This window comes from Cricetulus griseus, chromosome 4 (genome assembly GCF_003668045.3).
Source record: "Cricetulus griseus strain 17A/GY chromosome 4, alternate assembly CriGri-PICRH-1.0, whole genome shotgun sequence".
Lineage (NCBI taxonomy): Eukaryota > Metazoa > Chordata > Mammalia > Rodentia > Cricetidae > Cricetulus > Cricetulus griseus.
Window position 1 is genome coordinate 114,935,772 of NC_048597.1, and position 53,958 is coordinate 114,989,729.

Consider the following 53,958-nt stretch of genomic DNA (forward strand, 5'->3'; position numbering starts at 1 on the left):
GAGACCAAGGACAAAGGGGCGGCGGAGACTACATCTCCCAGCGGGCGTAGCGCCGGCAGAGGCGGACCGGGTGGGGGTAGGGTCTAAGCCCGCGGCCGCTGGGGACCCCTGGCGGGGATGCAGCCTGCAACAGTGCTGATTCACGGCCCCGCCCCATGGCTTCTGGGCAGTTGAGAGGAGAGAAAGCCAGGGCCTCATTTATGGACTCTGTGAAACAGAGGTTACAGATCATGGTCGGAGGATGGGGAAGAACACAGTGCAGACACCGTAAATCCAAACTGCCCAACCACCACCATCGAAAGGGTGAGGCTGCCCGAGAGATGGTTGCGTAAATGATGCAACTCTTAGAGGACTGTCTCACACACAAACACACACACACACTTAGAGGACTGTCTCTCACACACACACACACACACACACACGCACACCCGAATGTTGCAGTTTCCAGTGATGCACTTTGACATGGGGCTTCACTGGGTGAAATCATGGAATGACACATATCCGCCTTGTACATTTGTTAATTTCCCTAAGTGATGTAGCTGTCTACAGGCTGACCCTGGGGAAATCCCTTCTCCCTCCAAGATTCAGTTCACTGACCCAACACTTCCCTGAGCTCACCACCCCCTATAGTTTTGACTGCGTTTTTTGTTTGTCTGTTTGTTTGTTTTGTTTTACCAGAAAGGGTTTCTCTGTGTAGACCAGGCTGGCCTCTAACACACAGATCTTCCTGCCTCTGCCTCCCCTAGAGCTGGAATTTATTTACTGATAGGTTGTCTGGTGTTTCATGAAACTCTACTGGGGTCATTAATTTCTACGGGACATTGAATGACAGGCTAAGAAATTCAGGAGTTGGGAGATGAGGTCTGGGTTTGTCGTTTTCGTTTTCAGTCTTAGAGTGCTGAGACTACAAAACCAGGGTCTTACATGAATGTTCCCAACTGAATCATATTCCCTAGCTTGGGAATTGACCTTCACCTAGCCCCGCCTCTGCCCAGGAATTAATTCATTTTTAAATAATAGACAAAGACTCTACATTATTTTATTGATCGATTTTGTTTGTATAGTTGGTTGTGGTTCCTTTGTTTTTCCGACTTTCTCTTTTATAAAATACCCATTGTTTTCTGTTTCGAGACCTGGCCTCATGTAGTTCAGGCAAACTTCTACCTATGTAGCCAAGGCAAACCTTGAATGCCCTAACCCTCCTGCCTCCACCTCCCACATACTAGGATTACAGGCACCTCAGGTGTGTCAGGTGTTTGGTTTTTATTTTATTTTTTTCATTTTTTTTTTCTCTTGAAACAGCCTCACCCTGTAGCCAGGCTAGCCTGAAACTCACTATGTAACTCAGGCCAACCTTAAACACCTGGCCATCTATGTGCCTCAGCCTTCAGAGGACACAGGTGTGAGCCACTAGGCCCTTCACAAGATATTTTAACAGTGGTAGAAAATGGTCACATCTATATTTTGTCTTCATCACTACTGAATGCAGAACACATAACATCAGGCAATGAATGAAGGGCCTGAAGAGATGACTCAGAAGTTAAGAGCACTGGCTGTTATTACAGAGGACTTGGGTTCAATTCCCAGCACCCACATGACAGGTTACAACCACCTATAACTCCAGTTTCAGAGAAATCTGATGCCCTCTTCTGACCTCCACAGGCACCAGGCACACTTGCAATACACATACACACACACAAGCAAAATGCTCATACACATAAAATGATAAATTTTTTAAACCAATGAATGATGTAGGTATGGCATCAAAACCCTCTAATCCTAGCACTTGGGAGACTGAGGCAGGAGGATTGACCATAAATTATTTATAAGCTGACTTGGACCTTATCTCAAAGGTTAAAAAAAAAAAAAAAAAAAACACTAAACTTTTTAATTTGTTTCTCTTTTGAGATGGTCTGACCTTCCGTTCTCTTTATTGTTCCCTGAACTGATTTTCTCATCAGTCTGCCTCCCAAACACTGGATTATAGACTTTTACCACCAACATAGGCTGCAAAGAAAACAATGTGGAGGGAGGGGATGAAGGGAGAGCAGCAAATGGATGAGACAGCTCCGTGGATAAAGCTGACAGAGAAAGCCCAGCTAGCTGAGTCCATCCCACAACCTACTTAAAGGCAGAAGGAGAGGCCCGGTGGCCATGGTGGCACAAGCTTTAACCCCAGCACTTGGGAGGAAGAGGCAGGCGGATCTCTGTGAGTTCCAGGTCATCCTGGTCTACAGAGCAAGTTCCAGGATAGGCTCCAAAAGTTACACCAAGAAACCCTGTTTTGAAAAATCAAAAGTTAAAAAAAAAGGTGGAAGGAGAGAACCAACTCCAAAAGAGTCTCTTCTGACCTCCACATGCCATACACACACACACACACACACACACACACACACACACAGACATGCACACATGCACACACACATTCAGTCATACATTATCAAATAAAAATTTAAACATTAAAAAAGAAAACATGTCTAGGTGATAGTGGTACACATCTTTAATCCAAGCACTCAAAAGACAGAGGCCAGTCTGGTCTACAGAGTGAGTTTCAAGATAGCCAGGGCTACACAGAGAAACCTTGTCTCAAAAACAAACCAAACAAGAACAGCTGTGAGTGGTGGCACATGTTTTTAATGCCAGCATATGTAGGAGGCAGGATCTCTGTGAGTTCAAGGCAAGCTTGGTCTATAGAGTGGGTTCCAGACCAGCCAAGGCTACAATGTGAGAACTTATGTAAAAAACACTACTACCAAAACCTGTAGGTGAAGCCAGGTGTTGGTGGCGCACGCCTTTAATCCCAGAACTCTGGAGGCAGAGGCAGGTGGATCTGTGAGTTCGAGGCCAGCCTGGTCTACAGAGCGAGTTCCAGGACAACCTCCAACACAATACCGAGAAACCCTGTCTAGAACCTCCCCCGACCCCCCAAAAAAACATGTAGGTGAGAAGGACCTTAGATGCCTGATCCTCCTGCCTCCACTTCATTCCCAAGTGCAAGGATTACAGATGTAAGCCACAACATCTGGTTTGTGCAGTGCTAGGGGTTAAACGCAGGGCTTCATGCATGCTAGGCAAGCACTCCACAGCTGAGCTACATCCCATTGAGCTATGCCTCCAGCCCTATCCATGTTTTTCAGGCACCAAGAGGCAATGTGATAAGCTGAAGTTCACACAGGCATTGACTAGCTGAGGATGAAATAAAACCAAGGCAGGCAGCAGGGTCACTTACTCCTATTCCAGCTGTGAGGCCTGATCTATCTTGGCATCTGCTCAGAAAAAGAGGGCGGGGCCTTGGCTGTGTAAGCTGATCTGATGCAAGAGCACCCTCCATCCTTCTCTGGCACTGGAGGACATGACCTTCTAACTACATCTTCTCTGTCTCAGTTGGCAGACAAGCGGGTCAGCCATGGAAATCAATGCCCTGCAGTTCCTGTGCAGCCATAAATCATCATGGCCCTGTTCGATAGATGGCTGCTGGCTTCCTTGTGAAGCAGGAGACCTCCCCCATTAGGTGACAGTGGCAGAGACAGCCACATCCTACTAACAATGTACCCATCTTATGCTCTGGAACCACTCTTTCACCAACACTTCCTTAGAACGAGCAGTTTGCAGTAGGGACAGATGCAAAGGATGATGGGAGAATCTCAGTGGGTAACCTCTGTTGTGGAATATGACTTTAACTGTGTAAAGGTGTGTTACATTTGTTTATGCTGTGGAATATGACTTTAACTGTGTAAAGGTGTGTTACATTTGCTGATGCTGTGGAATATGACTTTAACTGTGTAAAGGTGTGTTACATTTGCTGATGCTGCATTTGTTTCATGATGGAAGGGTGTGTCTTAGTTATGTAAAGATGTATTGCATCTGTTTCACCTTGCCTGTCTAAGGCACCTGATTGGTCTAATAAAGAGCTGAATGGCCAGGTGGTAATGGTGCACACCTTCAATCCCAACACTTGGGAGGCAGAGTCAGGTGGATCTCAGTAAGTTCAAGGCCAGCCTGGTCTACAAATCGAGTTACAGGACAGCCAGGACTGTTACACAGAGAAACCCTGTTGGGGTTGGGGGAGATGGAGGAAGAAGAGCTGAATGGCCAATAGCTAGGCAGGAAAAAGAATAGGAGGGACAGCCGGGCATTGGTGGTGCACGCCTTTAATTCCAGCACTCGGGAGGCAGCGGCACAACAGGCAGATCTCTGTGAGTTTGAGGCCAGCCAGGATAGGCTCCAAAGCTACACAGAGAAACCCTGTCTCGGGAAAAAAAAAAAAAAAGAGGGTGGAATATAGTGTTATACACCTTTGTTCCAGCACTCAGGAGGCAGAGGCAGGCAGATCTCTGTAAATACAAGGCCAGCCTGGTCTATATATCAAATTCTAGGTAGGTCGGGGCTATATAATAAGACCCTGCCTCAAAGAAAAAAAAATCTTTTCAATCCAAAATTAGGTATCAAGGCTCACAACAGTAATCCCTGGACTCAGGAGGCAGAAGCAGGCAGATTTCTCCAAGTTCAAGACTGTAAACTACATAGTGAGTTTGAAGCCAGGCTGGGCTACAGAGTGATTCCCTATCTCAAACGACAATAACAACAAAATGTTCCAGTCTAAGCTATGGTTCCCATCTATATTCTTAGCTGCTAAAGGGGCTTGAACAGGGGGAACCCTTGAGGCTACAAGGTCCAGACCAGCTGACAATATAGCAAGACCCATCTGGAAGAGAAGAAAAGAGAAGCAGAGGGGAAGGGGAAAGGGAGGGGAGGGAAGAAGAGCTTTTGCAAGTTGTAGCTGCAAGGCTTGCAGCTAAGCCTTCTGCATCAGTATCTTTCCATCTGCCTTAGTAGAATATCTGAAAGGTCTTTGAAAATGTACGTCATAGCTTCTCCATCTGTTGCTTTGACGGTATCTTGAATGCCACACCCAATGTGTATGGGCCAAGCACTCTACTCTGTCATCTAGGGGAACAATTAGGTGCCTGTCATGGTGACACACACCTGTAATCTCAGCACCATGGAGGTGGAGGCAGGAGAATGGGAGTTCAAGGTTATCCTTGGCTATATAGTGAACTTGAGACATGGCCTTAAAGGGGACAGGGACTGGAGAGATGACTCAGCAGTGAAGAGCACTGATTGCTCTTCCAGAGGACCTGAGTTCAATCCCTAACAATCACATGTTGGCTCACAACAATCTATAATAGGGTCTGATGCCCTCTTTTGTCCTGCAGGCATACATGCAAATATCACATTCATATATGTAAAATATATAAGTAAGTAAATCTTTTTTAAAAATGACTAATACTAGATGGGTATGCTGACTCATGCCTGTAGTCCCTGTATTTGAGAGATAGAGACAGAGAGATTTAAAGGGGTTTAAGGCCACCCACATAGCAACACACACACATACATACATGCACACACAAAGAAGGGCATAGAGGAGCCTACCTATATTCCCAGAAATCAGGAAGAAGCAGGACCAAAACTAGTTTGAGGACAGTATAATATGTATTTCTTTTTATTGCATACATTTATTTTATTTATTTAGTGGATAGCACATATGGCCCACAGTGGTGGATGGGTGTGTGCCTGTGTGCGTGTGCACTCAAGCACTGTGTCAATCAGAGGAGAACCTGTGGGAACTGGTTCTGTCCTTCTACCAAGTGTGGGTCTGGAGAATTGAACTCAGGTCCTCAGGTTTGATGGCAAGCACTTTTACCTGCTGAGCCATCTCACAGACCCCCAACCTAGTATCTAAATGGCAAGTTTCAGACCAACCAGGGCTACAAAGTATGACACTGTGTAGGAAACAAAGAAAATGGGAAAAGATCTACTCCCTCAAATGAAGAGAAATTATTTTCAGCAGGCAGAGGAGCAACATAGCCTGAGCTAGAAACTTCTTAGCAACATGAACTGTTTGAGTGTGGGTCAAGGGCTTTACCAATTTAGATCTTTGGTTTCCTACAACATATAAGCCAAAATTTGTAACTGGCTCTCAGAATTGCACTGTGGATAAACTGGAGGCACACCCCTATTTCTCTCTCCTCCCTCCCTCTCCCTCTCTCTCTCTCTCTCTCTCTCTCTCTCTGTGTGTGTGTGTGTGTGTGTGTGTGTGTGTGGTGTGTGTGTGTGTGATTTTGAGATAATGTGTTGCTATGTAGTGTAGTAGCCTAGGGTGGCCTTAAACCCCTTTCAATCTCACTTTCTCTACCTCTCAAGTGCAAGTGAGCTAGAGTTGGACGTTGAGTATCTTTATCACTCACCGCCATATTTTTTGAGGCAGGGTCTTTTACTGAACATGGAGTTTACTGATTGGCTAGGCAGGCTGACTATCAAGCTTCAGTGCTCCTCCTGTTTCTACCTTGCCAAGGGCTGGGGTTAGAATTCTGTGGGTTCACCAGGCGTTGGTGGCGCATGCCTTTAATCCCAGAACTCGGGAGGCAGAGGCAAGTGGATCTCTGTGAGTTCGAGGCCAGCCTGGTCTCCGGAGCGAGTGCCAGGACAGGCTCCAAAGCTACTCAGAGAAACCCTGTCTCGAAAAACAAAAAACAAACAAACAAAAAAAGAATTCTGTGGGTTCAAGGGATTTGAACTCGGGTCCTCAGGTTTGTACAGCAGGCCCTTTACCCACAGAGCCATCTCCCTAGTCCCGTCCCTAGAATGGCAATATGGAACTTGGAAAAAAGAATCTGATGTAAGTATTTGGTTCCATACTTGAAACCCCAGCAGAGGGCCAAAGACTCACTGGAGAGTTACAATGTTGGGAACAGGGCATAGCCTGCTTGACCAAGCAGAGGACTCCTAACTGCTGAGGGCTGGCCAATTTCAGTCCAATTTAATCAATCTTCATTCCTATATATCCACAACAATTGATGAGTTAGGCAGGCAGCCAGGCTAGCGTTGGTTGGTAGAGTGTTTGCCTGTCCTACAACAAGCCCAGGCTTCACATACACTGAATGTGGAGAGGCACACCCTCAATCCCAGCAATGGAGACATGGAGAAAACAAGGATGAGAAGCTCAGAGTTATCCACTACATTGTCAGTTTAGGCCAGCCTGGGCTACTGGAGATATCGCTAACAATACAATGGAGAGTTGGATGTGGTAGCACACATTTGGAATCCCGGTTCTTGGTTGGTTGAGGGAGGTCTATGAGCTGGAGGATAGCCTGGGCTACATGAGCAAAACAATTTTTTAAAACAACAATAAAGATGAGGAAGAGAGGAAGAGATGGAGGGAAGAAAAGAGAGAGGAAGGAAGGAAACAGTCTGTAACTTTCAAAGCCTATGTACTCACAAAGACCAGACTTCCTCAGCTAGGTCCCATCTAAAAGTACTACAGCTCGCCAAAATAGCATCACCAGGTGGGGAAAATAAGCGTACAAAACATGAGCCTGTGGGGGATGTTTCTGATTCAAATCATAGCAGGGGGTGTCCCTGAAAGGAGGCCAGGCTGAGTTGCCTGATAAGGAAGCCAAGTGGTCATAGAATCTCCTGGAAAGGGCAAGAGAGCTGGCATCGGTGTCTGCAGCGTCAGCCCAGCGCTAATGCTTGGAGAGTACAAATCCCACTTGGTCATGTAATAGGAACCCTGGTGCTGACGCAGCACACAGACAGGCTGCGCCAGAGGCTGGAAGAAGGCCTGGACACCCAGCACCAGCTCCTAGCTCTGAACACGGGGACAGGCAAGGACAAAAGGCAGCCATTCCAGCCTGACCCTCCTGTGAGTCAACATGACTCAGGGGCAGGCTTGTCTCATCAGCTAAGTTCCTGAGCCAGGCAGGTGTCTTCTCTGTCCTGTTGGGAGCTGGGGGTTGACAGACTGGATGGGACAGCAAGAGGGACTTGTTTATCCAGAATACGACTCCCTAATGGAGTATAGCAGCCAATTCCTTTTTGTCAGCCCCTGCTGGCAGACTTCCAGCTACAGGCAATTTGTCATTTTGGGGGTCTTTCCTACTGGAAACAGCCTTCAAATGGCCACACCCTTGTGTCTAATGAGTCTTCATTGTGACTGATGGTGTTACAAGAGAAAGGATAACCCTTCTTCCCAATAAGGCCAGAATGTGTGAAACTCTCCTCCTCCTTCTTCTCCTTTTTTCTTTTATTTTCTTCTTTTTTTCTTTTATTTATTTTTTGTTGTTGTTGTAGACAGGGTTTTTCTGTGTAGCCCTGGCTGTCCTGCAATTTTCTCTACCTCGAACTCAAGGAGATCTGATGTTTCTGCCCCAGAGTGCTGAGATCAAAGGTGTGCACCACCACCAACCCACCTGAAACCCTTTTTTTTTTTCTTTTTTTTTTTTGGTTTTTCGAGACAGGGTTTCTCTGTGGCTTTGGAAGCTGTCCTGGAACTTGCTCTGTAGACCGGACTGGCTTCGAACTCACAGAGATCCACCTGCCTCTGCCTCCTGAGTGCTGGATTTAAAGGCGTGCACCACCAGAAACCCTTCTTTTTTGTGTGGAGCTGTGAATAGAGTTCATGGCCTCACTTTTGCTAAGAAAGTGCTATCACTAAGCCACACACCCCCCAGTCCCTCACTGAGGGATCCTAGGTAGGTGCTCTACTAATGAGCTGGCCCCCAGTCCTATGTGAGGCCTATTTGTATCCACACTAGACAACTGGACAGTCCCCAAGAGAGAAGTATAAATTCTTTTTTTGTGGGGGGAGGGTGGTTTTGAAACAGGGTTTCTCTGTGGCTTTGGAGGTGTCCTGGAACTAGCCCTTGTAGACCAGGCTGGTCTTGAATTCACAGAGATCTGCCTGCTTCTGCCTCCAGTGTACTGGGACTAAAGACATGTGCTGCCACCACCCGGCTTGCAATCTTTTTTTTTTTTAATTTTTAAAACAATCTTATAAGATGAGGTAACAAGCCATGAGCCATGTATCAGCGTGTAAATTAATGAAAATGGGATAATTTAAGTTGTAAGAGCTAGTTGATAACAAGCCTAAGCTATTGGCCGAGCATTTATAATTAATAATAAGTCTCTGTGTGGTTATTTGGGAGCTGGCTGTCAAGACAGAATATTTTGCCTACAAGATACATAATAAGATCTTGTCAAAAAAACAAGAAACAAAACAGGTGTGGTGGTGCATTCCTTTAATCCTGGTTCAATTCCCAGCTCCCATGTGGCAGCTCATAACTGTCTGTAACTCCAGTTCCAGGAGATCCAATACCTCACACAGACACACATTCAAGCAAAACACCAAGGCACATAAAAAACAAAAAGGAATCATCAAAAACATTTTTTTAAAGATTTCTTAAGAGCTGGGGATGTGCTGAGCAGTAATGGCATTTGCCTTTAATCCCAGCACTCAGGAGGCAGAAGCAGGCAGATCTCTGAGTTCGAGGACAGCCTGGTCTACAGAGCTAATTCTAGGACAGCCAAAGCAACAGCCAGAGTAACACAGAGAAACCCCATCTCAAAAAACCAAAACCGGGGCTGGAGAGATGGCTTGGTGGTTAAGAGCACTGACTGTTCTTCCAGAGGACCAATTCCCGGCACCCACATGACAGCTACAACTGTCTACAACTCTAGTTATGGGGGATCTGATACCTTTACCCCAATGCACATAAAATAAAGGTTAAATAAATTATTAAAAAAAAAACAAAAAAGATCTGAGGGAGGTGGCTCAGTGGTAGCACACTTGCTAAGCATGTGCAAGGCATTGGGCTCCATTCTCAGCACTGAAAAAATAAGTTTATTTGTCTTATAATTATTCAGGCTGGGAAGCCTACGAACATGGCTTGGAATCTGGTGAGGGCCACCTCCCTGCATTTTAATGCAGTCTCAATGCTCCTGTTCCCCTCCTGTGGTGTTTTGAGACATTTGCCTTGCTCCATAGCCTAGGCTGGTCCTGACTGTCTCCAGAGTGCTAGGGTTCCAAGTGTGAGTCACCACTCACTCTGGCTTCCCCTCCTATACCACTCAAGTTGGCATTGTAGCATCATCCACTCCTAATTCTCTCCTTCGAGGCCCCACTACCAAACATTATCTACATATTGATTAGAGGGCTAAGTTTCTAATCAGAAAGTCTGATTAACCTCAACCAAAGGGCTTGAGTGTCTGATCTTTGCCCTTCTGTTTTGAAAATGACAGACCAGTGATGGAGGGGCTCAGAACAATCCATTCAGGCTAATACTAAAAAGTCCATCTTTTCTTGCCTTCTCCTGAGATCCTTTGAACTCCAGTTGTCCCATCCAGATCAGAAGAACTAAGTAATAACCTGCGGATTTTCTGGCTCTCCATGGCCTCATGTGAGATTTCCTGGGTCCCAGGGGTGGGAGAGGAGAGAAGTAAACAAAAAGGTCCCAGAAGAGCATTAAGGGTTGCAGCCTCAGGGTTAGTGCCATTACTGACTGAACCATGTCACTAGTCCTAAAACTTTATTATTTCAAGGAGGGCATGAGATGTGAGCCTGTAGTGAGCCAGTGGCTGATCCTTCAGATCCTTCAGCCAGGAAGAAACTGGAACAAGAGTAATGTAGGCTCAGGTTTGTATTTTACTGTGTATTTTTGTTGCTATTGTTTTGATTTTAATTTAGACTATTTATTTCACTTATTTTGGGTTTGTGTGCTTGCAAACGTGTGAAAGTCAGAGGTTAACTTGTGGGTGTCATTTCTCTCCTTCTCCCATGCAAATCCCTGAGACCAAACTCAAATCATCAGGGTTCCAGGCAGGAGCTTTTACTGACTGACCTATGTTACTGGCCCTAAAACTTTGTGTGTGTGTATGTGTGTGTGTGAGAGAGAGTGTTATGTGTGTGGTAGTGTGTCCATGGGATGGGCAAAAGTTTATAGCAATTCTCTTTCCATCTTTCCATGGGTTCCTGGGGTGGAACTCATCAGGTTTGCAGAGTAAGTGCTTTGCCCACTGAGCAATCATAATTGTACCAGCCTCTGAACTTTCTTTGATACAGAGTTTCACCTGTCTCTAGTTAGCTTCGAATCTACTCTGTAGCCAAAGGGTAACCTTGAACTTCTGATCCTCCTGCCTCAACCTCCCAACCCTTGAGATTACATAGGTATGCCACCAGACACTGTATATGTTACTTGTTTGGGTTTGGTTCTTTTTTGGGGGGGGGGTGGTTTTTTTCCAGACAGAGTTTCTCTGTGTAGCTTTGGAGCCTATCCTGGCACAGGCTGTGTAGACCAGACTGGCCTTGAACTCACAGAGATCCGCCTGCCTCTGCCTCCCGAGTACTGGAATTAAAGGTGTGTATCACCAACGCCCGGCTTGGGTTTGGTTCTAATGCAGGATCTCTAAATGAAGCCCAGGATGGCTTTAGACTAGGTATGTCACTCAGGCTGGCCTTGATCTTGTGATCCTCTTGCCTCTCCACGGTGCTGACAAGATGGCTCAACTGGTAAATGTTCTGGGTACAAAGCCTGATGACCTGAATTTGATCCTTGGAACCTATACAGCAGAGAGAACCAACTTCTGCAAGTGTCCTCTGACCTCTGATCTCCACTAACTTCTGTAACATGAGCACAGACATACATACACACACACACACACACACACACACACACACACACACACACATATATATATATATATCAAAACCCAATAAATAAAAAATTAAAATAAAGGTAAAGATTTGGAGGTAACTGGGTAGTGTTGGCTCACACCTTTAATCTCAGCATTGGGGAGGCAGAGGCAGGTGGATCTCTGAGTTTGAGGCCAGCCTGGTCTACAGAGTGAGTTCCAGGACAAACAAACTCAAAACAAACAAACACAGATAATCAGGCTGGAGGGTTGGGGTGGCTTGGAGGGGACAGGTGGATCATCGAGGTGGTTGAGGGGAAGAGCTGTCACTGGAGGAGCATCTGGAGAGATGACAGGTGAGTGGGATGGACTTGAGAGTGGACAGCAGGGAGGTTCCTGGGAACCTGTTTCTTTGGAAAGTAGAAGCTGAAGTCATTGCTGAGTCATGGCAGGAGAGAGGTAGGAGGCTAAAAGAACAGGCTGCTGGTTTCCCGGAGTTCCTGAAGTGGGTGGGGTAAGGGCTTAGAGAGACTGACCATTTCTGCAGCGCCTGGATGTCATGTACTAAGGGGCCAGCCATCTGTCGCACCCTGAGGATTTCTTTAACAGCTCTAAGCAGTGTAGGCTAGGAGCTGAGAAAGTCAAAAATCAAACCACCAGGGTAGACAGAGTCAGCATGGCAGAGATGGGAAGAGGGTGCAGAGTTCAGGCATGGAATAGGTGTAGCTATTGGCCTTGTCTCTGGGCAGGGAAGGAAAGAGTCAGCAGGGGACTGGAAGCCTTGGGGACACTGAAAACCAAAGATACAATAAGAAGAGATTCCCCTAGACAACCAGAGAACACTTAGAAAAGTGGGGCTGACCTATACTGGAGTTGGGGGTATGGCTCAGTGGTAGAATCTCTTAGTGATGGCAGTTTGTGAGGGCAAGGTGTGGGGACACTGAGGACCCAGCAGTAAAGTGTCTGCCTAGAATTCCCCAGTGAGGGGCTGAGGTGTGGCTCAGTGGTAGAGCCTATCATGAGGCCCAAGTTCCATGTCTAGCAAAGTAAAAACAAACAAACAAAAAAAACAAGTCACCTTTGGTCCCAGATGGATGTTATAGACAACTAAGCTTTCTGAGCAAAGGGACAGGAAAAGAGTACTGAGACTTGAAGGCTGGAGAGATGGCTCAGAGGTTGGGAGCACCAGCAATTCTTGCAGAGGTCCTGAGTTCAATTCCCAGCAACAACATGGTGGCTCACAACCATCCATTATGAGAGCTGGTGCCCTCTTCTGATGTGCAGATATACATGGAAGCAGAATGTTGTATACATAATAAATAAATAAAATCTTAAAAAAAAAAAAAGAGTACTGAGACTTGAACTCCAAATGAACCTCAAGGAAGGGGCCTTCTCTGCCTGCTTTGGGAGAAAGCACATGGCAGTGAAGTGGCCTTGAAACCTACACAATCTTTCCTTCCAGATAAGACTCCACTGGAGCCCAGCACCTACCATTCTGTTTGGGGGCTACATTCTCAGAGCAGCACCTTCCACCTGTATCTGATGGAGACGTCCCACAAGCCTTTGGGATTTCATCATAAAAATGTAGAGAGCTTGAACCAGGCGATGGTGGCACACACCTTTAATCCCAGCACTCGGGAAGCAGAAGTAGGTGGATCTCTGAGTTTGAGGCCAGCCTGGTCTACAGAGTTCTGGGACAGCCTCCAAAGCCACAGAGAAACCCCCCGTCTCAAAAAACAAAAACAAGGAGGAGGAGGAGGAGGAGGAGGAGGAGGAGGAGGAGGAGGAGGAAGCTTGATCAGATTTCACCTTGACTGTAGTTGTGTGTTTTTTTTCTTTCTTTCTTTTTTCCTTAAACAGATGTAAAGATACAGCTATTTGACCTAGACTTAGGGTCACAATAATAATTCCTACAGTGGGGAAGTAGAAGCTGGAGGATCAGGAATTCAAGGTCAACCTTGGGTTTGAGGATAGATAGCCTGTGATGTATGAGACTCTAAAGAGGGAAGGAGGAAGAGGGGTTTGGGGAAGAAGAAGGATGGGAGAGGGAGAGAGAGAGAGATAGGAGAGAGAGAGAGAGAGAGCTGACAGAAGAGCAAGCAGGAAGCTAGATTGATGGAGACAAAGACAGGGAGAAAGAGAAGATGCTGAGCAAGCTGGTCAGATGCCAGGGTCATCCTGGAAGCTGCTGGGCTGGGCCCAATCAGGGCAAGATGGATAGCTGCTTTGAGAAGGCAGAAGTTACCAGACTAGGCAATTGGACCGTCTCCTTTCTCGATATGATCTGCAAAAGAAGCCCAGCCTGGAGCAGGGCATGGTAGTACAAGCCTGTCATCAAAGCACTGGATCATAGAAGCAGGAGGATTGGCAATTCAAGGTCATCCTCAGCTACATAGATAGTGCAAGGACAACCTCTAAAAGCCAAAATAAATAAATAAAGGCCAACAGGGGAGATGGCTCAGTCTTTTGTGTTTTTTGGTGGGTGTTGAGACGTTTCTCTGTAGCTTTGGAGTCTGTCCTGGAACTTGCTTTGTAGACCAGGCTGGCCTCAAACTCGGCCTGCCTCTGCCTACTGAGTGCTGAGTCACAGCCACCTGGCCCAAAGCTGTATTTTTGATGCTCAGTTTCCTCACTTAATAAGTATAGACAAGTTTCACTTTTCAAGGTGGCCAAGTGGATCAAACAAGATATCACATGGAAAGTGCTCCCATGAGCTGTTTGCTGCTGAGACACAGGCTCCTCCAACTCATGCAGAGATCTTGAAACAGAAGATTAACCAGGTGCCAGAGAGCAGGTGCCTTTTTGCAGCTTCTCAGTCTACCTGACAAGTGATGGAAGGAAGGACTATCTAGGCCCAGAGCCTCACACACAGGTAAACCACAAGGGGGAAATAGAAGCCAATGACAGTGCAAACATCCACATCCCAATCAGCCTGTTGCTTAGGGTGGGTGACCTTGGCCAGGTCAGTCCTTGCTCTGTGCATTGCTTTCTCCAATTGTCAAGATTGAGTTATTACAAACTTCCAATGGACTGCCAGGGCCAATCTTAAGACAACACAGCCTCCATTAGGTGATGCTACATATGCAGGAGAAGCCAGGCATTGGTGGCACAGGCCTTTAATCCCAGCACTTGGGAGGCAGAGGCAGGTGGATATCTGTGAGTTCAAAGCCAGCCTGGTCTACAGAGCAAGTTCCAGGACAGGCTCCAAAGCTACAGAGAAACTGTCTAGAAAAACCATTAAAAAATAAATAAGTGAATGAATGAAAGTAAATCTGTGGGGGAGCATAGGTAGAGGCAGTGATATCTGGGAGAGTCCAGAGTGGACATGACCAGACTGAGCTGGGGGAGGGAGAACAACAGGGATGGGATGACGACAACCAGGTGCAGCAGCCAGGAGGCCAAAGGTACAAAAGGGCAGGTAATCAAAATATCTGGATTATATAGGAAGAGCCTCAGGGAGACGGGCAGCCCAACTCTGTGTGGGAGAGTTCAGGGTAGAAGGCAGGGAATGCCAGCCATACTCCAGGTAGGGACTGAGGGTGCTGGGAGAGCCTAGCAGCCAGGTTAGCTTTGATATGCAAAATAAGTACCCCAGCCTTTTGTCCTGGAAACCCACGTGTGGTAGCTCACACCGGTAAAACCAGCCATCTAAAGGCTGAGGCAGGAAAACTTGAGTTCCAGGGTAGACTGGATTGCAGTGTGAGACCCTGTCTTAGAAACATCAAAGTCAGTATGGTTATGCAGGGCTGTAACATCTGGGAGGGGAAAAGAGGTCAACAACAAATTTCCTCCTGCATGGGCTACATTGTCTCAAAACAACAAAATCCCTCAGTAGAGGTGGGTAACCTGTTCCAATCCTTTTTGTTTTTGAGATGGTGTCTAATGTAGCCCAGGCTGGTCTTGAACTGACTATATAGATATAGTTAGTTCAGTCAGTTGAGTGCTTGCCTAGCACTCATGAAGTTCTGGGTTCCTCAGCACCGCACAAAGGAGTGGGCGTGGTGAACATCTGTAATCCCAGCACTGGGAAGGTGGGTAGAGGAAGGAACAGTGAAAAACTCAATGTCATCTTTGACTATGTGGCAAGTTGGAGACCAGACTGGGCTACATGAGGTCTTGACTAAAAACATAATTTTTTGTTGTTTTCACTTTTCTAGGCAGGATTTCTCTGTGAAACATTCTGGCTGTCCTGAAACTCGCCATGTGGACCAGTCTGGCCTTGAACTCACAGAGATCCCCCTGCTTCTATCACCTGAGCACTGAGATTAAAGGTGGGCACCACCACCACCCAGCATAAAACAAAATTTTAACAAGAAAGAAAAAGAGAGACAGACAGAAAGGAGGAAGAGAGGAAGGAGGGAAGAAAACTAAAAAGAAAAGGGAAGAAAAGTAAGAAAAAGGAGAGAAAAGCTGGTGGTACTCGGCAAATGTCTGCTGGGACTGAAAATGTCACATAAACTCGTGTCTTGGGGCGCTTGATTTTCTTTCCGCTGTATGTGCTGCACCTAGGACCAGAGTCCACTGTCCTACCAGACATAGTACTCCGTCTCCGAGGGATGGGAGGGTCCCCCAAAGGGCGGATCCATCGCCCCCTCCCGCCCCTCTCCCAGTAAAATCTGCAGTTTGCTGTGACTGGCTGGACCGGTTCCTGGACGATCCAATCAGAACCCGTCTAGGAGACAGAGGCGTGGCTTCGGGTACCACCCAGGGCGGGCCCTTTCTTGAGCTCCTGCGGTGACTCAGCAGGAAGGCGCGACTTGTGTGGGACGGAAGGGAAGAGCCACGTCACGTCCTATCCTATACGTGTCCAGGTCGTCGAGGCTTGTGGGGTTCCAGTGGGAATCCCAACACCCGGTCCCAGATGATGCTTTTGGTGACCTAGCAGTCATTGGGCTTCTGTTTCCTCTGTTTGCACAGCAGATAGGAACACTTCCCAGGGCAGTGCCTGTGAGTGGGAAGCCCTGGAAGTTTGGAGTTTGACCTTACAGGAACACAACCTCAGCTGCCTCATTTTTTGCTAATCCCTCAATCCTCAATGTTTGGCTCCAGTCCAAGTTGCCAGGCAGATGTAACAATAAATAGATAGGGAAGGACACCATGTCTCAATGATGAGGGGCCAGAGCTGGTGTGATGGCTCAACCCGTAAAGGCACTTCCTTTAAGAATCCCTGGATCCCATGTGGTGGCAGGAGAGAACTCCTGTGACCCCTACTACACACAGGCATGAAACAATTTTAAGATCAGAGGGGCGGGAGAGCCGGGTGTTGGTGGCACACGCCTTTAATCCCAGCACTCAGGTAGTCGAGGCAGGCGGATCTCTGTGAGTTCGAGGACAGCCTGGTTTCCAGAGCAAGTGCCAGGACAAGCTCCAAAGCTACAGAGAGAAACCCTGTCTGGAAAAAAACAGAAAAAAAGAAGAAGAAGAAGAGGAGGAGGAGGAGGAGGAGAAAGGGGCCGGAGAGATGACTCAGCAATTAAGAGCACCTCCTCTTACATAGTACCTGAGTTCAATTCCCAGCACCCACATGGAGGTTCACAATTATAGCAACCCTGGTACCAGAGGATCCAACACTTTCTGACCTTGGTGAGCACAGGGCATACACCTGGGCAAAATAATCCACATATGAAAACACTTATACACAAAATAAATTGAAAAATCTAACAATAAAAGAAGAGGTTAAGCTGGACGGTGGTGGCGCACGCCTTTAATCTCACCACTCGGGAGACAGAGACAGGTGGATCTCTGTGAGTTCGAGATCAGCCTGGTCTACAAGTGCTAGTTCCAGGACAGCCTCCAAAGCCACAGAGAAACTCTGTCTCGAAAAACCGGGAAAAAAAAAAAAAAAAAAGGTTAGAGGGATGACTTAGTGGGTAAGAGGGTTGTGCAAACTTGAGGACCTGAGCTTGGATTCCAGCACCTGACCCTGTAAAACCAGAGTGACCAAGAATGCTGTAGTTCCAGTAGTAGAGGGCAGAGACAGGAGGACTTCTGGGGCTTGCCGGCTTTTAGCCTAGCTCTAGGTTCAGTGAGAGTCCCTGTTTCAAAGGAATCAGACAGTGACAGAACACAACACTCAACTTCTTCTGATTTGTTTTTGTTTTTTAAGACAGGGTTTCTCTTCATAGCCCTGGCTGTCCTGAAACCCTATCTGTAGACCAGGCTGGCCTCTAATTCACAGAGATCAAATATCCTCTTCTGACCACCGTGTACTTACACATAAGTACACATATAATACACAGACACACACATCACAATGCCAATAATAATAGTAATAATAATAATGGATCAGGCTTAGCAGGTAAACACACCTGTCATGAAGCCAGACTATGCAAGATTGATTGCCATAACCCATATGGTGGAAGGAGAAAACTGTATTCCCAAAAGTTGTTCTCTTACCTCCAGATTCCCTACAGTTCCCTACTGTATATGGGCCTTCCCCTATACCAAAATAAAACAAGCAAATGAAAAGAACCCAAAGGACTTAGTTTTCTAGTTGTTTGCAGAATTGCAGTGTGTGTCTGTGGGGGGAGGGTATCTTTTGTTTTTACATATTTGTGTGTGGAAACACAGATGTGCACCGTAATCTACGTGCAGTGGTCAGAGGATAACTGTTGTTGTTTGAGCCAGTTTCTCCACGTACTCTTGCCTGTTTCTGAACTCAATCTGTAGTGCAGGCTGGCCTTGAGCTCACAGAGATCCACCAATCTCTGCCTCCTCAATGCTGAGATTAAAGGCAGGGGTGACCACATCCAGCTTTTGTTTAGCAAACTGGGAAAGGGGTGTCAGAGAGATGGCTATCGGTTTAAGGGCACTGGCTGCTCTTCCAGAGGACCCAGGTTTGAGTCATACCACTTACACAGAAGCTCATAACTGTCTATAACTCTAATCTTAAGGGACCTAGTGCTTTCTTCTGGCGTTCTCAGGCTCCAGGCACCCATGTGGTATACAGACATACATGCAGGCAAAACACCCATACACATAAAATAGTTTTTTTTTGTTTTTTTGTTTTTTTTAATGAGCAAAAGGCCAATTGAGAAATGGACAGATGGAGCTCAGTGGTTACAAGCTCACACTGCTCCCCTGAGGTGCAACTGTGGATAAAACCCTTTAGAGAGGGGACCAAGAGGGGTAAAAGTAAGCAATTTCACATGACACATGGGAGGAAATGAGACTGGGCAGATATAAGAGATATGGGGATTGGGGGTTGAGGAGATACAAAGGAAGAAAATCTATTAAATCACACTTTGTTTGAAAATGTCATAATTAGTCAGGCATGGTGATATACACCTTTCATCCACATACTTAAGAGGTGAGTTCGAGGATAGCCTGCCTGGTCTACATGAGTTCCAGGCCAGCTAGGGCTGCAGAGTGAGATCCTGTTTATAAATATGAGAGAAAGAGATCTAATGCCTTGTATGCTAACCTAAAAAATAGAGTGGGGAAGGGCCAGAGAAACGGATAACGTATATATAGAGCACTGGCTGCTCTTCCCAGTGCCCACATCAGACAGCTCACAACTTGCTATAACTCTAGCTCCAGGAGATTAGACACCCTCTTCTGATCGCCAAGAGAACGTGCAGGCATGTTGTGTGTACGCGCGCACACACACACACACACACACACACACACACACACACACACACTAAATCTCTGAGCTAGGAGGGGGCAGAATTGGAGTGGGGATTGTGGCTCAGTGAATACTTGCCTTCCATGAATTAGGTCCTAGATTCAATCCAAGCAAGCAGAAATAGAATATAAAGGAAGCATTAAATAATTTCCAGAATGGTGGCTGGAGAGATGGCTCAGCAGTTGAGAGCACTGGGTGCTCGTCCAGAGGACCTGTGTTCAAGCCTCAGCACCCACACGGCAGTTCCCAACTGTTCCCAACTTCTGTTTCAGGTGATCTTGCATCCTCACACAGACAGACATGCAGGCAAAATACCAATGCACATAAAATACAAATAAATTATTTTTTAAAAAAAAAAGCACATCCAGCCGGGCGTTGGTGGAGCACGCCTTTAATCCCAGCACTTGGGAGGCAGAGGCAGGTGATATCTGTGAGTTTGAGGCCAGCCTGGTCTACAGAGAGGGTTCCAGGACAACCTCCAAAGCAATACAGAGAAACCCTGTCTCAAAAAACCAAAAAGTCCAGAATAGCAAAGGCATAAAGAGAACAGGAATGAGTGAGAACAAAGCATAAACTGACAGACAGACAGACACCCACACACACAATTTAATCCAAGCATAGTAGCCCATACCTTTAACCCCAGTCCTCAGGAGGCAGTCAGGCAGATCTCTGAATTTGAGGTTAGCCTGGTATACAGAGTGAGGTCCAGGACAGCCAGGGCTACACAGTGAAACAACCCTGTCTTTCCCAAAACAAACAAACTCAATCTAGACATGCATAGGTGGGGAAAGGGAAGACGGGGGTGGGGCTCTCTAGAAGCCCTGCTGCCTTAAACTCCTAATCCACCTGCTTCATCATATAAATGCTTGGATTACAGACTTCTATTCAGGCAGGGTCTCTTTCTCTCTAGACAAGGTCTCTTGTAGCCCAGGCTGACCTTGAGCTCCTCTCATCCTGCCCATGACTCCTTCACAGAGGTAACATAACAGTTGTATACTACCAAAGTAGTGGTTTGTTTGTTTTGTCATTTTATTTTCTGGGCTTGTTCAATCAGGGTCTCTCACTCTGTAGTTCTGGCTGGCCTGGAAGTCCCAGTGCTCTTCCTTCCTCAGCACCCCCCAGTACAGGGGTTACAGGCATGCACACACATGCTGTACTTCCTTCCTTTCCTGGATCTATATTTGTGAGTGTGTAATAGGATGGAGAGGATGACCAGAAGCTCCTCTAGGGGCCTGAGGCTTGCCATGGTGATTCAGCATTTACAGGCTACGATGGGCCTGTGGAGAATTCCTGGATGATGGTCTTGGACCAGTCTTTCAACATTTTGACAGGTTTTCTACAGAAAGTCCTGTCTGGAGGCTTTCCAGCTGCCACAATGCAGGTTCTCAAACAATGACCTCAGTTAAAAGACTGGGGGGGATAATGCTTTATTGACTTGGCACCTATGAACAGTGGCCGCAGGCCTCCAGGCTTCTTTGCTACGGAAAAGCGGAGGCTCTGTGCTGGGGACAGTAGAAATCAGAGATGCTGCAGGAAGGGCTCCTCCTGTCCCTGCTTTGGCCCCTGCAGCCTCCTTTTTCAGCCGAGCACCATCTGAGACCAGGTCCTCACCCAGCAGGGAAGGTGATGACCTAGGACCTTCTGCAGTCCCGTCAGTCTATAGAAATGAGCAGCCCAACCCCTTCTGCCACCCTGCTTTCTGGGGGGAGACCAAGATAGGTCATTAGAAGGGTTTGAGGGCATTTACAGAGAGCCCAAGCCTCATGGATATGGGTGGAGAGAAGAATGGCTGGGATACTATATAAGAGTTCCCCCAAAGAAAAAGAGATGAGTCATTATCCCACATCTTCTGTTTTGGCTGAACAAAACATTGCCATGTTCACTGTACTGAGCCTTCAGCAGGTGACAACAGTCTGATACCACACAGTAAAAGGACAGAGGCAGGGTACTGCACAAGCTCCCACAAGCAAGGGGAGAAAGGGGCACCAGGAACTGCAGAAATCATAGGAGGGTATCCTGGAAAAGGAGGGACAGTTCCCCACAGGCTCCTTTGATATGATATGGAGTGCAGAGTCAGCTGGGTCACAATGGCTGGCACAGGACACTGGCATCCTCACTGTGGTCACAGTTGTGGACATCCCAGCGGATATGAGAGCAGAGTAGCAAGGTGCTCTCATCTCCTCGGCATTTAACATTGTCCAAGAGGATGGGGCCTCTGCCTGGGCCAAAATGGGCTTCACCAGGGGCTGCCAGAGCCTGGCCACATCCCAGCTGTCGGCACAGGACAATGGCTGCCCGTAGGTCCCAGGCGTCATCGCAAACAGTGCCCCACCGCTGTCCTAGGAAGAGCTCTACACGCCCCTCACATCGGTGGGTCCCACTAGCCAGGCGGAGGTGCCCTGTGTTAGAGATGAGGCCCGGGGTCAGAAGGGCCCATAGGCTCAAGAGATGTCTCCATGATTGGGGGCACTTGCCACCAAGCCAGATGACTTGAGTTCTATCCCCAAGACCCATTTGGTGGAGGGAGAAGACAAACTCTCACAGGTTGTCCTCTAGCCTTCACATTCATGCTGTCGTGTGTTCACACACATGTGAACACATGCATGTAACACACAGAGATATATACATAGACACAGATAAAGAATGCTGGACAAGGTGGTGCACACCTTTAATCCCAGTGCTAGGGAGGCAGAGACAGGCAGATCTCTTCGAGTTTGAGGCCAGCCTGGTCCACCGAGTAAATGTCAGGTCAGCCAGAGCTATGTAATAAGACCCCCAGGAGACAAAATAGTAAAAACAAACAAAACAAAAAACCAACTGTTTTTAAAAAGCAGGAGCTGATTCATGCTGGAAACTTGCTAGACTAGGTACGGGGAGGGAAGAGACAAAAGGAGCTGATAAGGACACAGCAGAGCCCTGGAAGCCCTGGGGATAGTAAGTGACATTTAATGAAGCTGGGCAGCAGGACCCAAGGCTGAAGGAAATACGCAAACATGTTCTCAGTGCTCTGCTCAGAGTCTCAGCCCCTGAGCCACAGCCTAGCTGTTTGGAGACTGTGACCATGTCTTCTCTTGTCTCCCAAAGTTTTCTGCCTCCCCTTCCACACCTGGATTCCCTGGGCTAATTTGTTGTTCTTCTGAGGTAGAGCCTTTGTATATGGCTCAGGCTGGCCTTGAATTCACCATCCTTCCAATCTAAATCTCCATAATGTTGGGATGAAAGCCCCAGGGCCATCATGCCTGATTCTGCATTCTCTCACTGTTTGCTCCAAGATAGGATCTCCATCCCTTCAGTTTGATCCCAACACTAGCAACTCTAGGTTGCTCTAGTATTTTAGAGTTGTGAGACCCAGGCGGGCTTCAAAATACACAAAGCTGGCCTTGAACTGCTTTTTCTGCCTCAGTTCTCCCAAGTGTTGGAATTACAGGGGTGTTCCAAGACACTCAATTTTTTAGGTGCTCTGTGTCACAGATAAAGTCAGGGGTCAGAAAGGGCTGGCCCGTGAAGCTCCTGCATGCTAGGCAAGCACTCTACTCACTGCACTGTAATCCCTGCTTCCAACCCCAGTTCCAAACTGCTCTAGTTTAAAATCTACCTCCTTCTTCCTGGGTATCATACTCCCATTAATGAGGCCTGAGAACAACACAAAAGGACAAGTGTTCTGGACTTGGTCAGTTCTGCGGAACTGCTGTAATCCAAGCTTTGCCCTTCCTCAGTCCAGGTCCATCTTACCCACAAGGTTCCAACCTCATTTGCAGTGGCAGTAGACACCTACCATCTCTGGGCCGAGGACTGGGCATTCGGGTGGTCTCAGAACCATCCTGCTGGACTTGGAGTCCCAGCTCCTCCGGGCCTGGTGAGTAAGGGCAAAAAAAAAAAAAAAAAAAAGAAAAAGAAAAGAAAGATGGCTGTCATACTGGGGAACATGCTCCCTAGAGCCAGGTCATCTCTCCTCAACTTCCCAGGTTGTAGAGTGTAGAGACAAGAAAGAACCTCGAAGAACTACCACACCAAGGTAGGAGACACAAGAGGGCCCCTAAGCCTGGGTATTCAATAAAGACGGAGGCAGCCACCAACAAAAGGACTTGTCCACTCAGACTTTGTAAGCCCCCTTTTGCATAGATTTCTCTGAGAAAGCAGTCCACCTGCTTCCTATCCACCACTAGTACTTAGTAGGAACCTTGCTCATCAGGGAGGGAATGTCAGAGACAGCACAGTAGGAACCCTCCTTAGGTCGCGCCCTAGTCTCTCCCTGCAGGGGACTCGCCCTTCCGGTCACGCCCCTACCGCGCAGTCGCAGAGAGTCCTTGAGGATCCGGCTGCACCCCTATGCGTAATACTTCCGCTGCAATGCAGCAGAGACTGCCACGCCTATTCCTCATCACACCCTGCCAAAGCCAGTGATGTGAGCCCCCGCCTATGGCTACCCCGCCCACACGTACAGCTTCACGCCGGTTTTCTCCATCTCCGGCCGGCTCTGAATGCCTCACAGGGCAGTAAGCGACTGAGCACGACCCCACCCACGCCTTTCATACTTGGCCCCGCCCACAGGGCTGTAAGGGCCCACGCCCTGCCCTGCTCATCCGCTTCGTGCTCCGCCCCCACGACACCCCGCCCCTTTTCTGAGACGCATGCGCACATCTTCTGCGGCCTCTCCCCGAGCGAGCTTTAAGCGCTTCTCGCTCCTTCTTCATGGTGCGCCCCGCCCATATCACAAAAGGCGCCTGCGGCGGCCCCGCCCATCCCTCTGGACTCCACCCTTCCCGCGCCGCAGCTTCACCTGCGCACAGCGCTCCGGCGTCCTCGTGGTGGCCGCAGTTGTGCTGGCCCCAGCCCAGGTGGAAGCAGTCGCTGAGGCGAGCCTCGGTACCGCTGCAGCCTACGTTGTCCAGCAGCACAGGGCCTCGGCCGTAGCCGAAGTGGCCCAGGCCCGTGGCTCCTAGCGCGGGCCCGCACCCCGCCTCGCGGCAGGCCACGCGCGCGTCCGCGAAGTCCCAGTCGTCGTCGCACACGGTGCCCCAGCCCCCGGCGTGCAGCACCTCCACGCGGCCGCGGCACGGGCTCGGGCCGCCCACCAGCCGCAGCCTGCCGCCTGCAGGGCGTACGGGCCGGGGCCAGAGTGGCCGGGCTGGGGCTGCAGGTTCCCCATTCCGCATCCCTCCCGCCCCCGCCGCCGGCGGCATCCCGGAGGCCACTTACTTTTCCTCCCCGAACCCCAGGCTGCCGTGGTGAACCGCGTCGGATCCCTGGAAGGCAGGGCACCAACTCCTGTAGCTGTGGAGACAAGGGAGCCTTTGCAGCGGGGCGAGAGGGCCATTCACCACACCCACATCTCTGCCTCAGTCCCAGAGCCACCGTGTTGTCTCTGGACCAATTCTGTGAAGTCTTAACAAAATTTGTGAGGAATAACACCTTTAGGGTTTTCCCACCCCCCACCCCCTTTTTTTTCGAGACAGACTCTCAATATATAGGCTTCACTGGCCTGGACTCACTATATAGACATGACTCAGATTCACAGAGATCTGCCTCCTGTGTTCTAGGGTTAAAATCTTTAGGGTTTCAAAAACAAGGTCTTGCTGTGTCGCTTAGGTTGGCTTTGAACTCCAAAGCTCTCTGATCTCAACTTGGTGTGAATCACCAAGCCTAGTGCTGGGATGGAATGCTTGAGTTGAGGGATTTACAACCCTCAACTCCCAAATCTTTTTTTATTTTTTAAGATTTTATTTATTATGTATACAACATTCTGCTTCTGTGTATATCTGCACACCAGAAAGGGGACACCAGATCTCATAACGGATGGTTGTGAGCCACCATGTGGTTGCTGGGAATTGAACTCAGGACCTCTGGAAGAGCAGTCAGTACTCTTAACCTCTGAGCCATCTCTCCAGCCCCAACTCCCAAATCTTAATTATACTAATTTTACTCACAGTGATAGCTGTAGCTCTAATTCCAAATGTACTCCTAACCTTGTTTTTCAGTTTGAATTCCTTCACATGGCCTCTGTTCCCTCCCTGGAAGCAATCCCTAATTTGACTGAAGCATCTTAAAGAAACCTCTTACCCACTCGTCATTTCTCAGAGGGTCATTCACGCTTCCATCTGCTCCTTTGTTCTCTACCATCTGCCCCACAGCCTTAGCTGAAGTCACTTTCCTGAATCTCCCTCAGTTCCCACCCCTGTCTGCCCTGTCCCAACCCTTCCAGCTGGGAGGGTGGGCTCTTCACCTGCTGGCTCAGTGTGCCACGCCCAGTCTTCTTTTGTGGCAGACGGAGGCGGTGCTGTGAAAGTTGGAGGGCCCAGTACTGGAGTAGGAGAAAAGACAGAGAGGATCAGTCACAGGACTAAGGTTGACTTGTAGGGCTGGGAGCCCAGCCCAGCCTTGACCTCAGTAGCTTATGTATGGTACACAGATGAATGCAAGCCCGTTGCATGCTTTCATTTCCATGTCCAATGTTCTCAAGAAGCCCCATGTGTGCAAAATACAGAGATGCAGAGTTTCGCCTACTAAGAACCTCTGCTCATTTCTGAGGGACTCGCAGAATAAGACTAGGCCAATTTACAGCTCAGCTGGTAGAATGCTTGCCTAGCATGCATGAGGCCCTAGGTCCATCCTAACGTCAGGTAAAATGGTATGGTTGTGTACGTCTGTAATCCCAGCACGGGGGAGATGGCGGCAGGAGTATCAGAAGTGTAAGGTCACTCTTTAAGTACTGAGTTCAAGGCCATGCCAAAATAAAAGAATGGAGAATCTTTATTCTAGTCTATGGATAAATGAGGCTAGGAAGGGGAAGGAGCATGAACTCCATTGAGCAAGGTCAGGGTGGTTCTGAAGGGCTCTGGGTGACTCTGGGTGATGCTCCATCTATAAGATGGGAATGATAACCTCTGGTTTGCTGCAAACACTTTCCGTCTAACAGAACAAAGTCCATTTGTGGATGGTGCTCTGGCCCAAGAGTCTTATTTGCTGGGCTAAGGGTGTATAAAGCCCAGTGGTAGAATACCTTGCTTATATGCACAAGGTTGTGGGTTTGGTTCCCCATCTGTTAGGCAGGATGTGGGGGCTAGTGCCTGTAATACCTGCACTAGGGAAGCTAATATAGGAGGAGGCCAACCTGGGTTAGAGTGAGACCCTGCCTCAACAAGACAAATCACATCTATTTACAGGGTCTCACTCAGTAGCCCTGTCTGGCCCCGGACTCACAGAGATCAGGCTGTTGTTGCCTCCTAAGAGCTGAGCTTAAAGGTACATACCACCAAACCCAGCTTTTTCTTATTTTATTTTGAGACAAGGGCTTATGTAACCCAGGCTGGCTTAAAACTCCTTATGTAGTAGGGGATGACCATAATCATTATGGTTTATGTCCTGAGTGCTAGAGCTATAGGTATATACCACTATGCCTGGTTTATGTGGGGCTAGAGATGAAAGCCAGGGCTTCATGCTTGCTAGATAAGCACTTTAGCAACCAAGCTACATCCCCAATGCCTACCTTTTATTTGCTGAAATAAATAAATATTTATTTATTGATTGGAGATGGTCCATACGGGAGAATATTCTACTTATTACATCCTCAGCTGAGCAGATGGGTGTTTTGGAAGTATCTTTAATCCCAGCACTCGGGAGGCAGAGGCAGGCGGATCTCTGTGACTTTGAGACCATCCTGGTCTACAAGAGCTAGTTCCAGGACAGCCTCCAAAGCCACAGAGAAACCCTGTCTCAAAAAACAACAACAAAACAAACAAACAAACAAACAAAAAAACCCAGAAAGTATCTTTGAGAGAGCAATCCTACAATATTTTTGCTATGTTTTGAAATAGTCCATGAAGAATACTTGGAAATTGCTAGAGAATTCTGAAGGCATTTCTGATAACAGAGGAATACGACAATAGTCGATACAGCTGCAGTGTGTGAGAATGAGAGTTATTCACAGTTGCTCCCTCAGAGCAGGCCTGTGATAAATACAGGTAATTCCACAGCCTTTCTGGAGAAATCTGGAAAGCACAGTTAGGCAAACCCCTTTGCCATCTCAGCCCTCCGTCAGCTCTCCCCCCACCCCCCACTCCTTCCAAAATACCTGCCCCTCTGGCCTGGCCCCACCTCTGCCTGCTCCTGATACCTGCACAGAGCACCCCAGCATCTTCGTGGTGTCCACAGTTGTGCACACCCCAGCCAAGGCTCTGGCAGGCTGCCAGGCGGAGCTCTCCACCTTCACAGTGAACGTTGTCCAGCAAGATATGCCCGGTGCCATAGCCGAAAAAGGCATTAGTGGTGGCGGCCAAGGCGGCCCCACAGCCCAGTTGGCGGCACACAACAGCAGCATCTGGCAGCCCCCAGTCATCGTCGCATATAGTGCCCCACAGGCCACCATGCAGGATCTCCACTCGGCCTTGACAAGGGCCAGCACCGCCCACCAAGCGCAGGCTGCCCTCACCTGGTGAATATGGATGACAGGGTGGGGCAAGCAGCATCTTACAGAATCACAAGGAGGGATTTTTCATTAACTTCATCAATGCACCAGACCTCCCTGGCCAGGGACAGGATCCTGAGCCGGCAGAGATAAACTAGCACCCCCACCCCCAAGCCTTCTGACAATCCAGAGAGTTGGACTGTGGGTCCCAGGTTAACCAGTTTAGATTGTGTCATCCAGACCTAAAAGCAGCCCTTTCTTTCCTATCCCTGCTCTGCTGGCCTTCTGTAATATGCCTGTTTGTCATGTACAGCTGCCCAAAAGAAACCTCGCTTTGCAAGTTGTGGCTGTCACACTTCCTCTTCTGTGAAGCCCTCCCTGGGAGATGGGTCCCTCCTCTGGGCTTCCTCCCTCTACTTGTCCCTCAAGAGGGTCCTTATTCTACATTGCAGACATGACCTTGGAGCCATCACCCCCCTTTCTATCACCTCCTCAGCCTACCAAGGGTCTCCCCAAACTACTACGACTTACCTTTTCCATTTTGGAGGGCTGTAGGGGGTGCTACACTGGTCAATACCTTCCTTGTCAGGGGCTGTGTGTGCAAGAATTCTGCAAAGGAAGGAGGGAGGAAGCAAAGGTACAGGGATCATTCTGTTCCCCATCCTTACACAGCATGTGAGCGTCAGGAGTCTAGAGCCTTAAGATGCTTGCTTTCAAGGCCAAAACCCCAAGTCCTGGATATGCACAGCCCTGTCTGGCCCCAAACTTGCTATGTAGGTAAGAATGACTGGAGATGCTGGGTGGTGGTGGCACAATCCTCTAATACAAGCATTCTACTCAGGAGGCAGAGGCAGGCAGATCTCTGTGAGTTCAAGGCCAGCCTGGTCTACAGAATAAGTTCCAGGACAAGCTCCAAAGCTACAGAGAAACCCTGTCTCAAAAAATAAACAAAAAACCAAAACAAACAAAAAAGAATGACCTTGAACTTCTGATCCTCTTGCCTCCCAAATGCTAGTATAATAGGTACGTGTCACCAGGCCAGCCTAAAGGCCTAGTTCTTACTGTTTTTTGGTGTGTTTATACCTGTGGTGTATACCTGTGTCCATGCTGGGTGCTCTCTACTGATCTTCATTGTGTTTACGGATTGGTTATTATGTCTGCAGAGCTCAAAAGAGTTATGGGTGTCTGTGAGCTACCATGTAGGTGCTAGGAACCGAACCCAGGTCCTCTGCAAGTCCTGCCAGTACTCTAAACCAGTGAGCCATCTCAACAGCTCCTTTATTTATTTTTATTTTATGTATATGATTTTTTGGTTGTTGTTCTGTTTTTTGTTTTTCAAGACAGTGTTTCTCTGTGGCTTTGGAGGCTTTCCTGGAACTAGTTCTTGTAGACCAGGCTGGTCTCAAACTCACAGAGATCCGCCTGCCTGTCTCTGCCTCCCGAGTGCTGAGATTAAAGTGATTGTTTTGGCTGTATGTATCTTTATACCCCACATACATGGAGTGCCTATGGAGGCCAGAAGAGGTCATTAGATCCCCTGGAACTAGAATTGGGGGGGAGGGGTGTTAAGAGCCACCACGTGGGTACTAGGGATCAAACCTGTGTCCTCGGAAAAGTAGCCAGTGCTCTTAACTGCTGAGCCATCTCTCCAGTCCCTTGAGCCCTGTTCTTAATGCAGTTGACATCCCTGGGGAACTCACTAGAAGAATTAAATTCTCAGGCCCTACCCCAGACCTGAAGAATCAGAAAGTCTAGGCTGCAACTACAGCTTGTGTTCTCAAAAGGCTTGCCAGCTAGAAAGCAGCTCTTAAGGTTAACAACTCTTGAGTTTCTGCTGCAGCTCTTAGTTCAGAAGAGTTTATGGCCAGGGTCACTCCAGTGGTCTGGTTTATTAAATGGGAGGAGTAAGTCTGGCTTGATGATACATGCTTGTAATTCCAGCATTTAGCAGGTGGAGGAAGGAGAATCGGGTGTTCCAGGCCAACCTGGCCTGTATGAGACTTCATCTAAATGAATGAATGATTGATGGATGGATGGACAGACAGACGGATGGATGGATGGGTGGGGGGTGCTCAGGTCAGTGATAGATTACCTGCCTAGAGACATTTTGCCCAGGCTGGGCATATGGCTCAGTGGTAAAGTGATTGGCTAGAATGCACGAGGACTCAGGTTCAATCCCTAGCCGTGGAGAAAGGAAAACTAGGAGGATAACTCTCCGTGGGCAATCAAGCCCCACCTGGAAGCTTGCTGTCTCTTTGGTCCATGAGCCAGAAGTACTCTAGCATCAGAGAGTGGGCTCGCCTGCCCCTGTGGCCTCCCCTTCCTTCACTCACCGTCACATAGGACCGCCACATCTTCATAGTGAAAGCAGTTGTGGACACCCCAGCCCCTGCTGCCACACTCGCTCAGGGACGCTTCCTGCCCCCGGCACTCCACGTTATCCAGGAAAATAGGGCCTCGGCCTTGGCCAAAGGCAAGTGGCTGTGGCACTGGCAACGCCAGGCCACAGCCCAGCTGACGACACACCACGTTGGCATCCACAACGTCCCAGTCATCATCACAAACACTGCCCCAGGAACCGCTGTGCATGACCTCCAGACGCCCTCGGCAGCGGCTTGGTCCCCCCACCAGCCTCAGCTCTGTAAAAAGGGGGACAAGCTGGTACAACGGGGAGTCGGGAGCCCAAACTACAGGACGCATGGGAGCCTTCAAGCTAGTGTGGCCGGGCCATGCCTGCTTGGGAGTATCCGCGAGCACATAAGGGAAGAGGCAGAGCCTACCTGGAAAGGGCAGTGGAGTGGGCTGGAGGGCACTGGCTGAAACAGACAGAGGAAGGGTGTGAGTCTCTGCTCAGCTTTGGAGGACTGGTCCCTTCGCGCAGCTTCCCCACGGGTCTCAGCATCCCTCTCCTCCTCTCGGAGACCCCCTTTCCAAAGGCCTCATCTCCTCTGTCTAGGACCACCCCACCAACTCCCTATCCCGGTGGTCCATAGACCACGGCAGATGTGCCCTGGACCCATTTGCCTACTATAGCAAACTCTCATGAGCGCCCGAGGATTGTCTCTACAACAAAGCAGAGTTTTGGTTTCTTTTTTTTTTTTTTTTTTTTTTTTTTTTTGGTTTTTCGAGACAGAGTTTCTCTGTGTAGCTTTGGAGCCTATCCTGGCACTCGCTCTGGAGAGCGGGCTGGCCTCGAACTCACAGAGATCCTCCTGCCTCTACCTCCCGAGTGCTAGGAATAAAGGCGCGCGCCACCGCCGCCCGGCTCTCATATGTGTATGTGTGTGTGGAGGTCAAAGGACAATTTGTAGGAGTTGGATCTTTCCCTCGACCATATGGGTCTCAGGGATTGAACTCCGCGGTTGTGGCAAGTGCCTTTATCTGCCAAGTCATCTCACTAGTCATTTCAGTATTATTTTAAAATTTATTTTATTGTGTGGGTGTTTTGCCTGCTTGCTGTCTGTGCGCTACATGCAGTATCACCAGAGGCCAGAAGAGGGCATCAGATCCCTTGGAACTGAAGTTACAGGTGGTTGTGAGCCGCTGTGAGGATGCTGGGAATTGAATTTGGGTCCTCTGGAAAAGCAGCAAGTGCTCTTAACCAGTGAGCCATATTCTCCAGTCCTTTGTTTGAATTTGCTTTGAAATTTTTAGCCCCCTGATTCTACTTCCTAGGTGCTGAGGTTACAGGTCTTGATCAACATTCCTCATGCTTCTTTGAATACATATAGTGTGTGTGTGTGTGTGCATGTATCATGTACATAGGACAACAACTTTGGGAAGTTTGATCTCTTTCCACGGTGTAGGTTCTAGGAATCTAGCTCAGGTCCTTAGGCTTAATGACAAGCTTCCTTACCCGCTGAGTGATTTTGCCTATCTTATTCTTTTTGCTTGTTTTTCAAGACAGGGTTTCTCTGTGTAGCCCTAGCTGTCCTGGAACTCCCTCTGTAGATCAGGCTGGCCTCAAACTCAGAGATCCACCTGCCTCTGCCTCCTGAGTGCTGGGACTAAAGGCTAGTTTTTGTTTTGTTTGTTTGGCTTTTTGAGGACAAGGTTTCTCCGTGTAGCTCTGGCTGTAGACCAAGCTAGCCTCAAATTCAGAGATCTGTCTGCCTCTGTCTCCTAAGTGCTGGGATTTAAAGACATGTACCACCACTGCCTGGTTTGTTTGTTTGTTTTTAAAGAGATTTATTTATTTATTATGTATACAGTGTTCTGCCTGCAGTGTGCCTGCAGGCCAGGAGAAGGTATCAGATCTCATTACAGATGGTTGTGAGCCACCATATGGTTGCGGGGAATTGAACTCAGGACCTCTGGGAGAGCAGCCAGTGATCTTAACCACTGAGCTACCTCTCCAGCCCCTTGCTTTTGTTGTTTTGAGACAGGGTTTCATGTAGCCCAGGCTGGCTCTTCTGGTTTTACTTTCCAAATACTGAGATTACAAATATGTACCGCCCATGCCTTGTCTCCCACCATAGCTGGACTGTGGGGGAAACTGAGAGCTAGAAAGGGGTAGCAGGAGCTGGCTGGGAATACTCACCCAGGGGGAAGAGAAGAAGGAAGGACAGTGCTGGGGAGAAAGGCAGAGGGCCAGCACCCCCATCTCCAGGCTTCCATCCCATGCTCCACTCATCAGGCTGGGGACCAATTTGCATGTCTGCTTCCTTGTGTGCCCAGCCAGTGGATAGCTTTTCAGAGGGTCCCATCAAGAATCCAAGGAGGAGTCACAACTGGAACATCTGGAACTCAAGATCCCCAGTGTTTACTTCCAGCTGCTAGGCCAGCTCCACATGGGATTGACATTCCTAGTGGAGGGAAAGGTACCACAGCTAGAAGGTGAGAAAGATGGGTGTGGACCAGGACAAGGCTCAGTAGAATGCTTGCCTAGAATCTGCCATTGAGAATCTGGAGGAATGGTTCCACAGGCGGTAGAGTTTACCCATAATCCCTTATTGAGGAGCCAGGGGTGTGGCTCAGGGGTAGAGTCCCTGCTGAACTCATTCAGGCCCTAAGTCTATTCACAAAAGGGGAAGGAAAAAAAAAAAGATGGCGTGAGCATGGAAATTAAGGAGTTGCATTTGGCTGAAGCTGAGGTTGTGTGAAGACAAAAAATGGCATGTGGGCTCAGCAGGCTGATGGGTCCCAACCAAGACAGACCCAGTGGCTCAGAGTTTAATCCTCCAGGGCTTCATAGCCCAAAGTGTGGCTGGTACTATGGGTGGTATTTAAATAACCCAGTTAATTTTAGGGGGCTGTAGTTACATATTTAATCTTTATTTATCTATTTACTTAGTTTGTTACATTATTATTATTTCGGTTTTTTTAAAGTGTTTCTTTGTGTCCTGGAACTTGCTCTGTAGACCAGGCTGGCCTTAACTCAGAGATCTGCCTGCCTCTGCCTCCCGAGTGCTGGAATCAAAGGTGTGCATCACCAACACTCAGCTTGTTTGGTTGGGTTTTTTTTTTATGATCTGACTACATGCTTTTTAGTTTTTTTAAAGATTTGTTTATTATATATACAGTGTTCTGCCTGCATGTGTCCCTGCAGGCCAAAAGAGGGCACCAGATCTCATTACAGATGGTTGTGAGCCACCATGTGGTTGCTGGGAATTAACTCAGAACCTCTGGAAGAGCAGCCAGTGCTCTTAACCTCTGAGCCATCTCTCCAGCCCATTTGGTTGGTTTTTTAAGACAGAGTTTTACTATATAGATCTGCCTGTCATAGAATTGATTATGTGGACCATGCCGGGCTTGATCTCACAGAGTCCTGCCTGCCTCCTGAGTACAGATCCTGTCTCAAGAAATAAGGTTCAGTGAGTGAGGAGGACATTGGACATCAACATCTGGCCTCCCATGCATTTTATGTGTGTTCACGACTGCACACACACACACACACACACACACACACACACACACACGCTCATGTGCTCCAGAAAGATGGAGCCAGGAAGATTAGTACAGGTCAGGCTAGGGAGATGGCTCAGTAGTGAAGACCACTCGCACTCACTGCTCTTCCAGAAGGACCCAGGTTCATTCCCAGCACTTGCATGGTGACTCACAACCACCCCCTAATTCCAGTTCCAGAGGACCCAGTGCCCTCTTCTGACCACCCTAGGTACCAGCCACATGGTGCCCATACACAAAATACTCATGTATATTCAATAAATAAATATTTTTAAAAAGTTCAAGGTCACCCTTAGCTACATAGTAAGATTGAAGTCATCCTGAGCTACTATGAGATTCTGTCTCAAAAGTCAAACAAGACAAAAATCACATTATAGTTATTTACTTCTGAAGCAGAATTGTCACAAGTTTGAGGCAAAGCCTGGCTACCTGCTAAGTACCAGGCCAGTTTGAGTTATAGAGAGTCAGACTCAGGCTTAGTTCCCCATCCCTCTCAAAAAAAAAAAAAAAAACAAGCCGGGGGTGGTGGTGGTGGTGGTGGTGGTGGTGGTGGTGGTGGTGGCGCACACCTTTAATCTCAGCACTCGGGAGGCAGAGGCAGGGGGATCTCTGTGAGTTCGAGACCAGCCTGGTCTAGAAGAGCTAGTTCCAGGGCAGCCTCCAAAGCCACAGACAAATCCTGTCTTAAAAACAAACAAACAAACAAACAAACAAAACAAAACAAAAACAAAATTTCCAGAGGCAAGCTGGAGAGATGGCTCATCGATTAAGAGCACTGGCTGCTCTTCCAGATGACCTGGGCTCAATTCCCAGCACCCACACAACAGCTCACAGCTGTCTGTAATTCCATTCCCAAGGGACCTGGCACACTGACACAGACATACTTGCAGGCAATATACCACATAAAAATAAATAAATCTTGGGCTGGAGAGATGGCTCAGAGGTTAACAGCACTGACTGCTCTTCCAAAGGTCCTGAGTTCAATTCCCAGCAACCACATGGTGGCTCACAACCATCCGTTATGAGATCTGGTGCCCTCTTCTGGTGTGTAGGGACACATGCAGGCAGAACACTGTATACACAATAAATAAATAAATCTTTAAAATAAAATTCTCCGTCATAGGTAGACCACTATGAGTTTGAGGGCCAGCCTGGTCTAAATGAGAGTTGTAGGCCAGCCAGAGCATGCCTAAAAACAAACAAATATATAAATAATACTATCTGTGAATCTCAATGAAATTTTACATAGTTCATGTACTCAGCACTCAGACTGTCCCACAGGTGTATCCCTTTCCTCGAAGCCTTCAGCAGGAGTGTGAATCTGGTGTTGAGTGTTTGGGCTTGGACCAACGGAGGCTGTTTTGGAGGCTGACAGGGCTCTCAGGACTCCAGGTCATAAGTCGAGGGAGAAGTACAAATGCAGAAAATGGCTGGAGTGGAGAGGGGGCAGAACTGGGCTTGCGTGGGCTGGAGGAAAGAAGTACACACCTGCCTCCCAGCCGCTTCGGGGATGGGCATGGCAGCAATTGGTAGAGGAGAAATGGTCCTGTGTGGGGATCCTTGGAATCTAAGGTACCCAGGGGCATGGTGCCCCTCCCTGGAGGATCTCTCCCTGGCTTTTGACTACACCCTGGCATGCCGACAGTGCATTCGGGCAGAGAGGTGAAAACAGATCTGGATGTGGACACGAGGTTTTCAACACCCCATTCATGGGAGCCCAGGATAGCCCCCTGCAGAATAATCACCTTTTGTGCTCCTCCTGCCCTAGCAGGGACAGCTGGGACACGGGGGACTGGGAACTGTATGAAGGATGGCAACTACAAGCCAATCTTCTTTGATGGGGAGACATAGTTTCCTGGGCCTTCCCACCCACTTCTAAGGAAGCCCTTCCCCCATGCCGGGCCAGTTCACTTCCCTTCCTGAGGGATGGATATCTTCCAAAGCCCCTGCCAGAAATCCTCAGCTGCCCCTATGGCGTTCCCTGTCTCTGCAGCATAGGAGCCAGTATAAAGCCACTCTCCCCACGATAAGGACTTGAAATCCTAGACAGCCCGACTCTAGATCACAGCATGCCAGGGAATCCAGCCTCTGCCCCACACCTTCAGCTCCAAAGTGACTCCTAGAGTCTGTTCCTGTCCCATTCTCAGGGAACAGCAGTAGAGAGACTGCCTTGTATCCCTGTCCTAGGTGGCCGAGGCCGTTTTGTTTGTTTTTTAGAGAGGGTTTCAAACTCCTATGTAGCCAAAGGTGACCTTGAACTCTTCCCTCTCCTGTTTGACCCCTGAATGCTGGTATTATAAGCACCAGCCACACCACATCTGCTGTCCAGGGGTCTTTAAGTATTTGTTTTCTTGTTTTATGGGTATGGGTGTTTCGCCTGCAAGCACATATGGGCACTGAATATGTACTTGGTAACTGGGGAAGCCAGAAGAGGGCATTGGATCCCTTGGGACCAGAGTTATAGACAGCTTTGAATCACTATGTGGGTGCTGGGAATAGAATCCTGGTCCTCGGGGGCTGGAGAGATGGCTCAGAGGTTAATAGCACTGGCTGCTATCCTAAAGGTCTTGAGTTCAATTCCCAGCAACCACATGGTGGCTCACAACTATCTGTAATGAGATGTGGGGCTCACAACTATCTATAATGAGATCTGGTGCCATCTTCTGGTGTGCAGCATACAAGCAGATAGAATGCTGTATACATAATAAACAAATCTTTAAAGAAAAAAAAAAAGAATCCTGGTCCTCTGTAAGAGCAACAAGTGCTCTTAACTACTGATCCAGGGTTCTTGAATGTTCTCAGGCTTCCTCTCAGCCCTGGTGCTGAGAGAAGCTGCAAAGCCTCATTGTTCTTATTTGCAAAATGGTCTAATATTCTTTCCCTTATACTTGTTGCCACATTAAATGAGCTAATGCTCATAAAAGCTTTCCCCAGTGTCTGGCCTGCTCTAATGTGCTAGCTATTGCCATGAATGTCCCCATCTGTAGACCCTCCAAGATCTCATTTAATAGTTATACACGGCACAAGGTGTTCAGGAAATAGCTGTTGAATACTGAATGAAATTGTGGCTATGGAGTCATAGAACAAAGCAGTTATAAGGGTCTCAGGAAGCAGTCAATGAGTTGACTTAGCAGGTAAAGGTGATTGTGGCCTAATCTGATGACCTGAGTTCAGTTCCCGGGACCAACATGTTGGGAGGAGAGAACACTCTTGCAAATTGCCCTGTGATGATTGTCGTGTGTGTGTGTGTGTGTGTGTGTGTGTGTGTGTGTGTGTGTGTGTGTGGTGTGCCTGCACACACATAAAGAAATAATACAATATTAAGAGGTTTTTGTTTTTGGTTTTTTTTTTAAAGGAGGGGTTCTGGAAATCTTAAAAAGAAACTGTCATTGCACACAGAGAACACACACACACTCCAACAACACTGAAGGATTCATCACACACACACACACCAGCAACACTGAAGGATTCATCACACACTCAAACACACACACACACACACACACACACACACACACACACACCAGCAACTCTGAAGGATTCATCACACACACACACACACACACACACACACACACACACACACACCAGCAACACCGAAGGATTCATACCTGTTGGGATGTTCTGGGCTCTTTCTGTCTCCAGATAATCCAAATTCCAATCACTGCCTCTGCCCTGGGAAGTTTAGGCGGGGGAAGCGCCCCCAAAATGCAGATTAACAAAGTCCTTTCTTCTTGTCTTTCCGTAGCTAGAAGGAGAGAAGAGGCGATGTCTCTGGCCATGGGGCTGCTGGTGGCCCCAGCCTGTCCCCACCTGACCTTTGGGGCCCAGAGAGGCAAAGGGAGAGTGGAGGTGGTCTGTAGAGGTATGAGCTGCCCCAGAGGAAGGGCACCGTGGAAGAGGAGGGGCTATGAGGCCAGGTGGCCCCTCCTTCCTCTCCCAGCTCTTGCTTCTAGGCTCAGGTTGCAGGAAAGCCTGAATGGGTCCCTACCCCTGTGCAGGACTGCTGAACATCAGATATTGGTGATGGAGAGGCAGGCTGGGCTACACTGTGAGCTCAAGGTTATCCTCAGCTACTAGTGAGACCCTCTCTCAATATAAATAAAGAAACGAAGGGGGAATCAACATTCAGGCCCAGGGAGATGGCTCAGTGGGTGAAGATGTTTGTGTATATGCCTGGAAAATTGAAGTCAATCCCCATAAAAGCAGAAAAAGCCAGACCTGGTGGCACACGCCTTTAATCCCAGTACTCAAGAGACAGAGAGGCAGGTGGATCTCTGTGAGTTCTAGGACAGCCAGAGCTACATAGTAAGACCCTGTTTTGAAAAACAAACCCAAACCACATGACATTCATTTGTGTGACAATGTGTAGGTGCACATTCGCCAGTTCTTGAGTGTGGCCGCCGGGGGACACCTTGCACAAATAGGTCCTTTTCTTCTACCTTGTGGGACCTGAGGACAGAACCCAGACAGATCCTGGGACTTGGTGGGGAGCACCTTTACCCAACCGAGCCATCACCCCAGCCCACAAAACAGCTTTCCTTAGAATATGGAGAACTGGTCAAGGGTCAACTGATTCTTTCTTTTTTCTTTCCTTTCTCTCTCTCTCTCTCTCTCTCTCTCTCTCTCTCTCTCTCTCTCTTTTTCTGTTTTTTTGAGACAAGATTTCTCTGTGGCTTTGGAGGCTGTCCTGGAACTTGCTCTTGTAGACCAGGCTGGTCTCGAACTCACAGAGATCCGCCTGCCTCTGCCTCCCGACTGCCATGACAAGCATGTGACACCACTGCCCAGTCAAATGCTTCTTTTTGCATGCAAATCTTTCATTACTTATTAGATGGAGTCATTTTAGCAATGAAACTCCATTAACCTCCATTCTTAGGTGCTCTGGAATTGTTTTAGAAAAACCCAGAGTGCAGCAAGCATGATCCTAGGTTTAGGTCACAGCATCAAAGGAAAAAAAAATCAAAATTCATTTTTCACATCTCAAGGAGATGACTTACATAAGTGCTACCTTTTTTGTTACCTTTGTATTACTTGTCTATTTATTTATCTATTTATTTATGGTAATGCTGGGGACAGAGCCCAAGGCATTGTACATGCTAAGCAAGTTCTCTATCACTGAGCCACACTCCCAGCCCCTCACTGGGGATTCTAGGCAGGAGCTCTACCACTGAGTGACAACCTTAGTTCCTGCCTTTAATTTTTTTTTTTTAAGATTTATTAGGTATACAGTGTTCCATTTGCATGAATGCCTGCAGGCCAATAGAGGACACCAGATCTCATTACAGATGGTTGTGAGCCACCATATGGTTGCTGGGAATTGAACTCATGACCTCTGGAAGAGTAAGCAGTGCTCTTAACTGCTGAGCCATCTCTCCAGCTCGTGCCTTTAAAATTTTTTGATTAGGCCAGGTGATAGTGGCATGTGCCTTTAATCCCAGCATTTGGGAGACAGAGGCAAGCAGAACTTGAGTTCAAGGTCAGCCTGGTCTACACAGTGAGTTCCAGGACAACTATTGCTGTTATACAGAGAAACCCTGTCTTAACCCCCTGAAATTGATTAATATTCTATTCATTTTGCTAGAATAATTAAAAATTTTTTCCTTTAAGTGCATGGTTTGCTTGCATATATGTCTAAGCATCACACTCATGCCTGGTGCTTTTAGAGATAAGAAGGCATTGGATCCCTTGAGAATGGAGTTACAGTTGTGAGCCTTCATGTGGGTACTGGGAACAGAAGCTTGGTCCTCTGTAATAGCAACAATTGCTCTCTAACCACTGAGCAATGTCTCCAGCTCTACTATTTATTTTTAATCCACGGGTGTGTATATGTGCCTACATTAGTTTATGTGTCTCTTGAACATGCTGGAACTGGAGTTACAGATGGTTATGAGCTGCCATGTGGGTGCTGGGAACTGAACCCAGGTCCTCTCTGTAAGAGCATCAAATGTTCTAACTACTGAACCATCTCTCCTGCCCTTTATTTGTTTTTAAAGATTTATGTATGTGTATGTAATATGTGTGTGTGTGTTCGTGTATGCCATGTCATGTCTGAGGAAGACAGTAATAGCTTCTACAAATCCTCTGCAGCTGGAGTGGTTTAGGAGTCATCCATTGTGGATGCTGGGAATTGAACCCTGGTCCTCCCGAAGAGCAGTAAGTGCTCTTAATTACTGAGCCATCTCTCCAGCCTTTTGCCCACCTTTATGTGAATTCCAGGGATTGATCTTGGATCCTTAGACTTTGAGGCAGACACTTTTAGCTGCCGAGTCATCTCAACAACTTCCCTTGTTTATTCTGTGAGACTGGCTCTTACTATGTAATCAAGGCTGGTTTCAAACCCATGAGGCTCCTGCCTCAGTCTTCCAAGTCCTGGGATTTCAGGAATGTGTTGACATCCCAGCCTCACAAATCTCCAGCTTTTTGTCTGCCATCCTGTAAAGGAGGATGACCCCAGTTCAGGGACCTGGGCACAAAGCACAGATTAACCCCGCTCTTCCATCTCTAACCTTGCTCATTCTGTTCCCAACACAGCCAACAAATGTGGCTAACAAGCTTGCCCCAATGGGGCCCCAAGGACAGGTCCTTATTCCTAGGAACCATCAGCCCTGTACTAATACTACCAGCACAGATGCAGTAGAAAACTGGCTCTCGTTGGCATCTATTCCATCTTCCCAACCAGTGCTGACCACCTCATCTATCTGTGTTAGCTCTTTGATATTTTCACTCACCAAGTTCAACATGTCAGCCTGACACCCCCAGGATACTGCCTGGCCCACCTCTCCAGCCTTCTAGGCCTTCTCCGGGGACCTGGACTTCAGTAACTGAGCATCTCTACAGGCCCACCTGAGCATCCCTCTCCATCTTGGCTCACACAGTGGCCTTTGACTAAACAAGGCTCCTTGTCTACTTCCATAAAATGAGATGGATTGAGCATTGTCCCTCTGATGGATTCAGCTGAGTAATTTGTCCTTTGATGTTTGTGCCAAGATCTACTGAAACCAAGTCAGCACAAGGTTCTGGGTTTGACTCCCAGTGTCACAAAAATAAAACATGAAGTCAAAGCTGGGTATGGCAGTACCATGCTTATAATCCTAGCACTCAGGGGGCTGAGGCAGGAGGATTCTGCTGTTTGTGTAAGACAGGATCTCACCATGTAACTTTAACTGGCCTGTAATTGGCTTCAAACTCACCTGCTTCTGCCTCCTGAATTTTTTGTGTTTTGTTTGTTTGAGATAGAGTCTCATCATGTAACCCTGGCTAGCCTGAACTCACAAAGATCCATTTGTCTCTGCCTCCCTAGTGCTGTGATTAAAGGAGTGTGCTCTCACAGTCAGCAGTGGGAAGATTCTGATTTATTTTTCTTTTCTTTTTCCAGACAGGGTTTCTCTGTAACTGTCCTGGATGTCTTGGCACTTTCTTTGCTCACAAAAATCCTCTGCTTCCTGAGTGCTGGGAGCAAAGGCGTGCGCCACCACCACCTGACGAGGATTCTGAAAAATGTAAATGTTGAAGTCCAAGAGAGTGACAAAAAATCTGGAGGCTGTGACAGGAAACTTACTTTAGCCCAAAGTTTAAGGCCAGGTGAAGTGACATGGCAAGAACACAGCTCTAAAAAGTAAACTAGTCAGGTCAGCACAGTCATGTGTCTAAAGTGAAAGAAAATAATAAAACAGAAAAATAGAGGCTGGCAAAATGGCTTATCAGGTAAAGGCACTTACTGCCAAGCCTCACAACATGAGCTGGATCCCAGAGACCCATAAGATAGAAGAGAACTGACTCTGAAAGTTGTTCTCTGACCTCCACATGCATGTTGTGGTACATGGTACCCCTCCATCCACACAAAATGAATACATGCTTTTCTGCTTGTCTTGTCCGACTCCAACAGGGTGTCTCTGTAGCTTTGGAACCTGTTCTGGAACTCGGTCTGTAGACCAGGCTGGACTTCAACTCAGAGATCCACCTGCCTCTGCCTCTTGAGTGCTGGGATTAAAAGCATGCACCACCACCACCCAGCCTTAAATACGTGGTTTTTTTTTTAAAGACTTTATTTATTTATTATGTATACAACATTCTGCACACCAGAAAAGGGCACCAGATCTCATAATGGATGGTTGTAAGCCACCATGTGGTTGCTGGGAATTGAACTCAGGACCTCTGGAAGAGCAGTCGGTGCTCTTAACCTCTGAGCCATGTCTCCAGCCCTAAATACATGTTTTTTAAAAATAGTTAATAAAATAAAACTGGGCTGGTCTGTGGTGACGCATACCTTTAATCCCAGCATTCAAGAGGCAGACACAGGTAGTTCTCTGTGAGTTGGAGGCCAACCTGGTCTACAGAGCTACACAGAGAAACCCTGCCTCAAAAAAATAAATAAAAATAAAATAAAACTGGATATGGTGGCTCACACCTGTAATCCGGCAACTAGGAAAGCTAAGTAAGGAGAAATGTGTTTTGTTTTTGTTTTTGTTTTTGTTTTTTTTTGGGGGGGGGCTCGAGACAGGGTTTCTCTGTGACTTTGGAGGCTGTCCTGGAACTAGCTCTTGTAGACCAGGCTGGTCTCGAACTCACAGAGATCCGCCTGCCTCTGCCTCCCGAGTGCTGGGATTAAAGGTGTGCGCCTCCACTGCCGAGCTGAAATGTTGTTTTTAAGGCCATTCTGGACTACATAGCAAGACCTTGCCAGAAAAGAGCAAAAAATCAATATTTAACTGGTACGGGAAATACCATCATCAAGAACATGATTTTCTTAGGAAGAGTTTCCTCCATTGCACTACTGATGTCCTGACCTCTGAAAATTCCCCACATTTGAGAAACTGGACTGCAGAATTGGTGGTTGTGGGGAACTTTGAATTTTCCCTCATTAAAAAGAAAATTAAGCTGGACAATGGTGGTGCATGCCTTTAATCCCAGCACTTGAAAGGCAGAAGCAGAAAGATCCACAGAGCAAGTTCCAAGACATCCAGGTCTGTAACACAGAGAAACCCTGTCTTGAAATAACAAAAAAACAAATGAAAACCCAATAATAATAATAAATAAAATTAACATTATGAAAAATAAAGTAGACGAATAAACTTAAATTGCTTTTGACTTACAGGGGTTGATCACAATTGAGGAGTTTACCCCTAGAGACAAGCTGTTGAATAAGGTCACAGGCACATACATTTTCTCTTGATGCCTAATTAATGTCTTTTTAGTCTTCATTTGGCAAGAATCCCCCAGCTGTTTCTAAGAAAACCCCTGCATCTTCCAATCAAGGCATCTCTCCAGGACCCCTCCCACCACCTGAGACAGCTCTTGGTCCTCAAGCCATGGGCTTCCTATATGCAGCAGCAGCACAGCACAGCACAGCACAGCACAGAGCACGGGGGTGGGAAGAGGGAGAAAGTAAAAATTATGGCCCACCAGACTTTAATGTGCACACAAAGTCGAGCCTCAAGGATCAGGCTGTTCATAACAGCAACTTGGGAGCTTGAGGCTATAAAGTTCAGGCCTGTCAGGGCACAGAGTGAGGCCAGTGCCAGCAGCTTAATAAGATTGTCTCAAAATAAAGTGAAAAGAAGGCTAGGTTAAAGCTTGAGGTAGAGTGCTTCCCTAGAATCCCCCAGAGAGGGCCTGGGGCCCGACCCCATGGTAGAGTACTTGCTTAGCATTCAAGAAGCTCTGTGTCCAATTCCACAGGGGTGGGGGGTGGGGGAGTGGGGGGGGAGGTGGGGGGGTGGGGGTGGAGGAGGGGTGGGTGGAATTAAAACTTGAATAGGTGCCTGGTGTGGTGGCAGAGGCCTTTAATATCAGCATTCAGGAGGCGAAGGCACGAAGATCTCTGAGTTCGAGGCCAGCCTGGTCTACCCAGTGAGTTCCAGGACAACCAAGGCTGTTACTCAGTGAAATCCTGTCTCAAAAAAACAAAAAACAAAAAACAAAAAAACAAAAAACAAAAAAAAACCCCAAACAACCCCTCCCAAAAAAGAAAAGAAACAAAAACAAAAACAACAATAGAAAACCCAACCCAACCAACCAAATAAATAAAATCCTTGAATAGGAATCACATGGGTGTATCTCTGAAAACCAGATTCTAATTATTGGTCCAGATGAGGTTTGAGGCCACAGGTCTAATAATGTGTGGGTGATGGGCTCCACCCGAGACTGAGGGGGAAGTAGAGAGAATTCAGGTGGAGGGAGGTCATCCAGGGATATAAGATGCCTGGGTAGTTTCTGCCCCCTGCTCCGCACCGGGCCTTAACTCAGGCAGCACCATGGGGTTGAGCTACCAACTCCTCCTGTGTCTCCTGCTGTTCGGAAGCACCGAGCTGTGCTGTCCCCAGCCTCTGTGGACAGGTGGAACTCCGGCCCCAGTGAGGCCCACATCATCCGTGGAGGTGGAGTGTCTGGAAGCTGAGCTCGTGGTGACTGTCAGTCGAGACCTTTTTGGCACCGGGAAGCTCATACAGCCCGGGGACCTCACCCTTGGCTCAGAAAGCTGTCGGCCCCTGGTTTCCGTGGATACCGATGTGGTCAAATTCAAGGCCCAGCTGCATGAATGCAGTAACGGAGTGCAGGTGAGGCTGGGCGTCCCTCCCTTGGTGAGGGGAAAGCACGCTGGGAGGTTGACTGGTGATGGAATTTCTGAGGCCTAGGACTGTCTCCTTTCACTGTAATTAGGGAGTGGCCACTGATGGAGGATGGTGGAAAAACTCCAGGCGCTGCTGGATGCTGGTGAATGGGGGTGGGGGTGGGGGATCTGGAAAAAGCTGTGTTCTTGGGACCAGTCTACTTGCCAGACTCTGGTTTCTCCTGAAGATCTGTGGTCCCTTCCCACGAAGAGAGAATGTAAGGGTAATGGGACTAAGAGTTGGAAAGGAAAGCAGAGGATAGCTTGGGCACTTGCTAGAGGCATCAAAAATCCCTGCCAAGGCATGTGGGGTTAACACAGACCCAAAATTCCAGCACTTGGGAAGTAGAGGCCAGAGAATTGGGAGTTTAAGGACAGCCTTGGCTACATGATAGACTGTTTACGAAGAAACAAAACAAAAAACCTCTGGATCAGGCATATACAGTTGTAATCCCAGCACTGGGAAGGCTGGAGAGGGAGGACATTGAGGTCGGAGTAACATAGAGCATGCCTCAAAAGTCAAAATAAAAATACAAGAATCTGAATCCAATTACTAATACAGAAAATTGGTAACCAATGCTGGGGATTGATTCCAGCACATCCAAGGCAGGCAACTCAGATTATATAGCTACCCCCCACACTGCCCTTGGAACTAGGGCTTTTTTTTTTTTTTTTTTTTTTTTTTGGTTTTTCGAGACAGGGTTTCTCTGTGGCTTTGGAGGCTGTCCTGGAACTCACTCTGTAGACCAAGCTGGTCTCGAACTCAGAGGTCCACCTGCCTCTGCCTCCTGAGTGGTGGGATTAAAGGGGTGCTCCACCAACAACCTGCAAACTAGGGCTTTTTTGAGAGAGCGTCTTATAGCTATAACCTGGTCTTTGCTTCCCCTGGCACTGAGTTTACAGGGGTGCACCATCATGCCTGGCAGCTTTGAATTTAAAAAAAATGTATGGGGCAGAGAACATTACATTCTTTTTTTTAAAAAAAAAATATGTATGCAATGTTCTGCCTGTACACCAGGAAAGGGCACCAGATCTCATTCTAGGTGATTGGTGCCCAGCAACCACATGGTGGCTCACAAACTCGGGACCTCTGGAAGAGCAGCCTCTTAACCCCTAAGCCATCTCTCCAGGTCTGACACATGCATGACACTCTTGATTCGTAGCTGGTTGTAGACATAGCTCACCTAGCATAAGACACTGAATTTGAGCCTCAGCACCAAAAAAAAGTGTTGTATGTCTGTAATCCAGCACTCAGATGAGCAGAGGCAGAAGAACTAGGAGTCCAGGGTCATCTTAAGCCTGAGCTACACAAAAGCCTATTTAAAAAGTTCCAACTGTGGCAGGGTGGTAGGCCCAAGTGGATGAGGCTCACCTGGAGACAGGTGTAGGTAGACCTTGGATAAGCCAGGCTGGAGTTAACTTGGTTCCTTACCTGATCTCCGTCACTTCCTCTCACACCTTCCAGGTGGCTGTCTGTAATTCTGCCTTCATTGCACAGGGTCTAAGAATGTGCGAAGGAAGAGTATGCGGTGAAGGAAGGGTGATTCCATAGAGCTATGGGGAAGTCATCATTCATGCTGGGGTATTTTCCAGCGGTGCAGCTGCTTTGGGGTCACTCATGTTTAGTGATAAGCCCTAAAACTCTCAGGTGTCCTAAAGCAAACTTTGGAATGTAATTTTGGTTTGTAATTCAAGTAATCCTATATCTCTTGAGAGGCTGAGGCAGGAGGATCAAAGTTTGAGGCCAACCTGGGCTCAACTGATCTCACAAAACTACTAACAGTTTTTCAACTTTTTTTCTATATGGGGTTTCTCTGTGTAGCCCTTGCTGTCCTAAAACTATATCTGTAGACCAAGACTGGCTTCAAATTCCGAGTTCTGCTGCCTCTGCCTAGCTGGGATTAAAGTTGTGCACAACCCCTGCCTGCTCAACTTAAAAAAAAAAAAAAAAAAAAAAAAAAAAAAAAAAAGCTTTATATCTGATTTTTTGTGTGGTGTTTTGCTTGTATGCATATGCACCATGGGGGGTGGGTGCCACCCCTGGAACTGGAGGGTTATGTGACCTGCCATTTGAGTGCTGGGAATTGAACCTAAATCTCTTAATTACTGAGCTCTCTCCAGTTTAGCTTGCTTCTTTACTGGCCAGCAGAGGGCCGGTTGAACTGAGCCTTGACGGTCAGCCTTCATCAGCTGGATTCCCTGGAACTCCCCATAGGCCAAGCAAGCCTCCCCAGGGTGTGCGGTTTGGATTTGGTTAACATTATAACTTTGTAGCAGGGCAGTGGTGGCACATGCTTTAACAAACCTTACATTTGCTTCAGGTGACAGAAGATGCCCTGGTGTACAGCACTTTGCTGCTGCATGAACCCCGCCCTGTGCGTGGCCTGTCCATCCTGAGGACTAACCGTGCCGAGGTGCCTATTGAGTGCCGTTACCCCAGGTCAGTGTGGGATGAACTGCTAGGTCCCCAGGTTGGATGAGGGTGCCTGCAAGTAAGACAACCATTGTTGCTCTGATGAGGAAATGGCTTGCAGCTGTGATTATTGTAAACCGTAACCTGCTAAGGAAAACCTGATGCCAGGTGTGCGCTAAGGGACTGATTGCCTTTCTCAATCCAAGTTGAGACAGGATTCTGTGAAGTCCAGACTCAGACTTATCCCCTACCTCTGCCTCCTAAATGCTGAGTTAGAGTGTGCTGCAGACCTGGCTTCGTTTTGTGTGTTCACAGGATGACCTGGAATTTTGTAGACTAGCTGACCTTGAACTCCGTTATTATCTCAGCCTCCTAAGTGCCTGGCTTGCTTGCCTCCCTGGCCCCCTCACCCCTGTGTGTGTGTGGGGGGGGGTGCACAGATACTCACACACAAGCCTTGATCTCCCAGACTTGTGAGCTGTGACCTACAAATGCCCCCACAGTAGCCATGGAAATAATACAGCCCACCACAAAGTCATGCCCTTATTTGAAACATTGTGAAGGAAACATGCATGGAGGCATGTGTCTTAAATTCCAGCGCTCAAAAAGAGACAGGGGCAGGAAGATCTCTGATTTGAAACTAGCCTGGTCTAAGGAGTTCCAGGTCAGCCTGGGCTAGGGCTACATAGTGAGATCCTGTCTCAAAACAAAAATCATAGCAAAAATAAAAAAATTAAAATATACATATATATAGTGTATGGTTTTTGTTTTTTGTTTTGCTTTGTTTTCTGAGACAGGGTTTCTCTGTATAACAGCCCTGTCTGTCCAGTGTACACTCCTGTAGACCAGGCTGTCCTCAATTTCACAGATCACCTGCCTCTGCTTCCTGAGTCCTAGGATTAAAGGTATTCACCACCACTGCCCAGCAATTTTTTTTTGGGGGGGGGACTTAAATTTTCAAGCATGAACTTCTTAGAACTTTATAGATGACAAGTCTGTCACAGTATTGAACTTGCCTGACTGTATTACAAGTTCTTCATCTTTTGCCTAAGTCTCTGGAATTACAGGCATGGGTCATCATGCCCAGCTCAGACTTCTTGGGGGCTCTAGACTGGGATGCTTTGTTGTGTACGGTGGTGGTGGTTAATGTTTGTGTTTTGAGTCAGTCTCACTATGCAGTTCAAGCCAGCCTCAGGGTTGCAGTGATCCCTCTAGAGTGCTGGGATGATAGGCTTGCATCACAGTTAAGCACAGCTTTTTGCTTTTGTTCATTTGTTTTGTTCTTCAGACAGGGTTTTACTATGGATAGTTGGCTAGCCTCTGGCATTTGCTTTGTAGACCAGGGTGGTTTTGAACTGTGATCATCCTTCCTGGATCTTCTGAGTGCTGGTATTACAGGCATGCACTACCACACATGGTGTACGATGTGCTGGTCTGGAATCCAGATCCCATTATTCTAGGCCAGTGCTCTATCAACTGTCTCCAGCCAACCTTAGTTTGAAATTAAGTCAGAATGGGATGCTCTTGTTCTTACCTCAGCCTCCCAGGTGCTGGGTTCACACAACTTCCAGGTTCTGTTTGTCTTTTACCAGGGCCTAAGTTGATTAGATTTCTGTTTACTAACAGACCTTCTACCCTCAGACCTGTCTCTTCCATGCTTTGGTCTCTGGCCCCATGGTTGGAGTGTCTGGCTGCTTTCAGGTTGTAGGTGTTCAGAGGGGTTAAGGAATGGCGGGCCCCACCTTTGGGGACCTTGGTCTGGCTACCTAGTTGATCATCAGAACTCTGTCACACCTCTGTCACACAAGAGTAGGGGTGTGATAACCCGACCCCACACAAGCTGGGCCAGGATGGAGTTACTTGGGAGCAACTGTGGTTTTTCACACAGGCAGGGCAATGTGAGCAGCCACGCTATCCGACCCACCTGGGTTCCCTTCAGCACCACTGTGATCTCAGAAGAGAAGCTGGTTTTCTCTCTGCGCCTGATGGAGGGTGAGTCAGAGGGATGTAGTTGAGGGGAGGGGCGATGCAGATGCCTGTGGGCAGTCTCTTAGCCCCTGTCTCTGCCCCTTCAGAGAACTGGAACACTGAGAAGTTGTCACCTACCTTCCACCTGGGAGAGGCAGCCTACCTCCAGGCAGAGGTCCAGACTGGAAGCCACCTGCCACTGCAGCTGTTTGTGGACCACTGTGTGGCCACACCTTCGCCAGACCAGACTGCCTCTCCCTATCACACCATTGTGGACTTCCATGGGTGAGACCTGGCCTCCTTTCTGGGGAGTCGTTTTAGTGTCCCTTGGCTTTTAAAGTATTTTACTAGCATATATGAATTGGATACATTGTGGCATTTTCATATGGGTGAGTTTTGATGAGATTCATCCTCATTACTTTCTCTTGCTCCCCACTCTAGCTAATGCCCTTTCTCCTCACAACTAAGTTACCTTCTACTTTGAAAATCTTAAAAAAAAAAAAAAAAAAAAATCCTGTCTGTCTTTGGAGTGTTGGGTTGGGATTCTAAGTGTGAGCCACTTTGATGTTATCTTGATTCACCTGAGAGAGCTTCAATTGAAGTGACTATCAGATTGGCCTGTGGACGTGTCTGTGGGCTTTTTTTCTTAACTAGCAATTGATGTAGGAAGAGCCAAGCAATGATGTGGGCCTGGGTTATGTAAGAAACAGAACTGAGCAAGCCTTAAGTCCCTTTCCTTTGGGGTCTGCCTTTTCAGTTACTGTCTCTCTAGCTAGGTTCCTTGATTTTTTTTTTTTTTTAACCTTGGTCTCCCACAATGATGAACTGTAACCTCTGTAAACCAAACACTTTGCTTCCCACCTTGCTGTTGGTCAGTTTTTATCTCCGCAACAAAAACAAGACACCTGGCTTGTTCCGGAACTTTGGTAATGAGATGATCTAGCTAGATTAACTCTATTCTTCACTTCTTCCCTTCCAAGTTGCCTTGTGGATGGTCTATCTGAGAGCTTTTCTGCATTTCAAGCTCCTAGACCCCGGCCGGAGACTCTTCAGTTCACAGTGGACGTATTCCATTTTGCCAATAGCTCCAGAAATACGGTAAGGAAACGTCTTGAAAGTCAAGCATAAGCCTGAACCTCTAATCTGGTTCTCTATTACCAAAAGTTCTTCCTTAAGCAAATGACTTACCATGCTAGAAATAGAAGGTAGCACATAGAAGTTGTGGGCTCAGTGAGGCCCTCATAGATGTGGGTTTGTTGGGGGCTTAACCTTGAACTGGATACAATAGGAGCTGGAGAGATGGCTCAGAAGTTAAGGGCACTGACTGCTCTTCCAGAGGACCCTGGGTTCAATTCCCAGCACCTACATGGAGGCTCACAACTGCCTGTAACTCTACCTCCAGGGGATCTGACACCCTCACACAGACACATTCAAGCAACACACCAATGCACATAAGTCTTTTTAAAATGTCTGCCACCAATGCACGGCTCAGCTGCCTTTAATCCCAGCACTCAGGAGGCAGAGGCAGGCATGGATCTGAGTTCGAGGCCAGCCTGGTCTCCAGAGAGTGCCAGGACAGGTTCCAAAGCTACACAGAGAAACCTGTCTCAAAACCCACCCCCCCCAAAAAAAAAAGTAATGGCTGCTCTCTGAGGACCTGGGTTTGATTCCTAGCACCCACATGATGCTCACAACCATCTGGAGCTCCTAGGGATTCAACAGTCTTTGGCTTCCTCAGGTACTAAGTATGCATATTGTGCATACAGGCAAAACCGGCAGTAATAAAATAACAAAACCCTGAATAGCTGGGTGGGGGCATTGTGGCACATACCTATTTTATTCATTTGTTTTTCGAGACAACAGGGTCTCTCTGTGTAGCTGTGGAGCCTGTCCTGGACCTTATTCTGTAGACCAGACTGGTCTCGAACTCAGATCCACCTGCCTCCAAGTGCTGGGATTAGAGGCATTTGCCCCCACTGCCTGGCTCACACACCTATTTTAATCTCTGCATTCTGGAGGCAGGGGCAGGTGGATCTGAGTGTGAGGCTAGCCTGATTGTAAATGTGAGGTTCAGGCCAATCAATGCAAACATAGTTTGAGACCTTGTGCTCCCCCAGAAAGTAAAAGTTAACACCCAGGGCTGAGGAGAGGGATGATAGCTCAGCAGCTAAGAGCTCTTGTGGAGGACTAGAGTTAGATTTCCAGGACCCACTGTGCCTGGGCTATGGAGCTGCCTCAAAATGGCAAAAGCTGGGCTGTGCACAAAACTTCAGAGTAGTGGTTTTGTAGATACACAAGGCTCTGGGCGCTGGGCATTGGTGGTGCACACCTTTAGTCCCAGCACTTAGGAGGCAGAGGCAAGCAGATCTCTGAGTTCCAGGCCAGCTTGGTCTACAAGAGCAAGTTCCAGGAAAAGGCTCCAAAGCCACAGAGAAACCCTGTCTCGAAAAACCAAAAAACAAATAAATAAAAATAAAAAAAATAAAAAAACCAAGTCTTGGGCTGGAGAGATGGCTCAGTGGTTAAGATCACTGACTGCTCTTCCAGAGGTCCTGAGTTCAATTCCCAGCAACCACATGGTGACTCACAACCATCTATAATGAGATCTGGTGCCCTCTTCTGGTGTGCAGATATACATGGAAGCAGAATGTTGTATACATAATAAATAAATAAAATCTTTTAAAAAATCATTAATCAAGGCTCTGGGTTGAGCTTCAGCACACAATCCACAAACACGAATCAAGTCAGCATCTGTTTAATTTAAACTTTTTGGCTTTTTGTTTATGAAATAGGGTCTCACTATGTATCCTGGTTAGCCTGAGGCTCACTATGCAGACTAAGCTGGCCTTGAACTCACAGATCTGTGTGCCTCTGCCTGGCTTAAACTATTTTGCAATGTGTGTGGGTGGGTATGGGTGTCTGAGGACAACTAACGGAAGTTGGTGGTTTGCCTCTACATGTGGATTCCAGGGATCAAACTCAAGCTCATTAGTCTTGGTGACAAACACATTTGCCCAATGAGCCATCTCTCCTTCCCCAGTTTTAAAACTTTACTCAGAAAACCAAAACTTTTTTATGTATATGTGCATGCCTGAGTGCCTGCTTATAAACGTCATTCAGGGCCTGCAGGGACCAAAAAAGATCCCAGCCCGTGTAGGTGGTGGGAATTGAACTCCGGTCCTCTGAAAAATTGCCAATATTCTCCCCCACCCCCTATCCCAGACAGGGTTTTTCTGTGTAGCCTGTCCTGGAACTCACTCTGTAGACCAGGCCAGCCTCAGACTCGAATCTGTTTGCTTCTGCCTCCTGAGTTACTGTGCCACCACACCTGGCTTTCTACAAAATTTAAAAAAAAAAAAAAATTGATCTTTAAACTCAGCCTGCTCGTGACTCTATTTCAGATCTATATCACTTGCCATCTCAAAGTCACTCCAGCCAACCAGATCCCAGATGGGCTCAACAAAGCCTGTTCCTTCAATAGGACTTCCAAAAGGTGAGAAGACCAGAATCTGGGTGTGGGCCCCGACACCCCTCATGTCTGTTTCTTCAAATGTACAATTGACAAACATTTTCCTCTTTGGGTACCAGAGCTCTAAACCATTTCTGTTTCGCCTCTCAGTTGGTTGCCAGTAGAGGGCGATGCTGACATCTGTGACTGCTGCAATGAAGGAGACTGTGGTAGCTCAAGCTATTCAAGGCACCAGGCCCATGGAGTGAGCCGGTGGCCCAAGTCCGCTTCTAGAAACCGCAGGCATGGTATGTCACAGGCATGAGCCATTTATTCCTCATCCTCTTTAAGACGCTTGCTATCACTTTTTCTACCATCAAGATGGGTGACTTAGGGGGATGTCTTATGGGACTGAGATCTTGAATCTCAAGTGGGAGGGGGCTGAGCCTCTCTTCCCAGTGGTAGCTCTATTATCCTTAGATTCTCATATGTCTATTGGGTAGTGGGGAGAATGTGGCTGGTCGGGTGATGCCTCATTCAATCCACTGAGACAGAGCAAAATGACACTTAGAAATATACTCAACTTGAGCTGATGGTTCACGTCTGTCATCCCAGCCCTGGGGAGGCTGAGATCACAGTTCAAAGCCAGCCTGGGCTTCGTAGGGAGACCCTGTCTCAAGAAACCAAACATAAAAGGCTGGGAGAAAGGCTCAGTAGAACCACCTGCCTAGAATCCCCCAGTGTGAGGGGCTTGGATGTGGTTCATCAAAGCTCTTGGCTAGCATTCTTGAACTTGGGTATGATTTTCCAGCACTAAGCAAAGAACAAAACCTTCCCCATGTCCTGTTCTTTTACAGTGAGAGATGAAGCTGATGTCACTGTAGGGCCCTTGATCTTCCTGGGAAAGGCAAGTGACCAGGCTGTGGAGGGCTGGGCCTCTTCTGCTCAAACCTCTTTGGCTCTTGGCTTAGGCCTAGCTGCAGTGGCATTCCTGACCCTGGCTGCTATTGTCCTTGGTATCACCGGGAATCGTCACACCACTTCCCATGATGTATCCCTTTCACAATAAAGAGGTCCAGTTCTGAATGTGGTTTAGTGCCTGTATCGGAGTTAGGGAGTGGGGGATTGGTGATGGCTCATGCCTCTCATCTCAATACTTTGGAGGTGGAGACAAGAGGATTATGAGTTCAAGGTCATCCTTGGTTTTTGTAGAAAGTTGACCTTCCTAGTCTGTGTGACACTGATAAACATAAATTTACAGGGGCTGGGGAAATAGATAGTGACTAGGAGCACTTGTGTTCTTCCAGAGGACTTTTTTCAGATCCTAGCATCCACATCAGGTGGTCTACAACATAGTTGCTGGGATCCACTTGTACCTCCAGCTCCAGGAGATCTGATGCCCTTCTCTAGCCTCCACAAACATCTGCACACATGTTATATACACTCAGAGAAACATAAATTTAAAAAACCACCTTAAACCCTGTAGCTAGAAAGCTCAAAGCAGAAAAAATATCACCAATTAGGTTGTCCAAATAATTTTAGTTCTGGGTGATCACTGAGGTGTATGGAATAACATTTTGGGGGTCCATATAACTGTGGGTTCTGGGAGGAGATCCGATCCCTTTGGATGAAGGCCTCAGAAGGGGTGGCTGGGAATTACTTTGGTCTCATGACATCAGGAAGAGCTATCTCCGCATCAATGTTTTTTTACTCTAAGTCGGTTAGCTCTCAGCTTCAGTTGCTTTCATTTTGGGGTTTGAAACTCGAGTGTTTGCCCAATCTTTATTTTTGTGAGACTGAGTTAAATCCAGGGCCTTGCACATGCTAACTAAGTACCCCACCACTGAGCTACGTTCCCAGTCTAGCCTAAAAGGCTATCCTTTTTAAAAATTTTTTTTGAGATAGCTGGCCTTGAACTTGAATAACTGAAGACAAGCTTGAGTTCCTGAATATTTTGTTCCTATCTCCCAAATTCTAGTACTCTAGGCATGCATCACCAGGCCCAGCTGCATCTTGCCTTTTCTAGCAACTTGACATGACACTGCCTGCTGGTTGCTGGTTGTTAGGCATAGCCCTACAAGAATGGGGAGATGCTCCAATTCAGCAGCTGGCA

General features: G+C 47.7%; 2 protein-coding genes and 1 non-coding gene across 4 annotated transcripts; 2 read left to right on the top strand and 1 right to left on the bottom strand.

The window, feature by feature from the left end:
* Positions 1-19,500: 19,500 nt before the first annotated feature.
* Positions 19,501-32,206, bottom strand: Ssc4d (scavenger receptor cysteine rich family member with 4 domains). Of its 2 annotated transcripts, XM_027416195.2 has the most exons (10): positions 32,041-32,206; positions 30,281-30,316; positions 29,834-30,139; positions 28,032-28,109; positions 27,210-27,524; positions 25,320-25,397; positions 24,296-24,370; positions 23,877-24,188; positions 22,872-22,949; positions 19,501-21,495 (listed from the first exon to the last, which is right to left on the bottom strand). In XM_027416195.2, exons 1-10 carry the CDS (start codon positions 32,204-32,206, stop codon positions 21,179-21,181), a joined length of 1,761 nt encoding a protein of 586 aa, XP_027271996.1. In that variant the 3' UTR covers positions 19,501-21,178. The 2 variants fall into 2 exon arrangements, 1 of the variants encoding a protein (XP_027271996.1); XR_004769534.1 differs by lacking the exons at positions 19,501-21,495; positions 23,877-24,188; positions 24,296-24,370; ... (4 more) ...; positions 30,281-30,316; positions 32,041-32,206 and adding an exon at positions 23,539-23,611 and having other exon boundaries at positions 21,839-22,949.
* Positions 32,207-42,107: 9,901 nt separating this feature from the next.
* On the top strand, positions 42,108-42,266 carry LOC113835699. The gene has a single exon (XR_003485383.1). It is a non-coding gene; the product is annotated as a U1 spliceosomal RNA (small nuclear RNA).
* A 1,394-nt stretch (positions 42,267-43,660) lies between these two features.
* Zp3 (zona pellucida glycoprotein 3) lies at positions 43,661-52,914 on the top strand. The gene is made up of 8 exons (XM_027416284.2): positions 43,661-43,963; positions 46,338-46,456; positions 48,318-48,421; positions 48,505-48,682; positions 49,378-49,495; positions 51,799-51,890; positions 52,017-52,153; positions 52,703-52,914. Exons 1-8 carry the CDS (start codon positions 43,661-43,663, stop codon positions 52,912-52,914), a joined length of 1,263 nt encoding a protein of 420 aa, XP_027272085.1.
* Positions 52,915-53,958: the final 1,044 nt, after the last annotated feature.

Bases quoted from the DNA above. Each gene is read 5' to 3' on its own strand.
- Ssc4d (XM_027416195.2), bottom strand. From the start codon at position 32,206: ATGGGACCCTCTGAAAAGCTATCCACTGGCTGGGCACACAAGGAAGCA. The intron at 28,110-29,833 runs GTGAGTGAAGGA...CTTCCTTTGCAG, and splicing joins TGTGGCGGTCCTATGTGACG to AATTCTTGCACACACAGCCC. The intron at 21,496-22,871 runs GTAGGTGTCTAC...TCTCTAACACAG, and splicing joins CAGTCCTCGGCCCAGAGATG to GGCACCTCCGCCTGGCTAGT.
- Zp3 (XM_027416284.2), top strand. From the start codon at position 43,661: ATGGGGTTGAGCTACCAACTCCTCCTGTGTCTCCTGCTGTTCGGAAGC. The intron at 46,457-48,317 runs GTCAGTGTGGGA...TTTTTCACACAG, and splicing joins ATTGAGTGCCGTTACCCCAG to GCAGGGCAATGTGAGCAGCC. The intron at 48,683-49,377 runs GTGAGACCTGGC...TTCCCTTCCAAG, and splicing joins ACCATTGTGGACTTCCATGG to TTGCCTTGTGGATGGTCTAT.